Below are 65,375 nucleotides of genomic sequence, written 5' to 3' on the forward strand. Positions count from 1 at the left end.
TGTAAGATTGCCAATGGTCCTGTTATATCTTTGATGGTGAAGGGCTGAGAAGGACGTCAAGAAAGAAGAAAAAATGTTAATCAAGCAACTGGAGAAGAACAAGCAGGAAACAGAGAAAGCAAAGAAGAAAAGAGAGAGGGAACTCCAGAAGGAAATGTTGCAGAATGTACGTATCATCGCAGCTACATAGTTGTTTAGCTTTGATTGTTCTTGGCCTGGTCTTGTATTTAAAGTTGATTGACATCTTAGTTTATTTCTTATAAATCTATTTCTGAATTAAACCCACTGTAGGAAAAAGAGCAGAAGCGCTTGCGCGAAGAGGCAGAAAAGGAGAAAAGACGGCGCGAGAAAGAAGAAAATGACATGCAGAAACTGCTGAATAGGCAGCAAGAGGAGGCAGAGAAAGATCAGAAACGCAAGGCCAAGGAAGAAGCTGAACTAAAAAAGCAACTTGCTCTTCAGAAACAAGCATCATTGATGGAGCAGTTTTTTAGAAGAAAGAAATCTACTTCTTTTGAAAATAACAGTTCTTCAAACAAAGGCACCACATCTATGCCATCTTCTAACTTAATTGAACAAAAATGTGAAACAGTTATAGCAAATATGGACTCTGTTTTGGTTGGAAATGCTGAAGTTGAGGCCGAAGCTATTTGGAAGTAGGGTCCTTTCCTTTTTCCAGCATATGTTGGTTCAATCTATTAAATAGTAGTAACTCTTAATGCCATGTTGTGTTTTATTGCAGATCACACTTGAATTCGTGGCGCTGCATTGGGAATTCTATCCGTTCAAAGAAAGTCCACTGGGGCATGCGTCAGAAGCCTAAAACTGAGCTGGTCAAGGAATTCAAGCTTACGACTAACACTGAAATGCCTAGTGATGAGGTCCAAGTTGAAGAGAAGAATGTGGATGGATTGATTGACCCCAATATCCATGGAAGACATTCTCAGATGACCATAGATAGGCCTCTTTCTCAATGCCGAAATAGAAAACGCAGTAGGCAGCTATTGCAGTTTGATAAGAGCCACAGACCTGCATTTTATGGTGTTTGGCCCAAGAAAAGGTAACTTATTTTCTGGTATTATATTGTTTCACTTTAAGCCAATATTGTTGAAGCTAGTTGCTGCTTACAACGTAAAGCTGTCTATTATGTATATGGACCTGTATTGTTATTTCCTTCTGATTGTTAGCTTTATGTTTCTCCAGTCAAGCTATTGGGGGACGCTGCCCTTTGGTGAAGGATCCACTTATAGACTATGAGATTGATAGTGATGAGGAGTGGGAAGAGGTATACTAGGCTACAAGCTAGTGTGGTACATGCATTCTCATTAAGATTTTCTCATATGAAATTTGACCGAGCAGGAAGAACCTGGTGAAAGCCTCTCGGATTGTGAGAAGGATGAGGATGATGAAAGTATGGAGGAGCAGCAAAAGGTTGATGATGAAGATGAAAGTGAAGATGGATTTTTTGTTCCTGATGGTTATCTGTCGGAAAGTGAGGTGAGCTATAATTTCTGATTGCCTATTTATTCATCATTTGGATTATTTCTATATCAATGTATTTATTGTAAAAGAATTGTTAATGGAAATTATAGAAAAGTGGGGATTTATGGTTTGTTTACAGTTTGCTCCATCCTTTTTCCTTCTCTTTTATTGGAGCTTATCATATTGTGGGTTGCAGGGAGTACCGACTGATGTGATGGAATGTGATGAACTAGCCGAGGAAGTGAGAGATCATCTGGACACCAAAGATCAAGTACCGAGTGAAGAATTTTGTTCCCTGCTCCGACAGCAGAAGTATTTGAACAATATGACAGAGCATGCACTTAGAAAGAATCAGCCCTTGATCATATTAAATCTGATGCACGAAAAGACTACATTGTCATCAGCTGAAGAACTATCTGGTTCAGAGAAACTTGAAAAAATGTGCTTACAAGCTCTTTGTATCCGTCCTTTGCCTGATTTCCCAGCAACAGAAATTTCCATTTGTAATAATGAGGTAAATGAGGATTTAGAACCTTTATCAAACAAATCAAGTTCAACACCTCCTTCAACTGCTGCTGCTACTACTATAATACCTGATTCAGACATGCCTCAGTTTGTAAGTTTTTCATTTTCCTCACTGCGTTATTCATGATGTAATGATGTATATATACTGTAATATCTTCTAGCTTTATACATGTATAGATACTATATATAAAACTTACTCATATTTTGCAGATCTCCATCATCAATTCATGTCCACATGGCATTGCAAAGATCTCAGACTCTCTGCATAATACTTTCCCAGCTTTCTCAAAGTCTCAGTTAAGAAACAAAGTCCGTGAAATATCAGAATTCTCAGAAAATCGTTGGCAGGTTATTAGTCCCATTTTCTTTAACTTTATCAAAGAGTCTCTATGACGATTCAGTTTGGTTACAAACGATCATGGTTTTTATGAGTTTTGATTAGGATTTATGCGCTGATATGTTTAATATGATGGTGATTCAGGTCAAGAAAGAAATCTTGAGGAAGTTTGGCCTATCTATCTCGCCAGGTATGGTGTGATTTACTTCCTTCACTTAGCCTGAAATCTCTAACTAAAGTTGATGCATCAGTTTTGACAAGAAAATATGGTTTTTGTATATGCAGAAAGGAAGTCCCTCAAAGCACAGAGCATAGCTTCATTCTTCTCAAAGAGATGCTTGCCTCCATCTAAGACTACGACTATGAATTTGAACTCTGAGAAACATGCAGCAGCTACCGTCTCCACACAGCAGGATTGCTTGAACGAGCAACGGTGAATGGAGTGTTTCTTTCTTCTGATTTTTGCCCATTGTGTAAATGATCATATTTTGATGCGTTTGATGGCAGTTTTTGTGTTTCTATATATTTCACGGAGGATAGAAATTGTATGTATTTCTTCATTTGAGGGATAGAACGTGTAGCTACATCAACATGAGATGGATGCACACGGCCATCCTGTGTCATCCCCTATATAGACAATTAATCAATTGTTGGATAAGAGTGTGAACTGAGACCCCTTTTGGGATGTGCTTAGAGCATCCACAATGGATGCCCGATCTCACGCCCGATCGGCTTAGATCGGGCTCGGGCATGATTGGGCATCCATTGCAAGTCTCGGGCATGCCCGAGGATGACCGAGAGTTCGGTCGCGCCCCATCTCTCGCCCCTCGCCCGATCCATCGGGCGTGAGATCGGGCGTCCATTGCAGGCCGGAGCCCGAGCCCGATCATTTTTAGTTTTTTTTTTAATTTAAAATTATTTAAACCCTAATTAAACCACTACAAATACTCCATTTTTATTCACTTTTCACTCACCAAATCTTTCACTTTCTTTTCTCTATTTTTAATTTAGTATTTTAGTTTTAATGTAGTTTTTTTTAGATAAGTATGATGTCATTTCACTTTTAAATTAAGTAATGTAGTTTTTTTTTTCATTTGTGGTGTTTAATATAATATATTTTGGTATTTTAGTTTAATTTAAAATAAAATTAAAAAATAATGATTTAAAATTGAAATGAAAAGTGGATAAGAGATATGACATTCTCTAGGACTTCATCATTGCAGAAAGATAGGGCATGCTGATGTGGCAACCACTAGGGCTCTCACTAGGGCTTTCACTAGGGCATCCATTGTGGATAATGTTAGACACATTGTGGCTCCCAAGATGGACTGTTGGAGAGTGGGGGCTCAATTTAATTTTAAAAAAAATCAAATTTCCAACTCTATAAATACGAACGTATTTCATTTTTATTTGAATACTTCTCATATTCTCAATTCACAAATTTTACTTCCAATACGAAATGAATCACAATGATGCTGATTTCTACCTCAAACTGGTTGGAATCCAGTGAGGCAGGATAGCATGAGCATGGAGTCAGATAACATGACTTATTATCAGTTGACAGGATTAAACGATGACCGATTTCAATTGTCAGAGGGTGATTGTCGATGTGTACGAAGTGAGCGATATGAAACAATTATCAGAGCATCCGCATCGCCATCTCGATGTGGGCTCGAACTTGTCTCGGCGAGACGAGCCAGCATCGAGATAGCGATGCAACCCTCTCATCGCATCGCGTGTCCCTCCGCCTCGATGAAGCTGGCTCGCCAGCTTGCCACACGCCAGCGCCACGTGGCGAGCTCTGGCGCGAGGCGTGACGCCCACTCGCTGGCCCGCGAGTGGGCGTCGTCATGATTACGCAATAAATAAAAAAATTTTGTTTTAAAAAAAATTATTTTTCCAAAAAAAAAATTTAATTAAAATTTTAAAACGGTAATATTACCGTTTGAATTTAATTTTTTTTTAATTTTTTTATTCTATAAATACTCCGATTACCTCTTTCATTTTAAATACAAACAAACTATCTCTCATCTTTTTTTTTCTTCTCATCACTATCATATCATCTATCTTTCCTCTCCAATTTCTGCAAAAATGTCCTGTGATGGAAACTCCGGCGGCGAGGGCGGCTACGACTTGAACGCGTTTGTCGACTTGGGGGCATGTACAATGTTTTGGGTGCTTCCTATTCCGGTTCCCGTTTTTTTTTTTTTTTTTTTTATCTTTTTAGGATTTTAAATTGTAATTTTCATTTATTTAATGAAGTGTGTTTTTATTGAATTTGTTGGAAATAAAATTAAAAATGAAATTGATTGAATAGTTAAAGGATGAGATGGTTAAGAGATGGAGGGTTGCAAGTGATGTCTCTTAGTTAAGAGATGGGATAAAATGTGCAGTATAGCTCATTAATAGTTAAGAGATGAGACGGTCTTGAATAGAGATGTGGATGGCCTTGGGAGGCATGATGACAAGAAGGTGGCTACTAGAGAGGGTCCAATTAGGAGTTGAAGGCCTTGATGGCACAAATAGAATGTTAGCGTAAATTCAAAGTAATAATAAAGTGTAATTTTAAAATTGTAAATTGACCTTAACAAGAGAAATGAGTAGTTTCAGTGAAAAATATACAATCCTTAATAATTCTATTTAGTTTTCTGATTTTCTATGCATAATTACTATGATCAATAATACATTGTTGGAATCTATACCGATCAATGGATTTTGACCAATTATAAATTTCAACGAGACATTTAATTTTGTGAAATTAAATGATATAATATCGATCTACGTTAGGAGTAGATGACCGTGGTATATTCATTTTCTCAAATTCGATTCCCGGTGAGTGAGAAATAATGGATTAAAGTTGTGCAAAATTGCAAACTTAATGAGCTATGAGAGAAGCTTAGGAAATAATTAAGAGAGTTAATTATCCCACATTAGACGTTACAACTTTATTAAACTAGTATTTAATAAGAAGGATTATTACATGTAATAATTATAGTGGACTAAGATGGGCTGTAAGAGCCCACACGCGCGCACACGCGCGCCGCCCGCTCCGCCGCGAGCCGCGTGCCTCGAGCTCGTGCCCTTGCCCTTGGCAATTGGTCTTTGAGCCTGGTTGTGGGCTTGGCCCAAGGCTAGTGGGTCTAGTTCTTTTTAGACCACCACCGTTTCCACGTACACCTCGTCTGTATGATGCGGTAAGCCAACGTGGCTGACACGTGACAGTCCACGTCACGATCGAATCTAGAAGCTTCTAGATTCAGCCTCTCAGCTCTGTAACGCTTCGTAACCGACGACCGTTACGATCTAGCATTGATGACAATCATGGCTGTTGACCCCCTGCAGTGGACCAAGCCTATAAATAGGCTAGCCATTCCATGCATTCTACACACATCAAACACTAGAAAGCATTCTGCATCATAAGCTCTCTCCGTCTCTGCATTGTTTTTCTGTCGAAAGCTCTACCCGCTCATCCATCCAGTTCGTCGGAGCTCTGTTGATTGCGGTGCTGCTTCATCAGAGACGCTAGCCATTTTATCTTTGGGGACGAAACGCCAATCCGAAGAGCACTACCAGAGCGTATCTCGTCTTGCGGAAAGAGGCCTCCTCGACTCGGCTAAATTTCTTTTACGGTTTATTTGTTTCGAATTTTCCGTTGTAATTTCGATTCAGTTATTTCATTTGTATTCCTTCGCCCGACTTATATCTTGTAAATCCAGAAACCAAAATATATAAATGATTAATTTGTTCCTAAAATGTCTTAAAAGGATAATCTCGTGATCTAGGAAAGTGGTATGCCGATAAATTAATAATGCAACCTCCTTTTTCAAAGTTAACAATTGGTGCATATTTCTAAAGTCACTCCTAATTCAGATTCAGTAAAAATTAAATTAAAAAAAAATATAGTATTTCTCCAGTAAATAGAAGTCACAATCTCAAACCAACTATGAAACAGTAGAAGCAGATCACTTGACTAGGTTTCATTTGGTGTAGCTGTGGAAGAACACAGCCAATTTAGCGACAACATAGGAAGCATCGCCCTCAACAAGTGGTCGGTGGCAACTGGCACCCATCGGCATTTATTGAGCTGCGCTACTTTTCCCTTTTTTGCATCTCTCTTCTCTCCATTTCTGTACAAAACCCCAATCATTCAGTGATTTAAATCTAGAATTTAGAGAGATTACTGTTAACAATGGCGCTGAAACTAAGCATTACGCCGATGAATATGCCTAATTTTCCCGGTTTTCAGCTCAGATCTCACAGGGTTTCCATGGCTTCGACCATTCATTCTCCCTCAGTGTAAGCTTTCCTGATTCTTATTCTGTAATTCATTGTGTGTTTGCTTTGATGTGCTGAGTGGTTTAGAGGCATGTGAGATCAATTAATTCAAATCGCATGCTTACTTACATTTGATTTGTTATATTCATCATTTTTTTCGCTAATTGATCTGGATTTGGGGTATTCTGAACGAATTGCATGGTGGCAAATGACAATCGATTGCTTTTCATTTTTGAGGAATCCAATTCCTCTATATCTGCATTTTTTGTATGAAGAATTCATTTCAATTTAACTCGCTATTCCAGGCTTTCAGCTGATGAGTTGTCTTTTTTCTTTCTTTTATTCATAAAATGTATCCGATCTGATCTTAATTGAGTCCTGCCATTAACATTCATCCTTGCTCTGTTTAGCTGAAACCGATTTGCCTTGTATTTCTTGGCTCTCTCTCAGGTTGATATTTTGCCATTTTTTAATTCTTGGTGGGGTCGGGTTGAGTTTGTTGTGTTGCACACTTGATCTTCTGGTTATCTTTTTTTTGACTTGCCAGCAGATTTTGATGCTCCTAGTTAGATCTTAAGCACAAGAATCTTACTTTTTTTATATTATCTTACTCCATAAGTTTTGTAGTTCTATAAGTTTTAAACTATATCATGCTCAATTGTTGAAATTTGTCTCTTACTAGTTATTGGCTGTTGCTGACAGTGTTGATTTTTTATTTTTTATATGGTGTTTTGGTTGGCTGTCGATGTATATTTATAACAGTTCAACTTATAAAACATACTGAGTGAGCAGAGTGTATCACATCTACGTTTCACTATTACTAATGCCTGTTACGTGTATACTATGAAATACTATGCCATATAACATGGAAATGTAGTAGAGAAATTGAATTGAAGTGTGCGTGTGTTGGTGGGGGGTGGGGGGGTGTTGGAGAGGGAGTTAAATCTTAGCAACTGCTTTCTCTCACTAGATCTTGTCTTTCATGTGTTCATTTAGTTGATAGTATCTAGGTGGAATAGGTTGCTGATGTGAGATGCCTAATTTCTCCCCACCATCTTTCTTCTGAGATTGGAATCATTGATATTCCTTCCTATAGTATACCTAATTTCTCGACCCTATTGTTTATTTTATTTCTTGACCACAAGCTGGTGGTTAGTACATGTCCTGCTTCTTTCCTTTAATTGGAGACTAGTGCAATCCTATTTTCTCTTCTTCCCAGTTTCCAACAATATTATTTCATCAATCAGTTTATAGAACTCAAAAAGGAAAATTTTAATTCTGTGGAGGATGGGAACTTAATACACTGAAACATTAGGCATCAAACTGTATCAGTTGTTGAATAAGTTTGTTATCTACCACCACCTTCTGTTGCTTTTTAGTTTGGACTTCTATACTAAGACATTATCTGGGAACTGCCTAGATGATCTATACGCAACACTTTAGTGTACAATTCATTGTTATAGACATGCTGGTTGTATTGCATATAAACATCCGTTGACATTCCTGGTTTACAAATGTCTTTGGACTTGCCCACAAATGATTTGTGAGTTTTGTTGTGATCAAACCTTGCATTTGTATTTCCAAACAAATTGAAGGCCATAAACTTTTTTTACAGTAGCTGCAAGAATATGGCTAATATCTGTACTTGATAAACTCATTGGAGTTTCGGGATTTATTCAACTGCTTTGCTCTTGTTTAATCTTGAGAGTTGTCATTTGTTGCACGCAGAGATGCCGGAAAAGTTAAAAAACCTTTTAGTCCCCCTCGGGAGGTTCGTGTTCAAGTCACCCATCCGTTGCCACCAGAGAAGCGTGAGATCTTCAATTCGCTGCAAGATTGGGCTGAAGAGAACATCCTGGTGCTCCTAAAGCCTGTTGAGAAGTGTTGGCAGCCCAATGACTTTCTTCCAGATCCATCTTCAGAAGGCTTTGAAGAAGAGGTCAGAGAGCTTAGGAAACGAACCAAGGAGCTCCCCGATGACTACTTTGTCGTGTTGGTCGGGGATATGATTACAGAGGAAGCTCTTCCCACTTATCAGACTATGCTCAACACTCTGGATGGAGTGCGAGATGAGACTGGTGCCAGCCTCACCCCTTGGGCTATCTGGACGAGGGCCTGGACGGCTGAAGAGAATAGGCACGGTGACCTTCTCAACAAATATCTTTATCTTTCTGGACGTGTTGACATGAGGCAAATCGAGAAAACCATACAGTATCTGATCGGCTCAGGCATGGTAAGACTGCTCCATTTTTTACCAAACACACACAATCACACACACTCACACTCTTAATTTTCACTTCATTTCACTTTGTAGTTATCTTGGTCATGCTTTTCTTCATTAAAGAGTTTTATCAATGTAGATCGTGAATATAGGTTAATCAAAGAATAATCTTGAATCTAACGGGTACCCCGTTTGATGGTCCCATGCGAGTTATTGTGTTCTGAAATATTTTTGTTTTCTTTAAAACTTGCAGGATCCGGGAACTGACAAAAACCCGTACCTCGGATTCATCTACACCTCATTCCAGGAGAGGGCAACCTTCGTATCTCACGGAAACACAGCTCGTCATGCCAAGGAACACGGGGACTTGAAGCTAGCTCAGATCTGTGGCATCATTGCCGCTGACGAGAAGCGTCATGAGACGGCCTACACCAAAATCGTCGAGAAGCTGTTCGAGGTCGACCCTGACGGCACAGTGCTCGCGCTTGCAGACATGATGAAGAAGAAGATATCAATGCCGGCTCACTTGATGTACGATGGCGTGGATGACAACCTCTTCGAGCACTTCTCCTCCGTAGCACAGCGGCTCGGAGTCTACACTGCCAAGGACTACGCTGATATCTTGGAGTTCCTAGTTGGGAGGTGGGAAGTGGAGAAGATGACGGGGCTGTCCGGGGAAGGACGCAAAGCTCAAGATTACGTGTGCGGTTTGCCACCTCGGATTCGGAAGCTGGAAGAGAGGGCACAGGCTCGGGCGAAGCAGTCGGCGCCCGTCCCGTTCAGCTGGATTCACGGCAGAGAAGTGATGCTTTGAAGCTAGCTAGGTTGTCAGCCGTCGTACGATTTCGTTTTCCTGCTTCTTCTTCGGAGTGATTGAAAATCGATAAAAGAATACACAATGTTTGGGTTTGGAGTATATTTGCTTGACGAAGTTAAATGTAGAAACGGTTTATGTTTTGTCTTGATTAGCTTTTGCTATGCAGATAAGACTATTTAGTTTACTTTTTAAGATAGATTATAATGTTCCTTAATATTTTTGGTTGCTTTGTTTTGAAACCGCTACAACATTATTTTGGTACATATTTATTTAAATAAAAACTTTATATTGTGATCAGATTAATTAAAAATTAAAAGGAGAACAACGTTTTGTACAATTTACTTTAATATTTGTTTGTTTTTTATATAACTTCTCAACCAAATTAAAGAATGGTTTGGAATTTCATAAACTGAATTGAAGAATTGCTTCGAGTCCTCCTATTGCCCTTATTTAAGGAGCCTAACCCTTATTGTGGAGATACGCTTGAATACACTCCTTAAATAAGGGCAGCAGCGGACTCCAAACAATTCTTCAATTAAGTTTATGGATTCCAAGACGTTCTTTAATTTGGTTGAGAGGTGAGTCATCCCATTTTTCACACGTTTTTTAAAAGGTGAATAGTTATCCTGCAATAAAAGCTAACAAGAACTCGATTATTTAATTATTTTATAATTAGAAAATTCATACTTTTTTTACGAAAGGATAAATAAGAAAACAATTCATATTTTCGTACTGTTTTTAACTTTAAGTGAAAATGCGGTTGATCACCAAGATCTGTCAAAAATCATTAAAAATGTACTAGTATATAACTAAATTTTTTGTTGGGCAAACGTGAGAGCCAGTTTTCAACAATAAACCAACAAGCAAGCAAATAAAGAAAATACTAAGAATAAGAATTTAAAATAATTGAATACTGAATAATCACTGCATTTCAGACCTCCATCCCTATACAATCATAGTACATACAAATATAATTTCCGAAAATACCCTCCAACAAATAACCAGCGGCGCATTTTAGAGTTGAAACGGCCACGGCCAGCCCTTCAAATCCTCTTGATCGCGCGCGTACCCACCGCCACTGCCGCCCTTCCTCTCCACATAAGCGTAATAATTGAGGAGGATGAAGAGGAAGCCGATTAGGGAGGGGAAGAGGCGGAGGGAGAGGGTGAGGAAGATGCAGCTGGAGGCGCCGCCGAGGAGGATGTAATTGCTGAAGAGGAACACCTTGTGCGTGTGAGGGTGGGAGCCGTCGATTGATAGGCCGCCCATTTCCGATTGATTGAAGGAGGAAACGTATATATACATAGGAGTGAAACGTATGTATACTTTGACATTTATACCCTTTCAAGCCTCAAGGGCATGATCGTAAAAGTGTGTCTGAATTTGTGATTTTTGAGTGTTTTCGATCAAAAAATATAATTTTCGGAACGTTGGTTACTCAAAAGGTGAATGTGGTTACCATTTTTTGTAGTTTTACTCTTTCTTATATTCTGAAATTTGAAGTTAAAATTTTAATCCAAAGTCGAATACCAACACCCGACATGGTGCAAAAATTCACCTCAATTTAATTTGACTCTATGATTTATACTCCCTCTGTCCCATTAGAAATGCAACGTTTTCCTTTTTGGATTGTCCCACTAAAAATGAAACGTTTCCTAAAATGGAAACATCACTCTCTCTACTTTTCCCTCTCTCTTACTTTACTCTCTTTCATTAACTCACAAAACAACACTTGCATAAAATCCTGTGCCGGAAACCAAATGTTTCATATTTATTGGGACGAAGGGAGTATAAATTATAGGAGTAACAAGTAAAAAAAAAAAGAAAAAATGATTTAAAATAAGAAATAAATCATGTAACTATAAGGGCCTGTTCAGTTTCCGTTTTATCTAATATTCATATTTGTACCAACATTAGATTTGAAGCATCATGGCCTACCATAGGAAGACTATTATATGGGACACCAGATTTGGTGAATTAAATAATTCATTGAATAAGTGCATATTACAATCTGACCAATTTAACCCTTTCACACCTTCCCCGCTAAAGTCAAAAAAGTTGGGCGGCAATTTTGAAAATTTTCGGCGACATAGGCTCTTCAAATAGGTGGTCACACGGTATTCTGAACACTCGCAATGTCCCTGAGGAGATCGAAGTTGTGATTCAAACCACACCAAGGTATGCGTGAATCCTATTGATTTTAGATTAATCTCATCGTCGTTCGATTCCCTCTCTGGAGGTTTGATCACCACACATTGCCTGCTCATTTGTTTTTTATAATCAGCGTTTCTTGCATTCTGTGATGTTAATCTTGGATTATACCTATTTGTTAAGATTGACTCTTGAAAATTCATGTGAATTTATTTGGATTCATTTTTCCATATCGATCCCTAAATATTTAGATTTGTGAACTGCTAGGGTTTGGTGCCCCTTCACAGCGGAAGACCTGTACAAAACAAATAAATCAGATACAGATCTATTTGACCGATTATGCGATTAATCAATTCACCAGATAATTGCATGCTAGAACACAAATAATTCATGCTTAAAGAAAGTAAATTCTAAACATGAATACTACGGTTTAGAGATACTGATTTGATTTTCCAAAGAATCGATGATTGCTCGCGCTTTCTCCACGATGATCTTCAATACTAGATCACAGATCTTTTGACTGGTTCACGAACTGTATCTCGATATCAGGGTGGGCTGATCTTATCAAAATACTATGACTTGAATAAAGAAGACAGAAAATTCCTCACGGAGGAGAAGCTGAAAATCTCACGGAGGAGAAAAATATAAAAAATCATTTTCTTAGGTAGAGAGAAAGGAACGAAATTTTAGTAGAGAAATTAATGAATTATGTCTCTCATTTATTCTCCTATTTATATTAAGTTCATATTTGGGCCCAGTCAAGGATCTATGGAAGGTTTTGGATATGGGCTCACCCCAATTAGCTTTTTACTAATTAAATTGAACCCACAATTTAATACAAACTTATATTGAAATATTACGAGCAGCCACTACAGAAGTAATATTGACCTCCCCATCCAAATCCGAAATTACAAGTAATCCGGGTTTCCGTTTTGTTTATTGTTTATTTCCCACGCTTAAGATATAAATGTCCATTAAATAATTAATATCTGTTATGGACTTAATTAATTAACATCTTATTAATTTCAAGAGTGGACTTAGCAAGAAACACTTATTTATTATTCATACAGTAATAAAACTCCAATTGGCCAGTTTTCCGAATAATAAAACCTTGTTCAAGCTCCTCTTGAGGACATTATCAAACGAGACTCACCTCGCGCGCAATTCAACATAATAGCAATCCTAGCACCTCTAGATATTAATCACCACTACCCAATATATCAGGATTATTGAGTTGCGGAAAACCCACACCATTTGATAGGTAAAACTAGTGCATAATCAATACCGTATGCTCAATGCTAACGTATGTAGATTAAGAAATAGTATTTTATCAAGACCTAGTCTTTCAGTAGATAGCATAAAGACACGTCTTGCTGTTAGATCCATTCAGTGCTATACCACACCAACTGAAGGGACTGGCAGCGGAAGCGTGCGTAAGTTTCAATTCAAATAAATCAGATAATCAAGATCTAATTAGTCGATTATTTAGACAAATTTCAATTATCACATGTATCATGCTCATAACTCAAATAAATCATGCTTTAAATTAATTAAAACCTAAAACATGCTTTTCTACGGTTTAGCTATTTTACGTTGATGATTCTCCAAAGAATCGAAGATAGCTCGCGCCTTCTTCACGTGAAGATCTTTAGTACTAAACCACAGATCTTCTGTCTGGTTCCCGGACTGTAAACTGATATCAGGGTGGGCTGATCTCACCAGTATACTAGGACTTAAATAAAGAAGACGGAAAACCTTTCTCACGGAGGAGAGAAAAATTGTCCCTCTTGTATATGGAGAGGGGGACGAAAATTTTGAAGTAAAACAAGTGTGTTTTCTGTCTCCTTTATTCTCCTATTTATATTAAGTCACATATTGGGCCCAGACAGGGATCTATGGAAGGTTTTGTATATGGGCTCCTCTAATTAGCTTTTATCTAATTAAATTGCACCCCAATTCAATATAAGCTTTTAATAGGAATATTACGAGCAACCACTACAGAAGTAATATTGCACTACGCATCCAAATTCGAAATTATAAGTAATCCGGGTTTCCATTGCTTGATATTTATATCCCGTGCTTAAGATAGAAACATCCATCAATTAATTAATGTATGCTATGGACTCAATTAATTAATATCTTATTAATTCCAAGAGTGGACTCAGCAATAAATTATTATTCATTATTCATAGAGTGATCAAACTCCAACTAGCTAGGTTCCGAATAATGAAACCTTATTTCAAGCTCCTCTTGAGACTCACCTCGAGCACGATTCAACATAATAGCAATCCTAGTACCGCTAGATGTTAATCACCACTACCCAATATACCAGGCTTATTGGTTGCGAAAAACCTGCACCATTTGGTAAGTCAAAGTAGTGCAAAATCAATACCGTATGCTCAATGCTAACGTACATTGATTAAGAAATAATAATTTACAAGAACTCGTCTTTCAGTAGATAGCATAAAGACATGTCTCGCTGTTAGATCCAATTCAGTGCTATACCACACCAACGTCATCTTATTTCAGTAAGGCTTAGAAATAATCGGACCGACATTGCAACCTTTCACGATAGGTAGTCTAAGCCTATCTAGGTTGTGAAATACTTCTTTTTCTTTGTTTAGAACTGACCGTGTTACCTTAAAGTGAACGTCGCCCACAACCGGTCTACTAAAACAAAGACTTAGACTTTGTTAAGTTACTTATACATTTAAATATGCAATAAATATCCATTAAATGTAAAACATAACAACATTATGACAAAAATAATCTGTTTTATTCCTTGGAAAATAAAATAAGAGTTTTAACAGTATTCAATCACTTGAAAGGTGATTTCTAGTATACAAACTCTAACACCAACGTCATCTTATTTCAGAAAGGCTTAGAAATAATCGGACTGACATTACAACCTTTCACGATAGGTAGTTTAAGCCTATATGGGTTGTGAAATTCTTCTTTTTCTTTTGCAAAGCATTGTATAGAAACTGAATGTGTTACCTTAAAGTGGACGACGCCCACAACCAGTCTACAAAGCAAAAGGCTTAGACTTTGTTTGCTTCTTATACATTCAAATGTTTATAAAACATCTTCTAAATGCACAAGCAAATACAATGTAATAATATATTGATCCTATTCGTGCGATACTGCTCGAATAATACTGAATCGGGTTAAAAGTGGATTGTAGAGTTTTTCGTAAACAAGCAAGATTCTATTCGCGCGAACTTGCTCGAAACATGCTTTTTAGTATGCCAAACCTAACATGAATTTGTGTACGAATTTCACAAAAACGCTAGCAATAGGCATTCGACCAAATGCGCTATTTGTGTTATGCTTGGGTTCTAAACTAGTTTTTTCTTTGCAGCAAAATGTCTATCGCGAATCGTGAAGCCGTGAGCTCTGGTTTCGGTTCCGGTAGTGACTGATTATTCTCTCTTAGAATAAGACACTACAACTCAGTTGTATCATGATTATTCAGGTATTAATATGTTGAGTTGCAAATGTTTACATGATATAATGAGCAGGGGAAACTGGGCTGGTGATGGCGTAGTTCAAGAAGGGAGATCGTTCATGACAGATCTGGACATTACGCGAGGAAGTGATACTCGCAACAACCTTGGTTGAACTCATTGCCCGAGGTTCGAAATTGGACAATGGGTTTCACGTTGGTTATCTTTAGAAAATCGAAAATAGTATTCGCGCTGAATTCCCCAACTCGGATCGGATCTAGGAGTACACCGAATTTTACTTCCAAAATTTCTGCTTGTAAAAAGAGCTACAACAACCTTCGAGGGATCTTGGCACGAACTGGGGTTGACTTCAATCCACATGGGGATTTCAAAATTAACTGCGATGACGAACAGTGAGAGTAGATTGTGAATGTGTTATTCATTAACTCATTGCTAATGAGCATTTTATTCTGATTTATGTTTAACTTTTTGCTTGTGGTTAGTTGAATGTATAATCCATTTGTGTGTGTAGGCTGAAAAGCATGCCAAGTTTATACGGATAAAGTCTTGGCCCTTCAGGGAAACATGGAAGCTTATTTTTGGCAAGGACTGAGCACAGGAAAATACAGCTGAAGACATCGCGGATGTTGCTGCGCGAGCTCGTCTCCAAGAAACCTTGGGAAGTGAGTGCAATGAAAATGATTACCACTCTTGTATGGACGACATCCCGACTGAACAGAGCACTCCAATTGCGGAACAGCCTGGTCTGCAAGAGTTGAGCTCAGGTGCTGATCAACGCCCCACACCCACTCCAAAAAAAGGCTCCCTCAAGCGGAAGAGCGCCTCCACATATGATGTATTTATGGAGTTTCTTGCAAACCTTTATGCCGAGACTAACTCCCGCCTTGAGTTATTGCTGCTAGGATTGGGTACAAGTTTGACATGGGAAGACGCAGAGGAAGGTGTTTGATAAACTCGACATTGTTGTTGAACTAACCCTTGTAGAAAGGTATGAACTTTGTGATATTCTTAGCGAGAAATTACACCATCTGGAGATCTTTATGGGTATGCCAGCATCTGCTCGTCTTGGAGTGAAAAGGTTCATCAAATAGAGCTAGTACTTGGGTGATTCAGCAATTGAAGTGAAGTTGTGTGATCTACTATAATATGTATTATAGTATTATGTGAATTGTGGAAGCAAGTGCGTGTGATCAGCTACGAATATTTTGATAGCCATTGGATCATCTAGTTGGTTGGGGAATTTTTCATTTTGTGGAATTGTTACCCGGTTCTGAAACGCCCTAGCATATTTTGTACCTAAACTATATATGAATGATCCTTCTGAATATAATTATAAAGATGGGTGGTATTGAATGAAAATTAGAAAGTTATTAACATTTTTTTGGTGGAGCCGAATGGTTGTCATGTATATTCACACATAGCATTGAGAATAATGCCCAAATATTTGTCAGTGCAGCCAATAATACCAATAAAATTTGGAACATTCATTCATGGCATTATATATTATAAGGTTGAAAATTAACACCATGAATTGATTCATCAATCGCCAACCAACAACAATAAAATTTGTAAAACACGCACCATAGTTCTTACCTTTCTAGGGCCTTCAAAACCAAGTGAAAACAGTCTTCATCCACATTATACTATCAGTGAAATTATTGGACTTGATGCCCTACCCATTCAACAACCTACGAATGCCTCATTTGTGAGGACGCCTTATGTTGTTAGGATATCAAGTTCTTGGTGAGTTCGATGCGCACGAGCTAGCACGATTAGACTTGCATGAGGGACCAACTTCACCTAGCCCACCACAGGGGTTATATCATGAGCCGGGGGGGTAGGGACCAACTCTTTTCAAAGCGTGTGCGAAGTTGTCCATCGGGAGCAAGGTCTATGAAGCATATTCCTTGGTCGGTGGTTGACTCATTGTCGGTTGGTGGAGGAGCATCATCAAATAGTTTGTGGCGCACCGGCAGAAGGGGGGATTATGGCCGGAGAGTTCACCTCCTCATTCACCTCAGTAGTCTCGATGATGTATGGCTAATCATTAGGAAGCTTGTCCGTGTCATCTGAAATTATGACAACCTCATTCTAGCGTTGCATCTTCACCTCCTGTTCGACCTTCACATCTGCTAAACCAAACAAGCATGCTACCTTCGTGTATTCTGGCTTGTCGTGGTGATAGTACGCACCAGCAAACCAATCATACTACCAAACAAGTGAAAAATGAAATTATACCAATGAAATAATCAAAATAACAACACGATAAAAGACAACTAAATGCAAGAGCACCTTCACGATCTCCTCCCAAAGCTCGTCACTAGCGACGATAATTTTGTTGTCCTGATCCTTGTCACGACCGCGGTTAGCTAAGGATAGCATAACCCGGGGAAACCATGACTAAAGAGCGATTATAAGAAGCAGGGATAGAATATGCACACTCTCTCCCCGTCATTTCGCCGGTCACTTCCTCACCGGTCTCAACAAGATGGGTGAGTGAAATCCCTATTCTATTTCCAATTTCATTTCACTTTCCTAAAGATTTAACCTTTAATTTACAATTTTGATGGTCATTAGTTTGCAGGTTCACAGAGGCTTTGGAATTAGTGAGGGTGTGGGCTGCCACCATTGGCGACGGAGTGCCGAGTTCGCTGTCGAAGGTCTTTCCGGTAGACTCCTATGCTATTTCAAGCTAAGTTCCTATTATCCTTTAAGAATCTGCCCTTTTTTTTTTCTTGGAAGCTATTGTAACTATGTTCTTTGAGGGCTAAATTTTGCCAACATGAAATACATATCGAATGCTAAATTGGTGTTCTGTCTATATGCAATATTGGATACTAGGTTTGTATCTTGACAAAGACTATGTTTGCCTATATGTCATGTTGAAAAACGTGGGAGAGAAAAGTAAGGGTTGTTGGTGCTCACTTAGGCAGATTCTATATTCAAGATGTATGCATGATAGGTTTATATTAAGAGAGAGGGTTCTTGGAGGTTTTACCTTGAAAAGTACTAGGTGGAGCTTTTACTCCTGCAGAGATTGTCCTCTTCCATGGTTCCCTTGGTATATACATATATTGTCAATATCTTCGGTTGAGTAGGTAATGAAAATGAAAGGTTGTTGTTGAAAGCTTACCTACTTTTTGTGTAAAGCTCTTTTCATGTCTGCAATCTCCACACTTTACTATCCTTGTCCTCTTGTTTATATATATTTATAAGTGGTTAGTGAGTTGAGTTTCTCCTAAAAGAGTTGTGATGTAAGGGTATATTGCTACTTGTATAGGCTACTTCAAATAGCCACTTGCTAAACAATTTGGAAGGCATTTAATGCTACTGATCCTCCTGACACCAAATATTCCTTTGCAGAGATGTTCATCATTATTATGTAAGAAATATCCTATGAATGAAATTGTAAAAAAAAAAAAGGATAGTATATGGACCATTGATTCGATTTGCTCCTCATTAAATGATTCTGAGCATAGAATTATTACATATACAGAGATGATGTGACATTTCATTTATCTAGGGAGGCTTATGTATTTGAGTTGTTTAATATTATTATTAAAAGTTATGTATGTAACATATAGTTTCTTTCTTTTCTATAGGAACTAATTCCCTTGGAGAGATGTTAACATCGTGCGACGACAGACATCCCTTTTAACAATTAAGGTTGTTGTAATGGCACTTCCGGAGCTTGCAGTCTTTCACTCTTATTGTAATAGATCGGGCTTTGAAGAAAAAATTATGTAATTGGGTCTTTTGTCGGATGTACCGGACATTATAGTTTTGGTTTTGGGCTCTTATTTCTTTATTTATTATATCCATATATATATATATATATATATATTACTTATTACTCCCTCCGTCCCGGATAATTCGGGTCACTTTGATCGGACACGGGTTTTAAGAATTGTAATGAAAAGTAGGTTGAAAAAGTTAGTGGGATGTGGGTCCTACCTTTATATATTAGTTTTATAATAAAATGTGAGTAGGAATGAGTTAGTGGAATATGGGGTCCACTACCAAAAATGGTAAAAGTGAAGTGGGACAAATTATGTGGGACGGACCGAAATGGAAAACTTGAACGAATTATCTGGGACGGAGGGAGTACATGCTTAAAGTCAAAATAAACAACAACGAAATTCTACCATAATTCAGATTTAATCACACAAAAGTCACGTATATATATAATTAAGCCAAAAACATTATTTCTAATAATAACGTCTTAGCGGGACGTTACAATCCCATTGTGCTCCAAACGTCACAACCACGACTTTGAACACACGATAACGTCTGTGCATTAAAACCTTTCTTTTGGCCACCTCCTTCTCAGTGACAACAATACCCACTCTAGTCTGCAGCTCTTGTGCGGCGGTCATCAAGAACCAAGACAGGAAAGTGTTATCCGTCCATCGAGTTTCCTTCTTCGTGGGAGCATCGTGTCCAGCACGATGGAGTCGGTGGCTGCGGACCAAACACCATTGTAGAGGTAGGAAGCTTGAGTGGGTGGAGTCATACTTACTAAAGATCGAAAATGATTGAAGTCAAGTAAATGGTTGCATGCTATGGAGGTATACATAAAATACTAGCATCATCAAAGTAATTAAATAAGGGTTAGTAATTGGATTGACATGTAACTACCCATCTAGCATCATTGCAGTGTCTGTAAACCACATTAACTCGCATTTCCACTTTAATCACATCATCAATGCGGTCTACTGCCATTTTCGGGTGTTGACAATTAACTTCTTTTGAACTACAATACGCATCATTCCCATTTGAACATTTATTTAAGGTATGTATAATGGTTGAAGCCATACCATTTACTGTTATAAATTACTAAATCTGAGTGCAATATACGCAACATATATGTACACTTGGTGAGATGACCACACGACAGACACAATGGGACGTGGCACATATAGAGCTTATAATTTTCTATATGAATTGTACTCACATAATATTATCATATGTAGTTCTGTTTTAGTGAACTAATGTAATGAATAATTCATCCAAAATTAGAGTTTATTTTTACATTGTTTTTAACACTTGGAAATTGACTTCGATTACTAATTCATCCAAATAGTATTAATTCACAAACTTTATACTTTATGCATTATACTTAGTGTTCCTTTATTTGTTGTTTGTGGTATTCTCTTGTTGAAATTCTCCTAAAATATTAAAAATTATGGGATCATAAGATTCGAAATTTGATTCCTAATATAAACGACATAGCCAATCAAATAGATAAATACACTAATTTAATGACGGGCGTCATAAATTAATACTCCATCTGTCCATAAAAGTTGAAACACTTCGACTTTGCATTCGTTTTGAAAAAATCGTTGAAAATAGTTAAAGTGGTTGTATAATAATGTAAAGCAAAAAGGGATATTGATCTCCAAAACCATGAACATTGGTCAAATTTTTGTATTTTCCACGAACATTAAAATTGGTTTAAAATATCATAAACTTTACATTTTGTTGTTATTTTTCATGGCATGTCAATCACCATATCCAACCAACTTCCGTACACTTTTTATCCTACTTGGGACTACTAATCAACGTAATTTTCTACTTAGAGTTTTATCCTACTTGCCACGAACTTAAAAAATAATCTAAAATATCATAAATATTTCACGGTTGACCACGTATAATAAGACTTTTGCCAAAGATATCTTATTTGGGTTGTCATGGAAAATGACAAACAATATATAAAGTTTGTGATATTTTAGACTAATTTTAAAGTTAGTGGAAAATACCAAAATTTGACCAAAGTTTTTGGTTTTAGGGACCAATATCCCAAGCAAAACTAATGTAGGTAAGACTTTTCTATAAATTATTATCGTTTTTACTTTACAATATGTCCACTTTTACTATTTAGTAGAATCTCCTCCGTGCTATGCATGGCTCAACTAATTTTCTATTTGCACTTATTCAAAATTGTGAATTCATATTTAAGACGTGAGAAACAAAATCGTTACATCAAGTTCTAAACCCAAAAATAAATACAATAACAATTCATTATACCAATAAAAACTATATAATCAAATAATGCGTGAGTGGCTAAGATCTACTCTACTTCAGCAACATATAACAAAAAAATGTATCAAATGCTTTCTCTGCATATCAAACAAAATCGATATAAAGATTTAGGTCTTATATATCTCCCTAATGGATGCATACAAATCACTATACGTCATAACATTACATTATCCTCTACTCCTTTTCTCGGAGCATACTTAAAATGCATATTCACTTAGAGTAAGATCTGAAGCATATGTAATATTGCATCTTCAATTTAATTACCAAAATATATATTAGATTACATATATTGATATTAAAAACTCAATTGATTGTAGGAAAAATTATTGTATTTAATTGGGTTTCTATTTTTGTTTACAGTAAAAACAGTTACGAGAATATTAGTATACTTAATAAGGTCTTTCACTTTTTGCATACAGAATTAATTTCACATAATTTCAAAATTATGTACTCCATGACTCTTAACATTCTCATGAATTATAGTACACTTCTTATACTAATACATATTTACATTTTCATATTCCTTCTGCATAGGAAAGAGAAGACATAAAATGCCAACTTTTGAAAAAAAGGCAAAATACTTATAAATTTTGAAGACAACCCCATTTATAGCAGACCAAACAATCAAGTGAAGAACAAATGAATACTTGCCAATTGAGACTATTTGTCAATTTGGAGCTAGTTTATCATCATGAGATCAAAATTTCAGCAATCATATAAAGAGTATTCCGACCCATTTTATGTTTATACAAAACATAAAAACATGAAAACTCTCCTACAAATGCCTTCAAAATTGTGCTTCAAATTTTGTCTTCTTTTTTAGCTATTCATTATCCAAGTCTAGCCCACCTCGTCGCCAGTTTCCATGGCGGAGGATTTCTTCATGTAGCCGACCTTGAACTTGTACTCATCGTGTTTCATTGTACTCGTCTGGTTTTCCTTTTCCTGCCTTTTCTTATCTGCTTTTCTCATCTTTGTATTTAGCATCCCTTCCTCGGCATAGAGCTTTTCATTCTCCTCTATAGATACATTAGTAGCGTCTTCTCTTGATTCCATGGGCTGATCACCACCATCATTGCCTCAATTATCCTGGGTATCATCATCGATTATGGTAAGCAAATCGAATGTTATTTACAGAAATGAAAAATCATAACGAACTTGAGAGAAAACCAACCTCAGGAATCATCATATCGAAATTCAGAGGGCATGTTGGAGCAACTTCAACAGAAATGAACTCATTCACGGATTTCAAACTGTGATTGACATTACAAAACTAATTAAAACAGTCATAAATTTAAAAGCATTAATTACACTCTCAATCTACTATATAAATTTTGGATTTGAAAGATCACATAGAAAATTGTAAGATTGGCCAATCTTAAGAATATTTTTCTTATATATTTATTTAATTATATATACTGTATATTATTTGATCATATTTTGAATATGTATTTTAAATTTGTGAATAATTTATTGTATATGTCTAGACATGTTTATGGTTTTGCAACAAACACCAAGAAGTTAATGGTTTCCGACCATCATAGACTTAATTCAACTAAGGCCACATCTCAAACTTGTATGAATAGGTTGGGATCAGCATGGTATCAAACTTAATATCCAATATACTATTCTGTATAGTTTATTAAAGTTGTGTACCTATTAAAGTACATATATTATTCGTACTCTTCCTATTTTCTAAATAATATTATTACAATGGCTAATAATAGGAATATATTTGCAGCATTAAGATTAAAGTCCAGTATGCCACCTACCTGTCTGGTTTTACGTAGCTGTCCTGCAATCTGGATGTTGCAGACTCTGAGAGGCGAGGCCGGTATTCATTCCGACTATAGTTTATATACCTGCATAAGAAACTTAGAAACTTCAGATGATGAATATTACAAAAGAAACCGTCAAGCTAGATATAAAGGAACTCGATTAATTTGTAATCTCTTAAACAGAAGAACCGTGAAGAAATTCGACATGAATCCCAGATTGATATGTATGAATTGGTTACATTCATTACACTGAGTCATTAGAATATTCATAATCAACTGAAGAAAGTGGCATGTTTCTCCAAAAGTTGGTCATGTCGTTGAGGCACATACAATTGAACTCATTTGATTTAAAATCATTCGAGCTTAACATTTGCTAACCTCCCACTCACTCCACTTTATTAAAACCTCTCACTCACTCTTTTAATCAAATATTTAAATGGTCTTTCATATTTATATTTAAATAATAATATCTATTTTAAAAGAGCATTTTCTTAAATACCTCCAAAATTCCCCTTATTTTCTTAAATACCCCCAAAACTCCCCTTTTATATATTGTATAGATTTAGATTTTTTCAAAGCGAGTGCAAAAGCGAAGTTATTCTTGTTTTTACTTTACTATTTGGCCTTCGAAAATTTTCTATTTGTTTTGTTGTTGTTTTTTCGTTGTTTTAGATTTTTCAATTTCATTGTACTACCAATTTTTAATAAGTCACCAAGAAGATATATTTGTAGAATTTGAAGTTACACAAAGGTAGATTGTACTTGAATGGAAGAAACTTTTCCACTTTTACTGTGTGAGAAGAAATGTGGAACTACAACTACTTAAATTTATTACACACCTAAAAAACTAATCAGTTGGCAATTGTTTCTTGTAAATTAAAATTTTTAGATTGTCTGACATGGTTTGAAATTGCGTAGTTGATTAAATCTCCTTAAAACCTGATATAATATAGAATGATAATGATGAAATCATGTTGCAAGTATTTAGAATACTAGTACATATTGCAGTCACATATCCCCTAACATCTAGCTTCTTTTTCCTAACGATTGTTCCACATGTTCATTGCCAAATTGTCACGAGTTTGAGTCCATTCTTGGGTTGGCTCCACACAATCCACATATTCTACCCCAATGAATGCCTCATCCTGTGTTACAGTGGGTTTTGCTCCGTCTAGCTCGATCTCCACTGGGTCGATGGATATTTCATGGGGCACAGAGTTATGGAGTAGAAAGCATGTCATGATAATGTGGATTTGCGTGCAAACAGGGTAGTACACAACACTTCTCAATATGGCCCACCATATTTTTAGAACAACGAACGGCCGCTCAATCACGTTTTGGAGAGTGTCCGTCCCTGGTGCCCATTCCTTAAGATGGTACCTTATACTTTTGAATGGTGTTAGGAACCCATTGCTATTAGCATATGCATTGTCGCTGTCAACATACTTTACAGAAATTGAAACATACTCCATCCGTCCGCCATTAGGAGCCCCATTCCTTGGCGGCACGGGTTTTAAGAAATGTTAAGAAAAGTTGGTGGAAAAGGGTTAGTAGAATATAGGTCTCACTTGCATATATTCGTTTTAAATGAAATAAGAGTGAAATGAGTCAGTGGAATGTGGGACCTTATTACCATTTATGGTAAAAGTGAACCGAAACTCCTATTCGCGGACGGACTAAAAGGAAAAAAGGGACTCCTATTCGCGGACGGAGGGAGTATTTCCCAACACACTTAAATAACAGGTCATATGTACAATATTAATAGACATCTATTAAAATAAAGACAAGACCAAACCTTGTGGCACCTTCGGGTCGTTCGGACGAGAAACGACATCCCTGAGGATACGTGAATCCCCTGTAGAACCTTCCCATCCTGGTAATACATAAACAAATTGCAAGTTGCAGTCGCAAGCATCCAATCTGTTGGTTGCAATATCCCTTCCGCGAGCGATATCGCCGCTTGTTTGTAGCATTAACTAGCACGTTGAAGTGGGTTCCATCTAGAGCACCAACGCACCCCTAAAGTGAAATTCACTCATTATGTATAAACTTCATTTAAATAAAGCCTCAAATCAGTCATGGAAACAAGTTCATACCTTAAACCATTTCCAATGGTGGTCAGTACAATCGTTGGGGACTGGGTTTGGCTTACTTAGAAGTATATCATGGAGGCTTAGAATGGCACCTGCTCTTCCACACCCTTGACTTTACCCATTGTCAACCCACCACGTTCAGTCATAATACGACACAACTTTCCAAATGTGTTTCGGTCCATCCATAGGTTCGAATTGCAGTATGCGTCAGTTAAATGTACGAGGCGGTCTAAGTGTTTTATTTGATCCGGTATCCTATTCAAAACACTGTACCTCCTAGCCTGATCTAGTATCTGTCGTTTCTTCCTCACAGTGCGTGCCTTCCTATTTTTCATGATTAAAAGTGTGGTCTCCACGCGGTACATGTCTGTTAGGTCTTCAAGCATCATACACTGTCGAGCTGTGTTAGGAATAGAGGGGTTCATCCTGCTTATTGTGTACTATATGTGGAAACCACCTTAACATTTGCACATTATTAAGTGATTCATTGGGTGCAACTCACGGTATATCATTCACCAACAAAGCACACATAATGCAACACATATATTAATTGGAGCAAGTAAGTAATGATGATTAGCAAGTTCGACGATGCAAACTAGCATCAACGAAAATTATAGAATGTAAGTAATGTATGATCACTACAAAATAAACTGGTTTATACACACTTTCCAGAGTTGAGACGCTTACTGATAAAATTTCTTCGAAGTTTAGACGTGACAGTGTAGCACCCAAGAAGTTTGCCTTGCAATTAGCCTACCAAAATACCCATTCAATTAAATCAACACAACAACAAAAACATATGGGTAAATTTAGATCTTGACAACAAATCGTTTTCGTAGACCCAATAAAATTATCAAATATTAAACACATCTCAATCATGTCTTGCAAATTGTAAGACGTCAATGGTCGGAGATGTTACAATGAGATCTACCCACCTCTAGGTTATGGATACTAGACGCGAAGCCCGCACGCCTTCTCCAAATCGACCACAGATGAGACCCACTGAGAATTTGCGTATCTGCAACAAAAGGACAACGTTACTCCTCCATATTAATTTTCAGTCGACGGAGGGAAAAAACACTGTCTACCACTGTGGAGCTGCTGTAACTTTTAGATGAAGGCGGTGGATGAGTTTTGATAATTTGAGCCCTAGAAAACACAGTAGCAAATGAAAAAGAGGGGGAAATCGAAAAAATCTGGGGCAAAAATGTAATCATTACTCCATTTCTGGGTTGGTGGGCCCAAAGAGATTTCAAAAATCACCTTATCGGCAAGATTATTTTTTCTCTATTTCGAAGCGGCACAGTGAGGGCCCAATCCATATCTGGGGCCCTGCACAAGTGAGTGAGTGAAACTGAACATTGGATTAACCTCATAAATGACACCATTTCTGGCATTTCCTATAAATAGAACAGGCCCTAAAATGAATAAATCATTGTATTCACAAAATCAAACTAAAGAAAGCCAAATCTTCAAGGATAGCCCAAAGTTTTATTGCTATAACTGTTTACCGTTTTAAGGAGCCCAATTCAGAATCCGATCCATTTCCTAAACGGGTCAATGAAGCTCCTCGAATTCGACTCTCCCAATTTGCATTTTGTAGAAGAAGAACTACCAGAAGAAGCGGGTTCCGATGTCGTCGCAACCGCAAATTCCTGGTCCGTCATTACTTCTTTCACGAATTTATGTTTTTCCATTCTTTCAATTCGTGACATATCTCGAAAACTCGTATTCAGCACTTTTTTGTTGACAATGAAAGGAAATGAAATGAAAGTTGTTTTAGTTGGCTCCATTTGTGTTAATTTATTGAGAAATGAAGGGCAATTACCTCATTTTACTGGAGGCGTATATCGATACTATAGCATGCAAAATAAGGGTTTTTTTTATTACTGCAAATTTTGTTGGAAATTTGATACACAACAGAGGAGCACTCAACAAGGATGATTTATGGATGATAAGTATTTATAGGCTTCTCACAAAAGGATTACAAAATACACCCAAAGTGCTTCAGCACTACAAAATCTCTCTTCACTCTTTCTAACTTGAGCTACGGCTCTTTCTTTCTTTCTATCTAAGAGCTTCAGCTCTTACAAACACTCACTCTTCTTTCTCTCTACTATGAGCTACAGCTCATTCTCTCTAAATCTCATTCACTACATTTTCTTTTCTTATGATACAATGAACTATAACTACACCTATTTATAGATTTTTGGAGATTGATAAACTAGCTACCTAGTATACACATCTCCACTACGTGTCATGATTAGCTTAATTAGAAAGGCCATCACATGTTAACCATAAATTCCACCGCCTATTACATATTGGATTTGTGGCTTCATTTTGACCATGAACAAATAATTATTCTTCCACTATATGACGTAGAGGACTTGTAAGCATCTTTTTAGCCATGAGAAATCACAAAATTTTCACCACTATTACGAGGTGGTGATGCAGCAGCTTCGTCATTTTTCTTAATCTTGAAGCAATTGAGTTTAATAAACTCAACAAATTTTAATTTTTCTGTGATGTTTTGTTAAATTATGGTTTGAGCTGACGATTTTTTGGAAATTCAGAAATGAGTACTGGAGTTGGATGGTATGTTCTTGATCAGGACCAGCAGCATATTGGTCCTTACACAATCTCTGAGCTGCAAGGTGATTTAATTGTCTATTTTATTATGATTGATGATTCTATGCTGAATTAATTATTAGGGTGCTGATTTATTGTAGGTTCTGTTTTATATTGATTGTTTTTTCACTGGATTTCGGCTTTGCTAGTAAGTTGTGGACTCGGTGCTGGGATGATCTGTTCTTGTGTGTGATGTTTGACTGGTCCTTCGTCATAGTTAAGACGTGTGCCTAAGATCGTTTAACTTGCGTTGACAGAGTATCACTCGAGTGCCTATTTGCATGAAAGTACACTTGTATGGGCTGAAGGGTGCAGTGATTGGCAGCCGCTATCATCGGTTCTTGGGTCATCAACCGGTTCTCAGCAGAAGGCTCCTAGTGCAGGTTTTGATACATTTGTGTTTACTTTTATATGTGATGAGCCTTATGATTAATAATTGAAATTTTGATTATTTTGCAGTCGCTGTTACGATTAATGAAGAAGATGAGTTTGAAAAGTGGCAGAGGGAGGTTAGAGAAGCAGAAGCAGCGGCAGAGGCAGAGGCCAACATAAATGATGATCCGGAGAGGCCTTCAACTCCGCCTGAGGGCGAGGATGAATTCACTGATGACGATGGAACTAGATATAAATGGGATCGGACTCTTAAGGCTTGGGTACCCCAGGTTGGTTTTGATATGCATAATTTGTTTGTTAATTCGATTTGTTTATTAGTTATTTATTCCTTTCAATTCAACCTGAGAGGGTCCTGAGAACATAATAGTAAACTTCTGAACCACTTTTTGTCTATCTTAATGCAGTAATTGGTTATGGCTTCTAATTTATAGATTGATTAATGTTTGGATGAGTTCGGCATTTTATTTAATTTTTGGTCTCAGTAACACAACAGGTTTCTTTGATTCACATACTTGCTTGTAGGTGCTGCACCTATCTTTGTTAAACTGCATCCAAAATTTGCTTGTGATAGGAGGAAACGGATCATACGAAAGAGGATTATGGTCTGGAGGATATGGTTTTTGTGCAAGAAGAGGAAGTATTTCCAATAGTGGATGCTAGTGATCTGGCAGTGGAAAAGAAGGATAATGATGCTGTTGTTGTAGCTGTTGAAGAGAAACAAAATGGCAAGCGAAAGCAGCCTGAGGAAAATGCTGATAAGAAAGCTACTGAAAAGAAGGTTGTTTTTTCAAATTGTGTGATTGTGTCTTTTGTATTTGGAAGAAAGCTCTCTTGCCTAGAATTATATGCCAAGAGTGCTAAGTTATGCGTATTTCTCCAGATTGTGCCATGCACTTCTATTTCATAATCACCAGGTTTATTTACTCAATTACTCTTCATTCCTTGTAGGAACCCAACAAACCACCTGATTCTTGGTTTGATTTGAAAGTTAATACACATGTATATGTAACCGGCTTGCCAGAAGATGTCACTATTGAAGAGGTTAGTGTTGACTGAGTTTGCTGCCAGCAGAAAGTCTGCAGTTACATTTTCCCAACTCATCATCATTGAGAATGAGACTGACACGACATCTGAAACAGATGGTTGAAGTGTTCTCGAAGTGTGGGATCATAAAAGAGGTAATTGACATCTTGGTTATATATTACTTCATGCTAGAAGAAATAATTTATTCTGGATAGCTTACTGCAATTTTAGCTATCTACTTCACTGAATAAGATGCCATCCATTTCTTTTAAGGATTTGGGCTTTTCGTCATCCCTATTGTTTAAATTTGTACTGTACTATTCCAAAATGTAAAGATATTTACTGTTGCCTGATAAATGGACAGTCCTTAGCAATTTACATGGTTTAGGGGTCATCATTACATAATTTGGACCATGTTGTAACTTGGAGTTCCATTTGTGTGAATGTAGAAGTCGATAATTTTGAAATATTACATGAATTTTTTTTACTGTGACATTAGAGATTGGTCCATCTAGTCGGACCTTCTGTCATGCTTATTGGATATCTAATTTCTTCACTCTCTTGAATTATGGGGTGGGCGGGGGTTAAATTCTGTTACTTAATGGCTTTCATTGCTGAAACACTTTAGGATCCTGAAACAAAGAGGCCCCGAATAAAGATCTATGTTAACAAAGAAACTGGAAAGAAAAAGGGAGATGCTCTGGTAACGTATCTGAAGGTAATGAATAATTTTTCTTGTGATCTGTTTGCTGTCTTATGTTGGTAGTGATATATTTTTTTGTTTTGTCTAGGAACCTTCTGTAGACCTAGCTATCAAAATTTTGGACGGAGCTCCTCTAAGGCCTGGCGGGAAGACTCCCATGTCAGTATCACTAGCTAAGTTTGAGCAAAAAGGTATGGGTCATGGACATAGCTGTTCATTGTGCTCTTTGGTACTTACAATTATCAAATGTTCAAGAGCATTATAGGAATTGCTAGTGTTGAATCTCAGCTTTTGTTAACTTGGGTGGAAGATTGTTTGTTATCATTATTGTTGTTTTCATTGTGTTTGTTTTTGGTTTACACATATCTTGTCAAGGGCGAATATTGTCATGTTAAATGTTGTGTACACATTGAATCTAATATCTACACTTATCCTCTCAGGTGATAAATTTATATCCAAGCAAGTAGACAATAAGAAGAAGAGAAAGCTTCAGAAGGTTGAGCAGAAGATGTTGGGCTGGGGTAAGATCTGTGGCAAGTAAAATTTTAATTTTGTGGTTCGAACTTCTCTTTCTTAATTTTAGTAAAGCATATCTAACAATTTCCTTTCTGATGATATGTTCGTATATATTTTCATCATATTAATATCCTTCATATGGAGGAGGGTTGTATGTTGACATTCATTACTTCACTGTAAGAGAGAATGGATAATTGATTAGGTCTTCTTGATTCCATCTTTCTTCCATGCTCATTGTCGATCAATATATGCATTCTAATGTTCTCGGTCACTTGACATGGATTCAGTTAGATATTAATTATTTCATTTTCATGAACAATCAGGTGGCCGTGATGATTCAAAGGTGTCTATGCCAGCAACTGTCCTTCTCCGTTACATGTTCACTTCCTTATAGGCTGATGAGACTTTACGCACTGAACTGGAGGAGGATGTCCGTGATGAGTGTGGAAAGCTCGGTCCATTGGATGCTGTCAAGGTAATTCTAGTTTATCGTAAGCAAGCCCTGCTTATTCAGAATACTTGTACTTTTAGCTTATGATTTATCTCTAATTACTTATACTTTGACATGGATTTTCAGATCTGTGAGAATCACCCTCAGGGTGTTATCTTGGTGAAGTATAAGGATAGTAAGGATGCTCTAAAATGCATAGAGTTGATGAACGGGCGATGGTAATATTCACATTCATTTTACTATTTTATAACTGACACATTATCCATTTCCATTTCGTCTCTAGTTTCTCAGTTTCTGTAGTATGAGCAGTGCTATTTCAGCCTAAAATCATTCAGTTTAACCCGTTGAAACTCTATATTAAATCAGATGATAGACGCAGCCCCCCGAAAGCAAAAACCCCTTTTCCCGGGGCCACGCAACTGAAGTATCGAACTCTAAAAAAAATTTGGGAATGCTGTGGAGAAGCAACAAGACTTTTTCGCCATCGAAAAAAGTTTTTGGATTTATAGAGAATTTTTCCCCAAAAATTATGGGCGCTAGGGCTCATCCCCCAAATGTTGACCATGATGTAAGTGAACTTGGTCATATCCTTATGCACTTTTAATGTTTGGGCAGATGATCATAATTACATGGGGGCACTGCCGGCTTTGCCCCTTTGGGCAAAAACAGATTTTGCATGTTTTAAATGCAAAATTAGTTAGAGGATATTTTTTTCCCATTCAAAACCCTTTTTTCCCAAACCCCATAAATGCCCATAATCTAATTCATAGAATTCATCTCAGAGCCTCCAATCTTTCTTCGCTCTAAAATTCTTTCATTCCATATTCCACAAATAATCCATCCATTTTCCCAAATGGAGCGGTTTTTATAAAAATTTTTTTTCTGCCTCGTATTTTTATTGTTTTTACTACTTTTTCATGAGGGTTAAACACCCTTTTTGTTTTTTTTTTGGGGTGAACATTAATGAACATGTATTGTTTTTTTAAATTTGCCCCTTTTTCCTAGCTTTTGGAATGTTTTTTATTCTTGTGCTTTTATTGTTCTTTTGCCCGGGTCAACTTTAAAACCCACGCTGTTTAAATGGATTAATGGGAGAGATAGCTAGTTTTACGGGGTAAAAGGAACGAGTACAACACATAGGCTTTATTCCATTTGAAAAGGGGACTCGGAGGATTTTTGGGAATCAAGAGTTAGAATCTAATCTTTTGGGAAGAAGATTTTGATAGTTAGAGTCTAATCTAATTGGATAGGTGCACTGGAGAGAGCTTATCTAAGAACGTGGGGTTTTTTCCCAATAATCCCACATAAAGGTAAAACTTCCGGAGATTAATCATCATTAGGTCGAAAATATTGGATCCTAAAAACTCAAACATTCTTTAGTATGCTTTGTATTACTCCCTCCGTCCAAAAAAAAATAGATCACTTTGTGTGTGACACAAGTTTTAATGTAGAATTGGTAAAGTAAAAGAAAGGGAAAAAGAAAAGAAAAAAAGGAGAAAAAGTAAGAGAAAAAGGAGTGTTAGTGGAATGATGTGTAGGGTTATTATTTGTTGAAAATTTTTCCATAAAATAAAAGTCTCTTTTTTTGTGGCCCAAAAATGGAAATTGTGCTCTTTTTTTTGTGGACGGGGGGAGTATTTTATTTTTATGTTTTCTATTATTTGTTTATTTTTTTCCCGGGCCTAGCGTTATAAATCAAACCCAAAAAAAACCGGTTTCTAAATAGTATTCCCCTCCGCCCCCACAAAAGATGTCACATTTGTGGGACGGAAATTAGATTTTAGGGGGGGTTTTGGGTTTTGGTTTTAAAAATGGATGGAAAAATATAATTTTTATATTAAATTGGGAAAATTTTTTTCCAAAAGGGAAATGTGACATTTTTTGGGGACGGAGGGAGTAAGACACTTATATATGATACCCCTCCCCCCCACCAAGATGACACATTGCTTACCCCAAGATTTTGGGAAGTTATTGGTCAAAGTGTTTAATTAGAGAGAGAGAAGGTGGGGTAAGTATTAAATTAGAGAGATTAAAAAAGATGGATATTTTAATGGGGAGGAAAAAAGGGGTTGAGTGTATTAATTGGAGAGAAAAGTTCCCAAAAAAAGGAAATTTTCATTTTTATTGGGACAAACTAAAAATAAAAAACGTTATTTTAAGGGGGGGATTTAAGGTTTTTTTAGTTGCAATCTTATTTCCCTCGGTTATATCCCGACCGCCCTTTAGCTATATTAGATCTACCATGTATGCTTGCAGGTTTTTTTTAGTGCTAATAAATAGTGATCACACATGTGGTATTTTGGGCAATCGTATTCCAAAACATTGTTACCCTTTTGGTTGTTGTCAAATCAGATTCTATGCGTCAAAAAATGTGTACCAAGACCATCGGGCTTTCTAGGGTGTACTTCGGGGCCATCCCACAATAGCCGCCCTTTTTCCCTTCCCCGCTGTGATGGCTCCATACTATTGACTTCTTTAAATTTTTGGTATTCATCATCGAAACAAACCCTCAACGGGTAAGGAGATCCTTATTTGGCCCAAAGTTCTTTGGGGCCTCGTGATTCAAAACCCTTTTTTTAAACATAATCTTGAGTTATTGTTGCTCATTTGGATCTGGATTGTGGACCATCAAGAGAAAAAAGCAAAATTAAAGAGATCAAGGATCGTTTGAAGTAAAAATTTAAAAAGATTGATGTAAATTTGGTTTTCTTTTTACAAAGACATGTCAAAATCTTTTTTGACAATAAAAAACCCCAATTGTTATCGAAAATTTGACACAACATAATATAACCGCATCAAGTAAACAAAAAATTTTTTGAAGAAAAATAAAATTGGGAAATTTTTGGGAATTTTCTTTATTCGTTCCAAAATCGATTTTTTTGATATTTTGATCTTTGGAAAAATGGGGTCAAAAGAACTTTTTTGAGGAATTTGGGAGGTTAAGTTTAGTTAACCCCATAACTTTGTTTGAAGGACAAAAAAAAATAAAGCCCCAACAAATTTGTAAAAAAAAACATGAGATTAGTTTTTTCCTTGAGAGTATGGATTATTCTTTGGGGTATATATTCCTTCATATTGTAGTATATTTGTTCCTATATAGATAGAAGACTAAAGTCTAAAATTGGTCTCGTACATTTGTTTAAAAAATATTTTGATCCTACACATTAAGTGTGTTAATTCCGATCCTAAACAATATGTTTGTTCCATTTTTTAATGGTCAATTGAGTTTTAAAGTCCGAAACTAATATATTTGTACAAAAAACCTTATTTGGTTATGCATTAAGTGTGTTAGCATATGGTCTTAAACAACACTTTGGGTCCATTAATTTAACTCACTAATCAGGCCTAAATGTGGTTGAGCGTTAATTTTTACGAATCGTTAAATATAGACCAAAATATATTATCTAGGACAAGAAGCTAATACTTAATGTGTAAGATCAATTTTTTAGCAAAGATACATGAGCAATTTTCGACTTTAGTCCATATAGAATTGATGATCATGTTAAAAATATACATCTACTTAAAGTGAGTTCTTTTTTTTTTGGCAAATTTTTAACATTTACTCTCTTATTTTATTTTCTAATCTTTTTTATTCTATCATCATTCTTCTCGCTTTATTTTCTTTCATATTTTATTCTCTTTATTAACTCTTTAAACATCAATTTTTAAATTTCTATTTGCACAAAAGAAACTCTTTGCTTATAACGGGACAGAATGAATGTAGTCAGTTGTTACAAGGAAAGAGAAAAAGAGATATCGGACAGAATTTAGAAAATTTGAGGCTGGTTAATCAAAGAGAAGAATTATAGTGAAACTGAAAGCGCATAAGGAGTTTGACAGAAATTGTATTTGAGACACTTCCTATCGTAGAGAGGAACTGCACGTATCCTGCCTTAGCTCCGACACCGCAAGCAAGTTTGGCCCCAAAATCACCCTTTTTAGATGTATCATGATCCCTTACTTCAATCCTCAACACCGCTAGCTCCGGAATTCTCAATCCAAACGTAAACTCTTCGTTCCAATACGGGATCCACTCGTCTTTCTTAACATCCGTCTTCTCCTTTGCACTATCCGTCCCACCCCGATTATGTGCACCTAAAGCAGCAGTTTGGTTGAAAGATAAATAAACAAGAATATACATATTAAGTCATTTTTTTATATAACTTCAAGATAGATGAGTTATCTAACTTATCAATTTGTATCTTTTTATTTATGTAGGTAAGTATCTGTCTAATTGTTGCTTTACCTTGGTGTAGAAATCAGGTGGTGAATATGTGTCAAAGTGCGTGCAAGGCTGAAATCATGTCGCCACCCGTCTCCCATGTATACACTTACCTGCGCTACCGCAGATCAAATAATGAAATACTCTTTGCAAAGACGCTTTTTGACCGACATATGGTTTAAGAATTTTTTTGAACTATATATAAATGGGTGAAAAAACTAAGTCTAAAAATAAATATTAATGTAGATGCTTTATTATTTGTGGACGTCCCAAAATAGCAAAGTGCATACTTTATTCATGAACAGAGGGGCAGTATTATTTTTAAAAATGATGTCATCCTAACTCACCTTTAAAATCATCTTGACAGGCAATGTTAGTTTGGGGTCGAAAACCTCATTGTTTACACCTTTCTTCATAAGAAACTCAGGCTTCTTCACATACCCACAGCCTCCATTCGAACTAAACAGCCCCTTCATAATCTGAAGCGATTTTCCATGCCCCTATACATCATATAATCATATATACCCATCAAATTAATGTTACAAATTAAGCTCAATTAATTTGAAAAATAAACCTACCTGCATGTTAAAGGCAACCATCTGAGCTCCATGCATCCACCCTATCATTGGCTTATAGTTAGATGAGGTTACTCGTTCCCTTTGGATATATCCTCATTATATTCCTCTGTGTGAATCTACAAAATCAACCATTATCATAAATCTAATTTACAATTATATACTCCCTTCGTCTCACTAGGCATTTCTTTGAGTAATCGTATGAAAATGACACTAATAAATAGTTAAAGTGCATAGAGAGTATTATTCTCTTTGCAATACTGTCTCAGTATTTTAACTATTTATTAGTATCATTTTTTCAAATGAGTGCTCAAAACGAAATGTCTCTACTACAGGGACATCGAGAGTAGTATATTACATGACTACCTTACGACATCTGTTCCATATAAATCAGCAGCCTTTTCCAGCCTCTGTTCACTCAAACTAAGCCTACTAACATTGTTGCTTCCATCTTCTTAGAGCCTGCCTCAATCCCTTCTTTCGCACTCCCTGCGCGAATGCCTATGAGACGTTATATTCGGGCAGCCCTACCCTCAGCTTTCTTGCACTTCCTCGCCTTCTTCGCGTCACTCTGAGATATAAAGTTTCATTGTAACCACATTCAACACTAGCATGTCTAGAAATAAATATTTTTACCTCAGACATATATTTTTCGGGCAGAGGTGAATTAGATAGGTCTAAATTGTTATCGGCAAGGTACTCTTTGGTGGCTTGGTAGAGAGTATGATCTTGTGCTTCAAGTCGTTAGGCGATGGAAACGCTTCCAAGCTATCTGACTCGGGACAATAAAGCATATCTCCAAAAACACGAGTAACCATCTGCACAATTAATAAAACATGTGAATCTTTAAAAGAAGAAGCCAATTCTGTCCTAACATATGACCAAATACGGAATCTGGTCTAAAAACATTCATCTTTTGAAATCACCATAACAATGAAATCCTTGTCGCAGTTGTCCTTTTTTGACGGTCTCAAAAAGCTAACGGTCATGCCACCTGCGCAATTAGCATTCGACCATTAGTTTTTTGACAAAATCGAAAAAAATGACTACTTCGGTCCACACTTTCATTAAGCATGGACTCTGTTTTTCAAAAAGTGAATGTTTTTTTACTAAATTCGTATTTTGGTCATATATGTAGGACCAAAATTGACTTTACAGTCTTTAAAATGATGTTATGATGTTTCCATAACAGAGAGAGTTAATTTGTTACCTCTGCAACTTTAGCTTGAAGATGTGGAGGAAGGTGATCTTCTAGAGTGATTATGACAGGGTACGGAGATTTAATGAACGCTGGCTTTTGATCGACTCTAAGCATCTCATCAATGGCACGGGAGGAGTCAGTGTTCTGCAAGTCACAGTAAGCTGTTGGGTTCGGGAATTAGTAAATGTGCAAGCAATATATAAGTGCAGGAAAACATACTTTCCGTGATAAACTTGAATGTTGTCTTTGTGAATTGGGCCATAGATCTAACTCAATGCCTCGAACACCATTTTCGAGAGCGTGGATGATGGGGACTTCGCTACACTCGCTGTTCAACTGGTTTCCGATTAAGTAGGAATTGTGGCCTGTATATATGAAATAATGTTGCATTGGAGCACTCATGTCATGGTGCACCTGAAGGAATTTTTCACAATTTGTTAAGCTAAATCTATGCTTTAATTTCTCAACCAAACACAATAGATGCAATCAGTAAACTCACCAGATTATTTATCTTATGTGCTATTGTTTTGTTTTGTTTTAGGAAAACTACTAAAATTGATGTGATTATTACTACTACTAAATACAAATATCAAGCCCTTGAGTTGAGCTAATTAATTGATTGTTGATAAAGATTTTTGGTAGTAAGTTGGTTGAGCTTATGCAGGATACAGGATCATTATATAGCCATGCACCACTTTTCTTTCTAGTGTTTCGACATATTGTGTGTCACAAAACTTATATACTACTCCTACTTTTTATGAAAAATGCCTTTTTAATGGAATTTACATAAACATAAGTTTAGTAGCTCAATTGCTATACAGTAACTTTTATGAGTGTGAAGTAATAATAGCCATATTTGATGAAAATGTGAATGCAAACAGAATATATTTAAAAAAAATTGTGCATGGATTGAGACAGTAATATAAACATCATATATCATGTATTTATTTTAACCACAAAATAAAAATTTTAAAAAATGCAATTTATGAAAACTGAGAATTTATAACTATTCGGTTACCATTCATCTACAAAATTAAAGCTACCAAAAGTTTAAACTGTACGTTATAAAAGCCATTCTAAAGTAAAGTATTCAAAATGTCAGTGGGAGTGGGGTCCATGTTCCTCCAATAATTTTAAATTTTTTCAGAGGTATTTTATGTTAGAACATGGAGTAATTTATAAAATTATTTTTAAATTTGAGAATTAAGAATTTATTTTCGTGAGGTTTAGGGGCTTATGGCTAAAAGCCTAAAAATAAAAGGTTGAAATATTGTTTGAATGTTTTAAAATGTAACGTACCCTATTTCTCATTGTATAAGTAGTAGTGCAAAATAATACTCATGCTACTACATTGAAATATTCTAGTAACATTTTACCCAATAAAAATTCCATGATTCTTTCATACCAAGTTGATATACACTCCTAGCAAAAGAAAAAAAAAGGTCCACATGAGACACGTCAATTAACACCAATTCAATAAAATAATAGACATCCATTAATTATAGGGAAGTAGCATTGCTACTATTGAATATGGAAATTGCCATCAAGGCGTGTAATATACTACATAGATGTATATTATTTTACACATAAAAAAGTAATTATATTACAATATTTTCATGTCAAGAAAGAAAAATATATTATATCTCTTTGATAGTACTATTTTGATACTTTATAATTGGTGAGCCTTTTTTTTCTTGTTTTGTATTTATATTATATGGAAACTTTATTCAAAATTATGACTATAGCTTATATTTTGTTATCATATTAAGTAACCAATTATAGTTTTTAATATTTTCGTGTATAATTTCAATTATTTCTTAATTGTTTACATGGTAATAAGAAAATAATGAAAATTATTTATAATTTTTAATATTTTCTTGTAAATTTCCAATGAACTTTTTGATTTTTTACATGAATAAGAAAATATTGAAAATTATAATTGATTAATGCTAACAAAAACTTATAAGTTATAGTCATAAATTTTATTTGTATAAAGTTATAGTATATACTATAGATATAAAACAAGAAAAAAGATTTCACCAATAAAATCTTAAAATAGTACAACTATGAAAGAGTTGTAATGTGTTTTTTTTTCTTGACATGATTACTATATATATTGCACGTCTATTATACGATGGTATTCCATATTTAACAGTAGTACTATAACGTCAGTCTTTGATTAATGGATGTCTATTTTGTATAGTTAGTTTTATTGAGTTAGTGTTTAATTAACGTGGTAAGTGGATTTTTTTTTCATTTGGCAAGAAATTATTAGAGGTATCCCAAAATACTATGCCAATTTGGTATGGAATTAGTTATGAATTTTTATTCATGTATCCTCTCCCCCAAAAATAAAACTCTTTCTTTTTGATCCTCCTTAAAATGTAAATTTTCTATTATAATGTCTTTATCTCTAATAAGGTGGGGTCCATTTTTCATTAACATATTTTTTTCTATATCTCAATCTTTATCAATTTTACATTAAAATTCATGTCGTTTCAAAAGTTTTTATTTTTAAGGGACGGAAAGAAGTATTATATTTCAAGACATTTTACTAGTTTTAAACTAAGTTTATTCTTGAATAACTGTAAGGTTTCCACATTATACTTAATTTTCTTAAAATTGTGCTTCAGTTAAATTGGTCAGTGGTTAAGTTTAAAAGTTTGTATTATAGGAGAAAATAGGCGGCTTAAAATATTTGCTGGACTTCATTTCTTGGATTCCATCGAACGTGTACACGACTTAGCATTTAAATTAGTAGAAGATGACCAAATTAAGCATATCCTAATAATATCTCACATACCTAATAACAACATTAACCAATCTATTTAAACAGTTGACTCTACATCCTTATATTTTTATGTAAATTCAATTTTCCACAAATCCCAAAAATGTAACCAACCAATAGTGCAATTCAAACATTTAAGAAATGGAGTAAAAAAAAAGAGAGAGAAATTAGCAAAAAAACCTGAGAATTGATAGGAGCATTGAGATGAGAGTTGAAGACGAAATGGAAGAATTGATCGAGGGTGAGGCCGGCGGCGTTGTGGTGGGGGAGGAACACCTTCGCCATGATCTCCGCCGCGTGGGCGGAGGTGCACCCTTGGTACTCCAGCAAGAACTTGTGCAGCTGCTCCGCCTTCATGTGGGCCCCTCCCTCCGCGTATTGTTTGAACGCCGCCGTGACCTCCGGCGGCGCGTGGGGCTCGCTGATCTTGAATTTCCGGTTGTAAAATCCAAACACCCTATAGTTGTTGTAACTCTTCTCCATTTCCCTCTCTCTCTCTCTCTCTCTTTGTTAGTAAATGTGTATAATAACTATGTATGACTTTGTATAATTAATCAACAACACGTCCCTATATATATTTATATGTATTGTATGTAACGCGTCGAAGGAAGTGTTAATGTGTTATTATAGTGGGTTAATTGGTTGAAAGGTTCTTTCTTGGAAGTTTTGTCGTTCGTGGGAGATGGATTCTTTAATTATTTCTCTTTAAAAAGAGAAATATTTTAAGATAAAATCATTTCCTTTTGCTTTCCTTGGCGCTTCACTTTTATCTAATTGGGGGGTTAGATACGAAGGTAATTTACATAAAGTCGCGTATAAAGAGCATTTATTTCATAGGTATATTCTAAACATAAATAAAATAAAACTTTGAAATGAAATAAACTAAAAGAAACTCCTATATAATTAATTGAAGCAAAGAATATAACTAACAAACAATTATTATTGGTTAGTAACTTTTCATATACATATTCTAATTAAATAAGAAAGTAAATAAATAGTACTTCAAAACAACTTAATAAATTTAAAAAATTCTAATTTATAGATTAATTCAAATCATGCATCAAATTGGTAAAATAATATAGATTAAATTAAAGATATTAGTTAATCGCACTGGATTAAAAAACGAATTTGTATTACTTCAGCTAGAAGTGATCAAGAAGTGAGCAGAGAAAATTTACAAAGATGTGATCCGGAAGCGTGGAGGGAAAAATCACATGAAGTGATCCAAACCTTGAAGGGAAAAAAGTATGCTATTAATGTCCTTCATTTACTCATAAATTTATTGCGCTAATACACTAATCCTCAGAAATTTCTCACCATTGTAAATGGAAAGAATCCAAACAATTGAGCAGTGATGTTAACGGTCAACTGCATTTTGACTAAATTGATGAGTTAAATATAGACCAAAACATAGGACAGTACTTTAGAAAAAAACCTAACAATAATGTGTAGGACCAAATATGTTTTTGGTACAAAAGTATACGAATAATTTTGGACTTTAAGATGCAGGTGACTGTTATTTTTTTACAGAACCGTTAAATATGGACCAAAATATATTGTTTGAGATGAAAAGTTAACCCATTTAATATATACGACAAAAATATTTTTTTGGGAAAATGTAAGGGACTAATTTTAGACTTTTAGTCAAATATATTTTTATCAATAATGAGAAATATATAAAGATAATTAATTTCTTTTTGTTTTACTTTGAACGACTTTTATCTAATTAGGTTGGACAAGAGTCACACAACAGACAGTCGCGTGCAAAGAGCACTTATTAAGTTGCTACTTGGTGCAAGCTTCTGTTTTCATTGTATGTACACCATCCATATCAGACTAAATGTTCCATATATTATTTGACTTTGTATTTGTCATGTTCACTTGTTAGATGTGTTAGTTTCAAATTCTTTATCTTTTGTCACAGTACAAACTCAATTGTTAAATGCTTCCTCCCCCGATAAAAATATATGCATTTTTCATTTACGGCCTTTCTATCAAAATATGAACATTTTTTTATGGAAAATTATCCTAATTTATTATCCCGATACATCAGGTTATTTACAAAAATGTCCACAATAGCACCGCCGCGGTGCCACGGGGGGCGCCGTGGCAAGAGGGGTGGTGGCAGCGGTCTCGCGGCGGCCTATTGTGAGCCGTTGTGACCGTTGCGGCAGTAAAAAATGTGTTTTTCTTTTTCTTAATTTATTTTGTGTTGATGTGATAGAAGAATTTTTTGTGGCTGTGCTGACTAGGTGGACAAGTTTTTTTTGGCTGTGGCGTGACAGTTGCACCTTATTGTGGACACTCTTATACAATCATTTAAATACTAATACTAATAATGAGAGTTTCACTATCCACTAAAATTATTTTAATTACTTCTCTTTTATTTTAATTACTTCTCTTTTATTTTAAAGAAATGAATCTGCATTGCTTTCATTTTGGACGTGATCAAACAATGGGAAAGGGACTATTTACAAAGATGTGACCCAAAAACTTTGAGGTAAAATTACATGAAGTGATCCTAAAACTTGGAGGGAAATTTCACAAGTAGTATGCTATTAATACCCCTCATTTACTCCTAAAATCTATTGCACTAACCCTCAGAAAATTCTCATCATTATGAATGGAAATTTATTGACGAACTTCTCCTTAATGCATCACCTTAGATTCCTAAACAATTCCAAGAGTTTTATGCCTTCATTATGATAAGTCAAACATGAAAAAGAAGATGACAACAGCAAACTACAACAAGAAGCATTAAATGAAAAAATCACACAGTAATGCATTACATGACAAAATCACACAGCATTAGTCTGCCAAAATCATCAACATTCAGAAAGCCACAAGATACTGCTACAAATATATAAATAGTGTTCCAGAAACTGATAAGTAAAAGAGCATTTCAATAACGAATATGAATGCTGTAATTTTCATTCTCCATTTGATCCTTTTGAATGCTTTTGGCCGACTCCACAAGAGATTTGTTCTGCCCATCGAGTTCAATCAATTCAAGTGTCGGAATGAATCCGATATCCTCTGGAATCACACTAAGAGAAGGACAGCCTTTAAGCACTAGACTCTTGAGTTTCGGAAAGTGGTTGCTTTCTGCCAACCATTCCTCAAGATTTGATTCGTCAATTAGAAGAAATTCCAGCTGTTCGAATTCTCCCTCAATTGGTTCCCAAATTTTTCCATCACAGGCGTAGTTTCGCAGTTTGAGCACTTGAAGATTAGGCAACGAACCGACAATACTCAAATCTTCCCAAGTATGCCGCCAACCGCTCAAGGTTAACTTTCTGAGAGACTCGGGAAGAACAAAATTCAGCTGTGGACTGAAAGGGAGACTACTACGTATCTCCATTTTGAATTTCTCAAGTCGATTCAAACATTGAAGGTTCTCTAGATGATAGCTCCCATCAAGCTTCTCTTCGGAGTAACATACGCCCAACTTCCTAACATTAGGAATCATTTTCACCACCCTTTCATTACATTCAAAGTTGGCTGCAAGTGAAAGCGTTTGCAAGCTTTCGGAAGGAGGAGTTGCTCCATCGGGGTGGAGCAAGAGTTGTAAGGAGGGGGAGATGAGATGCCTTAACCATGGCATCTTCCATATCTCAACCGGCAACTGAACCACCACAGAAGAGTTATTTGGATAAATAATCAAGGTTTGGAGATACTGGAGGCTTGGTATCGACGCGGGATTCACAGTGGAGTAGCTAAAAGCAAGAAATCTAAGATCAATCAGCTCAAACACATGAGCTGGGATTTTTGAGTTTAACATATCCAAAACCTTGAGCAACCTAAATTTCTCCAAAGAGTCTACTGAACTATGGCTGTAGCATATAATAGTATGAATGGTTGAGCCGTCAATGTGTGCAAGGATATTGGAATGAGATATACTAATACGAAGCTGAGTTGCAAAGATTTCGGGTAGAAAAAACGAACCCATAAAACATAGAAGAAAATTGTCTTCCAGGGCTCTCATAAGGCACAAGTCGCGCAACAGATCATGAAGGCCACAGCTCTTGATTCTGCCATTCGACTTCCTCTTGGTAACCAAAACAAGATTCCTCCTAACCAAATCCTCCAGCCACCCCTCTGCTACCTCTTCAGGGGTTTTGGGTGCAATTGATTTAACCAAGTCCTCAGCTATCCAAAATTTCACCAATTTCGAGACTCGAATATCATAATCTTCCGGAAAGGCTCCCATGTATAAGAAACAAGGCCTCAAATGGTGAGGCAAATTGGTATAGCTCAAATCTAAGATCGCAGTATACTGGTCCTCATCCGCAGTGATGGCCAGATTCGAGGTGAAGGCGATCTGCTCCCAGTCAGCTTCCGTCTCACTGACTTCCGAGAGAAGTCCTGCAGTCACCACAATCGCAAGGGGCAGCCCTCCGCAGCTCTTCGTGATCCTTGTTGCTATATCCTCCATCGTTTCCATCATCGGAAGACGACATTCCCCTTTACATAACTCCTTCTTAAGCAGACTCAAACTCTGATCATCTTCCAAATACTGCATCTGATGGAATTTCTCCGGAAAAACAACATACTCAGCCACATCCTCTAGCCTCGTGGTCAATATTATCCGACTTGTGTTGTTGTTGTTGGGGAAATAGGGCTTTATCTCATCCCAAGCCTTGGTACTCCACATATCATCAATTACGATAAAATATCTTCGATTCGTTAAAGTTTGGTGAACTTTTAAGGGAATTTCCTCTTTGGTTAAGCTGGAAATGTCTTCTCTAACGAATTTTTTCATGGAAACAAGCAGATTTGCGAAAATGTCGCTGAAACTATATTCCTGAGATACTGTAACCCAAGCACGAATATCATAGGTATCGATGAAATAGGGATCGTGATAAACATTTCGAGCTAGGGTTGTTTTACCGATTCCTCCTGCGCCGGCGATCGGGATGAAGAGGAGCTCGTGCGCATCTCGACGGAGCCAATTCATAATTGCCTCAACGTCGTTCTCGAGGCCAACCGCGTCGATTTTTCCGGACGGTGCAAGGCGCGATGGTGGAGCTGGAGAAGCACTGGATCGCATGGCTGTTTAACGGTTGACTTGATTGAATTTGAGCTTGATTTTTGAGTGAGAGTTGACTCGATCAATCGGTAGAATGTGGTGGAAAGCTTTTCAGATGGGTTGTTTTCCGAAGTGTTGAAAACTGTTCGAGCTGTGATTTCTCGAATGGAGGCTTTGATGATCAAACTTGTTCGAGGATTATCAAATGGTTTGGAAGATGAAGAGTGTATGTGTGAGTGAGAAGAACAGAGCAAAAGCGTTCAAGTCAATGAATACGAAACAAAGCACAAAATATCACTATTCACTACTCAAACAGCTCAATAATTTCTACCGAATTCCGTTTCTATATTACTCCTACTATATTAGTATAATATTATTAAACGCGATTAACAAAGTTAGCAACTACGATAATCCTATTTATTTACCAGATAAAAGTAATAGATTGTCCTTGGAAGTTGGATCATTCAGGTATTTATTAACTACTTTTTGAATAGCTCGACTGATAAGATGATTATCTTGTTAACGAATCTGATAAGAATCAACCAAGTTAGAAGGAAGCAAAATCAGATCAAGAAAAGATGGAAAACAAACAACTCAAAGCAGAAGTAAAAATAAATCAAGTCGATAATATATTGTATGCACAACTACTGGAGTACCACACTACTCAATATAACAGTGGCAAAATGCAAAGATGAATATTCAAGCAAAATACCAATCCTTACAATTTTTTGCTCTTTCTAATTGCTAAATGAAGTCGTAGTTACAATCCTTCGTTCTTGGCAGTAGCGATTTTATTGTCTGATATTTCAAGAATCCACATTTGTTAATATACCAGTTTGCATGCATTGGCCGAGAAGAGCAATGAACTTTATATATTCCCTTTCTTATTATATATAAAAAAATATTTAAGGAATTTTAGTTTTAAAAAAGTTTTGAAAAATGAAAATTACATCATACATGATACTTTACCTCAATTTTGAAAAATAAACATTTTTTTTCTTATACTTTACTAATTTTGTATTAAAAGTCATATCACCCACTAAAATCTGGGATGTTTTGGGATGTTTATAAATAAAGACATATTTATTTATTCATTTTTGGTTAATGGATCCAAACTCATTAGTCATTAATACTTATATTTTGCTACTATAAAATAAGTACTACTATATACATGACACTCACATTCCATTAACCAACTCTTTTTACAAAGTTAAAATAAATTTTTAAAACTCGTGCAAAGTGAGTTTGTTTTTTAATCGTGGCCGGAGTAGTATATCTCAATTTATTTTCTATACTTAAATATAAATATCAATAATTAGTAGCATAACTTCACAAGGCCCTCATGTAAAATACATGAAGAGTTTGAAAATCCTAGTATCAATAACGAACTCGAATGCTGTAATTTTCATACTCCGTTTCTTGTTCCTTTTGTATCCTTTCAGCCGATTCCACCAGATGTTTGTTCCGGCCATCAACCTCAATCAGTTCGAGTGCCGGAATGTATCCAATATCATCCGGAATCTCGCTAAGATAAGGACACCGTTGAAATACTAGACTCTTGAGCTTTGGAAAGTGGCTACTCTCTGTCGACCATTCCTCAAGATTTGATTCATCAACCAGAAGAAACTCCAGCTCTTTGAATCCATCATCACTTGTTTCCCAAACGCTTCCGTCACAAGCGTAGTTTTGTAATTTCAGCACTTGAAGATTAGGCAACGAACCAACAGTACTCAGATCTTTCCAAGGAAGCCGCCAACCACTCAATGTTAACTTTTTCAGCAACTCAGGATAAAAGCCAGGTTTCAGACATGGCCTTGAAGGGAAGTCGCCGCGTATCTCCATTTTCAATTTCTCAAGTTGATCCAAACATTGAAGATTTTCTAGATTCCATTCCCCATCAAGATTCTCATCTGAGTAACATATCCCCAACTTCTTAATGTTTGGAATCATTACCACCATCCTTTCACTGCATACAAAGTTCGTCACAAGTGAAAGCGTTTGCAAGTTTTGTAAAGGAGGAGTTTCACCGTCTGGATGGGGTAAGGGGTGAAATGAGGAGGCGATGAGATGCCTTAAACGCGACATCTTCCATATTTCATCCGGTAAAGTCACCATACATGGTTCTCGTGGATAGATAATCAAGGTTTCGAGATTTTGAAGGTTTAATACTGAAGATGGAATCACAGTAGGGGAGCTGAGGGCCAAATGTTTTAACTGGAGAAGCTCAAACACTTGAACAGGGAGATCAGCTTTCACCATATCTAGAATGCTGAGCAATTTGAACTTCTCCAATGAGTCTATTTTACTTCTTTGGTAGCATATGATAGTTTGGATGGTTGAGCCGTCTATCTCTAAAAGATTATCAGAATACGATACACTAATGCGGACTTGATCTTCGAAAATCTCAGGAAGAACAAACTTACCCATGAAATACAGAAGAAAGTTCTCTTCCACCGCTCTCACTAAGCACAAGTCACGCAACAGATCATGAAGGCCGCAACTTTTGATTCGGCCGTTGGACTTCCTCTTCTTCACCAAAACAAGATTTCTCTTGACAAGATCCATCAGAAACTCCTCTGCTACTTCCTCAGATTGCACAAAACCCTCAGCTACCCATAACTTCACCAAATTTTGAGATCGAATCTCGTAATCTTCAGGAAAGGCTCCCATGTACAAGAAACAGCTCCTCAAATGATGAGGCAAATGAGTATAACTCAAATCTAAGATTGCAGCATACTTCTCCTCATGTGCAGTGGTGGCTAAGTTTAAGTTGTTTGCAACTTGTTCCCAATCGGCTTCGGTTCGACTCACTTCAGATAAAATCCCTGCAATCACAACAATTGCAAGGGGCAATCCTCCACAGGTTAATGCAATCTTCCTTCCTATCTTCTCCAAAATGGGAGGATAATTTCCAGATTTGAACACTTGCTTCTTCAATAAATCCCAACTCTCATCACCCTTCAAGAACTTCATCTGATGAAAATTCTTGGAAGAGTCAGCACAAGCAGCCACATCCTCCAGCCTCGTGGTTAAAATGATTCGACTTCCATTAACATTATCAGGAAAATAGATTCTGACTTCATCCCAAGTCTTCTCACTCCACATATCATCTATCACAATCAAATACCTCCTACAGTATAAAGTTTGATACACTTTTTCAGCAATTTCATGGTTGCTCAGTTCTGATTTAATATCTTCTCTCACAAATTCTTTCATGGAAACAAGCAAATTCTTAAAAATATCTCCAAAGCTATAATTCTGAGATACTGTAACCCAAGCAACAATATCATAACTTCTTATGATTAAGTGATCCTGATAAATAGTTCGAGCGAGAGTGGTTTTACCGATTCCGCCGGCGCCGACGATCGGAATGATTTGGAGCTCCTTTGAATCTGAGAAGAGACGCTCCTTGATTGCTCTGGTATCAGGATCGAGACCGATCGCATCGATTTTGACCGTCGGCGGGAGCCTTGACGGCGGATTTGCAGCTGGACAACTTCTGGATCGCATGATTTTTGGAGAAAATCGGATCTCTGGGGCACTCTACTACTACAATAACGAAAATGTACCCACTTTGTTATTTCTTCCATCTATGGGAAAAACGCCAACGGCTTTGGCGTGTTATTAATGGAAAACGCCATCTAAAGCGGCGTTTTACAATTTAATTTTGATTTTATTAAAATACACTATGGATTATAACCCGCCATTCTGGTTGGCGTGTTTATGTAAAAAATGCCACTGACAAAGGCGTTTATAAGCAATTATTGGAAAAAAAATAATACGTTATTTTTATTTATAGACGCCGACTCGGTTGGCGTGTTTAAAAAAAAATTAAAATTTAGAAACGCCGATGTCATTGGCATTTTTTGGCTGAATGAATTATACCAGCTTCTCCTCCCCCAAATCGCGAAACCCTCCTCCCCAAATTGCGAAAACTCACACACAACTGCTGCTTCTCGGTGATTTCGCCCTCCCTCTATCAATTGCATCAACAAGGAGTGAATTGGTGTCATCAACAATATTTTTATAATTAACTACACAATAATATATACTATCATAACAATCCATCAAATATTAGTCAAAAATTATGTATACTAACCGAATAGGAGGACTAATGAGTGGAAGGGTAGACCAAAATCAAAATCTTCTCTCTCAAATCGCCGATTGAGTCAACCCGGGCAAGGTTTTCACGCAGCTGAATGTTTTTTCGCATTTGGGATGGGTAAAGCATTAGGGTTCGTCATTTTGGAGAAAGACTGGACTGATATCTGTGTCAATGATAAGGCGCCAACATCGTTGGCGTTTTAAGTGAAAAACGCCACCAACAATGGCGTTTTAACCATGAACTCGCCAATGGCTTTGGCGTTTTTATAATAAAATAGTATTTAAATTTAATTCAATAAGAAATTGTAAAACGCCGGTTTAGTTGGCGTTTTACCTTAATAACACGCCAATGCTGTTGGCGTTTTTTCCATATATGGAAGAAATATCATAGTGGGTACATTTTCGATATTGTAGTGGTAGAGTCCCCCACACATCCGATTTTCTCGTGATTTTTTTATCAGTTGGAAATAATCGAGCTCAACGGTTGATTGTCTATGAATACCTAAAGGCTGAAATGGCTTATGCTGCTGTTGTTTCACTTGCACAAACCATAAACCAAATCCTAAATCACGATCACACTCCCACTATTCTTCCTCTACATCAACAAATCATCAGATCCATCCGCGAAAACGCCGTCGTCTTGCAATCGTGTCTTCACAACTCTCCCGGAAAAGCCAATAGTTTGGAAAGCCAAATCAGAGACATCGCAAATACCGCAGAAAATCTAATCGATCTATTTCTCTGTGAAATAAATCCATCAGATTTCAGATCGCGCTTTTCTGAGCTGGAGATCCAGCTGAAGGAAGCATCAGAGAAACTGAATTCCACCGCCGGAGATGCGGTAGCCGAGAAGCTTAATTCTACTGCTGTCAGCTCATCGTTGAGACGTGCAGCCAAAAGCAAAGACGTGGTGCTTGGTAGTCATGAAGATCTGTTTTGGATCATGAAGCAGCTGACTTTTGGTTCTTCTTCAACCAAACTGCAAGTCCTCCCAATTGTGGGAACTGGAGGTATCGGTAAGACTACACTTGCTAAACTTGTTTATAATAGTCCACCAATTATGGAGTGTTTTGATATTCAAGGTTGGGTGACAGTTTCGCAAGATTATAGTGTAGGAAGTATTGCTTTAGATTTGCTAGCTTCTGTGAAAGGAATTTTAGATGTAGAGAGCAAGATCTCTAAGGAGGATAGAATTAACCAATGCTTAAGGGGTAAGAGGTATTTGATTGTAATGGACGACGTGTGGAGTACGAGAGTTTGGGATGATGTGAGGGAGTTATTTCCCGATGATGATAATGGAAGTCGGGTCATTCTAACCACGAGGCTGCAAGATGTGGCTGCATATGCTAGCCAATTTGGTCCCTCTCATACGGTGCGTTTCTTGAGTGCGGATGATAGTTGGAGTTTGTTGCGAGCGAAGGTGATTGGAGATCAACATTGTGCTCCTGAATTGGAACAAGTTGGGAGAGAAATTGCAGCACAATGCAGAGGGTTGCCTCTTTCTGTTGTGGTGGTGGCAGGGATTTTATCCAAGATTGATAGGACTTATCTGGTTTGGAAGCAAATTGCAGAAAGTGATGGACGACCGGAAACTATAATCTCTTTGAGTTACAACCACTTGCCTCATCATCGAAAGGCTTGTTTCTTGTACATGGGAGGCTTCCCAGAAGATTATGAGGTTTGTGTCTCAGAACTCAACAAATTATGGGTAGCTGAAGGCTTTATACAATGTTCAGACGCGTCTAAAAGGTTAGAGGAAGAGGCGGACAATTGTCTGGAGGATCTTGTCGAGAGAGGTCTTGTTTTGGTCACTAGCACCAACTTTGATGGAAAAATCAAAAGGTGCAAACTCCATGATGTTGTGCGGGACTTTTGCATAAGAGAGAGTGGACGAGCAATGCTACTTCTTCCAGTTGTGGATTACTTACCGAGTCCTATCTTGAGAAGACATTTTCTTCCACGAGTCATGAAAAATCATAGACGCATAAGTGCTACTTGGTCCGATCTAGATCTCAAGGACTCTATGCATAGCTCACGGACGCGTTCTATTATTTGCATCCCACATAAAGGTTATAGGCGTTCAGGCTGTGTAAAGAATTTCAGTTTGCTTAGGATTCTTCATGTTTTGCGTAGAAACGACTATTGGGATTGGGAGCCAAGTCAAGTGTTTGATCTGATTTATCTAACTTACCTTGCTTCCAACATTCCAACTAATATTGTTCCTCCAGCCATATCAAAGCTGAAGAATCTTCAAACGTTAATTATTTATCGATTTGAGGTTCGTTTGCCGGTGGAGATTTGGAGGCTGAGGCAATTAAGACATCTAATTGCCTTCTCCTTTCTTCCTTTGGCCCATCCTGAAGAAGCAGCTCTTCCTCTGGAAAACTTGCAAACACTTTCTTTGGCAACTGACTTTATATGTAGTGAAAGGATGATGGAAATGATTCCAAACATTCGAAAGCTGGGAATACGCTACTCTGAAGAGAAGTTTGGGGAAGGCTGTCATCTTGGCAACCTTACATGTTTGCTTCAAATTGAGAAATTGAAATTGGAGTCGCATCGATCATTCTGGCCGAGTTTGAATCTTGTTTTTCCTCTGTCACTGAAGAAGTTAACGTTAAGTGGGTGTCGTCTTCCTTGGAGTGATATGCAGATTGTTGGTTCGTTGCCTAGTCTTCAAGTGTTGAAACTAAGGAAGTATGCTTTCGATGGGGAGCAATGGGAAACTACATGGGGAGGATTTTGTCAGTTGAGACTGCTGCTTATTGACGAATCAAATCTGCGGTTTTGGAGAGCTAGAAGTAGCCACTTTCCGAGGCTCAAGAGCCTAATGCTTCTTCGTTGCCTGTGTTTGTCTGAGATTCCAATTGCTTTTAGGACGCTTCGAACACTTGAACTGATTGAGATCGATGATCATAATCAATCTATTTTCGACTCAGCAAAAAAGATACAAGCAAGATGGGATGGAGATGTTCAAGTAAGTGTGAAGCATTTTTGACATGCTCTTTCAAACTTGACTCTGTTGCTGTTGTCAACAAAAGCCAGGTGAGTATAACTATATGACTGAGTTACAACTTGTTTATTCCCTCCTTTATTCAGTTTTGCATTCAACTTTACAATAATCATGCAGAACGAGATTTACATGTAATCGAACAAAGAGATAACAGGATATGCCTGAGCTCAGCAATCTTTAATAAGCATTTTAGGCTTTTAGCAATTTAATAATTTATGGTAATGAAATTAGAATTGTTGAATTTAAGTAACAGGTTTTGTCAAGTGTTGAAAAGACGAGTGAGGAAAAATAAAAGCGTGTAATGGTCATCGGTCAACCCCACCGCCGAACATTTCATCGCTAATTCTCTCCTCTTTCCCTTTCCAATATGCAGTAGCAATTCCATAATCCTTCTAGTTCATCTCATTACCATAATGGCTTATTCTTCTCTTGTTTCCCTTGAAAAAACCATAACTCAAATCCTCCATCCCGGCGGCAGATATTCCATTTCTCCCCACCAAACAAAACAGATTGCATCACTAGATAAACACGCTCTTTTATTCCTAGCTTTTCTCCACGATTTTCCCGCCGAATCAGAGAATCTGGAATCCAGAATCAGAGATGCAGCAATGGAAGCCGAGGATATCATCGAAATGCTTATGACGGAACAAATTCGTCACAATCTCAGGTACACACACTGGATTGCACAACTAAGTAGATTCAAGTTTGAAATCAAGTTGCGTAAAGTAAGAAATCTAATGGATTCAATCGCCCAAGAGGCGGCAGAGATGAAAAATAGCATCAAATTCAAAGACGCACAAATTGATGATTCTATCGAGGCTAGTTCATCATCATCATCACTAGTTGCAGATGCTGGATAATGGAAAATGGTTGTAGAATTGAATGAGGATTTGTTAGGAATGAAGACACGCCTTTGTAGCCATTCGCCACACCTCCAAACCCTCCCAATATTTGGCATGGGAGGTATTGGGAAAACGACTCTCGCTAGAACTATCTACGACGATCCATTAATCAGGGAGCATTTTCAGATCCGTGCTTGGGTGACAGTATCACAAGATCATAGCGAGAGAGCAATTCTTTCAGATCTGCTGGATTCTATGAAAGAATTCGACGGAATGGAGGAAAGAATCCACAAGAGACAGATCTGAAGAGGGCAACGAGTCCCTGTTGGAAATTCCTGAAATGAGCAATACTGAAATGGCACTAAAAGTGCACAAAATCCTAGTAGGGAGGAGGTTTCTCATTGTGATGGATGATATATGGAGCATAGAGGTGTTGGATTATGCAAAAATTCTGTTTCCCGACAACGAGAATGGAAGTCGGATCATGTTAACGACAAGGCTAGCAAATGTGGCTGCTTATGCCGATGCTGATGCCTCTGCCCTTTTCCACGAGATGAAGTTGATGGATGCTGATCAGAGCTTTGGAGCCTACTCTCCGCTCACCTGGATCACATTCCTCCTGAGCTGGAGAGTGCCGGAAAGGAGATTGCAAGAAGCTGCGGAGGACTGCCTCTTGCAGTGGTGGTGGTTGCAGGGCTCCTATCCACAGTGAGCAAGACTCGGGCTGTGTGGGACAAAATTGCAAGTAATGTAAAATCATCTCTTGCCACTGGAGACAGCCAGATAGAAAAGATTTTGTCCTTGAGCTACAACCATCTGCCTCTTCATTTGAAGCCATGTTTCTTGTACATGGCAGGCTTTCCCGAAGATCACGAGATCAAAGTCACAGACCTGATCAGGCTATGGGTAGCTGAAGGCTTTGTTGAATTCGAAGACACTGCAGAGCAGTATCTGGAGGATCTTGTCGACAGGAGCCTCGTCGTGGTCACCAAGAGGAAGTCTGATGGCAGAATCAAAAGTTGCAGCCTTCATGATATGGTACCGAAATGTGCATCAAGCTAGCACACCAACAGAAGTTTTTCGTGCACATCACGGGCAGGGTCACCGCATCCGCAGGATCAGCATCTCTGGTTCGGGTGTCCACTCATTTGCCTCGACCATCCGTACTATCTTGTGCTTCCAACACACTAAACTCGCCTCTATCGGAAGCCTGAGCTTGCTCAGGATTCTAGGCGTGCTAAAGTTCGATTTATGTCTCGTTTGATCCCTGATCAGTTCTTCGAGCTCTTTCATCTGAGGTACCTAGCTTTCTGCTACGATGAGCAACTATCCAGAGCGATATCAAATCTTCAGAATCTTCAAGCATTGATCATCAAAGTATCTCTGTATCGTCCTCTGCCACATGAGATTTGGCAAATGCCTCAATTAAGGCATCTCATAATTTCTGGTTGCTGCTTGCTCATTCCTAATGCCAATAATCCCACTTTCTCTCTACAAAATCTCCAAACACTTGGCAAATTGAAAAACCTCACGTGCTCAATAAGCATGCTCAGCATGTTCCCAAACCTTACAAAACTGTGCCTCACCTTTTCCGTGGCAAGGCGACTTGCTCCTCCACAACCTCGTACACCTGTGTCGCCTTGAGAAGCTGCAGCTGGAGCTGGAAACCGAGTGGAGCGACTCCGGGGACGCAACCCTGGTTGCTCCGGACTCACTGAAGAAGTTGACACTGATCGGGTGGGGCCGTTCGAGCCTTACATTGGCATTGTCGGTCCGTTGCCTAATTTGCAAGTGTTGAAACTGATAAAGTTAAATTTCTGGGGGCGACAGTGGAGTGTCTGTGATGGAGATTTCCCTCGGCTGAAGTCTCTGCTTATCGACGGATCGAATCTTGCAGAGTGGAACCCCAACTTCCGAGGCTGAAGACCTTATTCATCCGTGACTGCCGGCGTCTGAGTAGGATTCCGGATGATATTGGAGAGATTCCGACGCTTGAGCTCGTCGGGGTCAAGCTCTGTGCGGAGTCTCTGGCGGAGTCTGCCAGAGAATGCAGGAGGAGCAAAGGAGTTATGGAAATGATGGATTTCAAGTTCGTTGCATTGATTGTGACGGCATTGCCGAGCTCAAAGAACACGAGCTCGTAAACATTGAAAGGTTAGAGAATATTGCTACAGAATATACAGAAAATGAAGCTCTGTTTTTTTATGAATTTCATAATAGTATTTAAAATGTAGATAACAATATTTAGGGATAAAACAAAGTAGGGTGCTTTAAAATGCTAACTTTTCTTAAATTGCTAACTTGTTAACTGATTAACGCAAGTGTACTAAAAATGTGAACACGATCACATTAAAATGCGTTGATATTTGTTTTGACATTTCAAGTATTAGTGACATTTTTAATATATTGCTTTGGGTACAAGAAACTTAGTTACAGAACGGATCACATCCCTAAATAATACTATACATTATATAAGAGCGAGTGAAAAACTAAGGATACATAAACATATAAAAGGTCATGTGCAATACCCAAAAACTTGATTTCTGGTTATATATGTGTAAATATTAATCTCAAATTAATGAATTTTATGCATGAGTTCTCGTTTTTAATTTAATTTCATTCTTATTAATCTCATTTCTATATACTACTATAGAGCACAAAGTCTAATACTCCACCCAAAACCATTAGCTGATTAATGATTGTGAATGTGTTACATTATCTGTGAATTTTATAGTAGTGGAGTAGTATATTTGTAAATGTGTAATCTCAGTGAATAGCATGTTATACAGTATATGAGCTCTAACCTGTAAGTCTGTGTGTGTTTAGTGTGAGAAAGGCAAAGACGGTAATAGAAGAGCGGCCTCTAAGCTACAGAAAATCTAAAAGGGTAGCCTATGGCTATATGAAACGCCCTAAGCCTCTAATTCGGTTAGACTATACAGATGCTGAGCTGAAGATTGTAAACTACAAAGAAGCGGAGCCACAGTTGTAACTTGTAACTCAAGAATATACACATACATACTCGGCTTGGTTAGATGATCTGATGGTCACGTCCAATTCAATTCTCTTCAGTTATAGTATATGATAGTAATATCCTTAGGCGGTCGCGTTAATCTAAAACCGCCCCTTATATACCCACAAATGAATCTGGGCGTTGGATTTAGGATGCGGGCGACTGACTGCGAAATCTGCAAAAATTACTGAAATCAATATATACTGAGCTGTATTTAGGATTTGTAGTAGGGGTCGGTATAATGAACAGTATGAACTTGTATACTCATCTTATTGAAATTATGTATTTTTCATACAGATTGAGCATGTACCAATTGTTGATGATGCTTATACTGATTTTCGATCTGTACAGATACAAATTTTTGCACAAAAATATTGCCGGAATATATACAATTCAGATTTCATTAGAATTCTATTCATTTTTCTTTAATAAGTTTGATATATGGCACCTTATAAAACAATTTAATCGAGAGATTTTTTTATAAAAAGCTATATACCCTTGTCCTCCTGTTTTTGGTCAAAAGTGGGTGACACGTGGCGTAGTCGTGAGGTTTTGAAATTGTGCGGTTCAAATTATAGGATTGCTTTATTAATTTTACTAACTAATCAAGTCATAATAGGATCGTATTAGGATGCTAACTAGTTTAATTTATTAATTTTACTTACTGATCAATACATTATATTAAAAATATCATCACAATAGGATCGCATTAGAATCTCACTAGCTTAATTTATTAATTTTACTAACTAATCAATACATTATACTAAAAATGTTATCACAGTGAAATGAGTATGTCGGGATAACTTTTGTATCTCATACTTACATTTTTTACAGCCTAAAGAAAATATACACCGTCATTTGGCAATCTGAATCCTTAAAACCTTCACATGTATCATACACGATTACATGACACCAACTGGTAAGGTAGGTGTATATACTTTACAATTTGGATTTTAATTGTAACTTTTTTCCCGGACATTCAATGTTAACCACGCATCATGAGAAAAACTCAAATAATTTAGTATAGCAACCCATATCATTACTGAAATGTTTATTCGTTAAAAGAATGAATTCAAACATGATACAATACACCCATAACAGAAATTAAAAGCTTAATTTAATCTTGCACACATACAAGACTTCAACACCACAACCACAAAGAACCGGATAATATACTACTACAAATCCAGTAAAATTACAAATATTGCAGCAACAAACACAGCCAAACTCCAGGACCTTAATTTCAAGCTGCTAGAACTTTGAATCGTATTCCTATTTCTGTATCAGGCGTGCTCGTCACGCACCCTAACGGGTTAATACGTTGCCCGCACCTTCCCGGCAGCGTCTGTGCCTCAGTGACGTTGATGCCCGCTTGCTCAGCTTGATTGGCGCCCTGGACGCTTTATCAAAGCGCACAGGCACTGGGCATTGACTTAATAACATAATCGAGATTCTGGCAGCAACTTTCCGGTGGCCGGTTTTTTCGCTGAGATAGTTTAGGCACGGCTGAAGCTCGTTCATGCATTGTTGTTGTTGCACCTGTGCAAGATTTTGGGAGATGAAGAGAGAAAGATGATTGCAATCTTGATTGCATATTGCATGCCTCTAATTTGATGATCCATGTTCCTTTTGCCTTTACTTTGAATGATCTAAGAGATTCGGTGATTGTATGCTTGGCTAAGTTATGTGTATATTTATTGAGTATTTGAGGTAGAATTAATAGGTGGGGTTTGGTGATCCAACTAGAAATTTTATATGTTTGCGACTTTGAAATGTTTTAATACTTCAAGAAATATGGTTGTGGTTGTATAGATAAACATGTTCAACTACTTATAATAGGTTGAAATGGAGGCTGGTTTGATTTCAATATAATAACGTAATAATTGATAGTATAAAAATCAGAGAAAGGTCAAAAGTTTATAGAACTTTCTATATTTGCAAATAATGTTAATTTTGTTCTTATGTCATAATATGACACACTGTTGGACAGAAATTGATTTTGTTGTCATTGAGCAAATCTTTTGCAATTCTTATACACTTCCATCAAAAGGTACATCGAGTTGCATAATGCAAGAAAATTTGGAGCCAAAAAGAAACACAGAAAGAAGGCACAAATTCTCAAGAAAATCACATCTAAAATTAAGTTGCTACAAAAATCGCACTCCGGAGGACATCACAAGAAAAACCTCTCCGACTGGTGTCCATCTCAGGCTGCCATTGGAAAGAAGGGAGATAAAATGTAAGCACTGCTTTTCCGAAAATGGGTTGGAGTCGATGGGGCGAATGAGTAAACCTTGCCACAAAGTCAGTAAATGAATAGAAAGATCACCTTGTGTGTCCATTCATATTCACCTCCTTTTGTATCAAATGTTCCATGCTGAAGACTGATCAGCTTCAGCGTGAAGCGAGGGCCACATTCCTAAAACACGACAAATTAGGAAGACTCATTTTCCATGGTCAAAAGCAAGAACAGGTAGATTAATCAGGCAAACATGGAGTTGCATTAAGATAATTATTTATGCTCGAGCGTATAGGAATGACAAACCTGAAGCCTGGTAATAACTTTCTCTTGAGTTTTAGCCACCTCGTTTTTCCCTTTACCTTTTGATTCAGGCTCTTTGGTTTCTTTTGTTTCAAAATGTAGCTTTTACATGCAACAATATGGAAAAGAAGATACTTATGTCATCATACAGGAAAATACAGAGTAGTATCATACATGCACAAGTATATACCGGTGATGGCGGAAGAATATGAAATCACGCTGATTGTGAAATGTAACAACTCTTCGACCACGGAAATTAGGGTCTTGTGGGAATAGTGACTGTATTAACCTGGCCACATAAACAATAGCAAAATCTGTAATTCAATTCTAAATAGATACATCTGGTCTCTGGATCCAGAATGAAGTAGGAGAAACACACTCGCAGACTTCAGAACAAATAATAAATCGAGTAACATGTATAACTACAACATATAAAGAAGCTACATGTTCAAATATCAACAATGATATTTTATCACCTAGAGTGTTTTTAAAGTATATTGAATAAGTCACAGTAAAATTACCTGCCTATACGATGTCCCAAGCGTGTTGTGAAATTATTGAAAACCAACTCAGGCTGGTGGTTGGTTGGATTTCCATGATTCTGAGAAATTATTGGAAATGCATTGTTACGTCTGAAATATAGATATCAGAGCCAACACAGTGATGCATGAAGCAAAACAATGGAAACACAAAATTTATCAGAAGGCTGAGATGGCAAAGATTCTAAGTTGAAGAACTAGTCAAAATGTGATACTACTGAACCATTAAGACCAAGAGTTAGTATATAACAATTCACTGACCATCTAAGAATGTACTTGGACGACAGGGAAATGATCATCCTACCTTAATGTCCTTCCGCAAAACAAGCCTCGATAATTTGAAGTGAGCAGTAGGCCCACTTGGTAATCCAATAATTAGTAAAGCATCTGCATTGGCTTATAAGAGTTATAAACAAAATTGACTTTCCAAAACACAATATAAGAGTTTCGGCTTCATTGATCTATTAAAACTATTTTTCAGGAAAGATTTGAAATATTAATGAATTTCTAGCATAGTGCTAAATTATTATTGTACCAGTAAAGATGAGGGTAAAGATTAACCTGGTTCCCACGGTTGGTATGAACAACTATGATAGAGGTGAAATCTTTATTATTGGCATATTCAACAATCTGATAGAATAATGACAGTACGAAGAGTCAAATAACTATCAAATGTACAATTGTACACACAAATTTAGAATCACTCAATCACATTTAAGTTTTAACTAGGAAAATACAAAGTGATAATAATAGGAATATATGATGACAGCATGAATACCTTTTTGAGGTCATAAGTTCCTCTTTTGATAATGAGCATTGGGGATAACAGATATGAGCTCGTCAATAAATGCAGGCCCTCTCTGCAGATCATAGTACGAACCACCATTAACAAGGAAAACACACAAGCCTACAGTATCATATACAGAAAATTGGATGGTTCAACAAAAGCTGTTACAGAAAACATACCGAGGAGTGGAAGCGAGATGTTGTGATCAACACCTTAGGCGTGCGTTCTTCTTTCAATATGCAGCTGAATTCATCAGCATCATTTCCAGCAAATAGCTCCTCGTCATCAGGCTTACAAACAGTCTCATCAAGCTCACGGGTGTTTTCAATGGTGCGAGGGACTGGCCTTGCAGGAGGCTCCTCCCCAGCTCCAATGCTTGCTTCTCTGCAGCTTCACGAACCTTGGCCTTCTTCTTCTTTTCAAGTTTCTTCTGGTGCTTCAACTTCCATGAACTTCCGATCTTTTCTCTTTGTTTTTAATCGCTGACGGTAGCAAATCCTTCATCTTTAACCTTTAATTTTCTTGAACCCTCTACTTTTTTATATCTTTATAGCCACTACCTAGTAGAGAAAAACAAGCATAAAACGTCACATACTTTCCTAATTTTCATGATAGGAGCTTTGATTCGATCAAATCGAAGGGCTAAACATAAACATACACTCCCATTTAAGAATTTTACAATCAATTTTATAGCTAACTCAACTCTAAAAATGAATTCAATAATGTCCCTTCCAAATTTCTTAGTCGACACGATTCGTCGGTAAGCTAATTTCTAAACGCAAAATTGTCTTTCATGAAAAATTCATTCCATTCAAACACATGCCAAGAAATCGTCCAGAACAAAATAAAATATCTCGCAAAAACCACAGGTGACACATGAAATCATAACTTATAAAGCTAACAACATAACATACCAAAACAAGGACTCTCACCATAACATCAGAGGTAAAAGCTCGAGAAACAGAGGATACCAGCAAAGAAAAATGGGGGAAATAACGCCAAAAAGAAAATCAATTAAAGCTTGAGCTCTAGCTCAACTCAATGCAAAATTTGTTCACACAATAATCAACAATCAAATTAGCTGCATAACGCGGGCAATTTTTCTCTTCGTAAACATAATTAGCAGAAATGAAGGGATCAAAACTGCAGCATAACTCAATAATACTCCGTACTTATATTCTAGCTATGTAGGTCTCTCTCCTCGTTGACGCAATCCGCTTCTTCGCCTAGGGCCTCAGTCTCGCCCTTCTACGGCGGCAGCAGCAATGGGAGGAAGAGGAAGAGGAAGAGGAGCTGACAAAATTTTAAACAAAAGAAATTAATAGCAAATTTGATAACGGGCCGACAATTCAATTTTTTTATTGGGCCTCAATGTGGGCTTGGCATTGTATAATGTTTAATTACAATGACTAGGGCTGACCCCTTTCACTGCAAACTTAAAATCAGATTAAATCAATAATTGATATATTCATTACGTGTTTATTTCTATTTTTTATGAAATGCTTGATACATTTACTGCTTTTGGAACAGCTTTAGAGCTTGACGCAATGGCTATACTATGACATATCCATTATTAAATGGTTATTCAAAGAGATATGTATGTTGATTTTCCAGAATGTCATTGATGGGCTTACTAGATACTTCCTTCGTTAAGATAATTGAATTATTTCTATTGTTGGCAAAAATAACTTTCTCTTTTACTTAATACACTATTCTTATATTTTGTGCTTGAAAATAAATATCTCAATTAATAAGGAGCGGAGGAAGTACCTCATTTTATCATTTCTACTGTCTGTTCTTTATAAACATGGCAGGCATGTCAATGTATTCTAAAATTGTTGATGGTCATGTAAAAACTCCTTAAACTAGTTATGTATTAAAGCAATCACAATAGGGGGCTCTGATCGGCACAATAGGGCGCGATCGCATGTGGGAGGGAGCCGATGGGCGGAGGTCCGGAGCGCGGCAGCTCGTAATTTTCATTTATTTTTCAAGTCTATATATACACTTCATTTCATTCACACATTTCATTCTCTCTTGACTACAATTTTGTCTCTCTAGTTATAAAAATAAACCCCGATAGCAAGTCCCTGAACATTGGCTAGTCATAGTATCCTAGCAGCAGGACACGATTTCCATGCTACGTGTAACATCCCTTACTCGATAGGTAAATCCACCGCATAATGACGTCATCACTCGGTATTGCGGAAACTCGAAACAAAATACATTACGGAAAAGAAGGATTAGAGTTACTCTTATTTATTTCATTGTAGTTATGTTTCATTTGTTTAGTTACTCTCTTCTGAGTGAAACTAAAGTATTTGTAATTTTTTCTATATTCCTAGGATATCCTCCATTTGTTCAAACGAAGATGACTCATTTTTGGGTATCACACGATTTTAAGTAGTTTTATTTTGTGTATTAAGTGGAGAGAATGAAATAAAATTGATAAAATAAAGTTGAAATAAAAGTTGTTTCTATTTTTGGTTATGAGTCATCTTGATTCTTGATTGGGATAAACCAAAAGAAAAGAGAATCATATTCGGTGAGACGGAGTTAATGTACCAAAATATTTAACATTCGAGGAATTTTAACATTCGATATTTCGATTTATTACCGTATTAGGTTGAGTTAATGTACCAGAATTGTGCAATTATATTACTCCACTCTGTTTCGCAATAGTTGAGGTGAAATTTTTCGGCACGGAGTTTTTAAAAAGGAATATTGGGTGTGTTAAATAAATAGATAAAAAAGTAAGAGAGGGAAAAAAGTAGAGAGAATAAAGTATAAAGTGAATAAAGTAGAGAGAATAAAGTAAGAGAAAAAAGTAAGAAAGAGAAAAAAGGTCACCATATATAAAAATGATAGCTATGAAGAAACTTACCGAAATGAAAAAATGGCTCGAATTATGAAGAAGCAGAAGTCAACACATATGACTGCATGCGACTAAAATAAAGTAGGAGTAGTTATTTCATCATGGCGCCATGGTGGTACACTCACATCTTCAATTCACAGTTTTTATATGTGTAGGAAATTAGGAACATGCGGCTAGTAGAGTTGTTAATGGGCAGATACAGTACTACTTTGAAGATTGTGAATGGATATAATTAATATAACTTCTAAAATTAAATGAATATATTATTAAATAAATAAATATAGTAATCACTTTTAACGTTTATATGTCCTTTTACCCATTTACGGTGATGTTTGTTGCTGAAATATAATTATTGCGAATTGTTATATACTATGACAATAAGGCTAAAGAGAATCGATGACTATTGAACATGAGTAAAAATTGTGTGTAATGTATATAACCAATTATATTGCAAAATAAGAAAATAATCAAGGAGAGAAGTGATTTCTATATAAGCATGGTATGATTGAGTGAGACTGAGACACACCATATATATAACAATTTATTTGTACCAGTTGATTTGCCGGCTTATTTAATACGCAATAGACAATACTATAGCTGCATCGTGATACTGCATTCTTGATTTAAAACATTTAATTTTTGTTCAACAAACGTAACTGTCGTCTGGTCTTAGCTGGGAAATTGAAAGCAAATTCAATCTTAGGAATATTACATCATCAAGTTTCAAATTTTTCAGTTGTCCCATCTATAAACAAAATATCATCTTTAAAAATGATGTATTTCATTAAAATATATTTTATTTTTTATATTTCATCAAGAAGAGGCAACATTTTGTATATAAATTAGAAAATTGAAAATTTTGACACTTAATGATATAATATTCCAATTTTAAATTTAACGAGGCATACCAAAATTTATCAATTTCATAATTTAAATGAATATAAATTCATTTAATTTATTAATGCTTTCGTATCCTAATAAGCCAAGATAAAAGGATCGAGTTTCTTGCACCTTCATTTGCAATTAAATAACAAAACCTTCATCTCCATATAATTTTTAGTGGAATGTGTACTTTCCATTTATAGAAAAGAATCGGGTTCCTATTTGGACGGAGGAGTATATCCTTAATAATCAAATATTGTGAAGAGATTCTGCCATTTTGCAAGTATGGATAGTTCTAATATAGGGGATTTTAACGTGATGAAAAAAAAGATAAATATAGGTTTTTGTAAATCAGATTTAAATCAAGTAAATCACATTATCATTAAATATTTGATTATTAATCATGTAAATTAGATTCAGGTAGTTATCATATTATTACCGTGTGGTGTCAACCCATATTATATCACGTCGTAACAAGTTGTCTCTTGTCAGGCCATGTTCGGGATCATGAGCGACTAATGTGTAAGTGCCTAAGTGGGGAGGGGCTAAAACCTCAATAAAATTGTTTCTAAAACTTTTTCTTTAATAAGTTTTTGAAACTTATCAAGTTAATGCAAATTGTTGTGTAAAAGTCCCTATAAATAATCTAAATCACCTAAAAATATATTTTTAAATAAAGTTTAAAAACCTGCCTACGGTTGGATTGAAATAGCATGTATAGTTCGTATTTGGATTGAGAATGAACTAAATAGATTAATTCAGATTAGACTTTATTAGATTGGGTGATTATCAGGTTGATCCGTTGAGAACGATTTTCATTATGTTTAGCAACTAATATTATGTTTAGACTGAAATAGAGGCTAAAATCGAAAATGGGCACTGCAACAGTCGGCAGATAAACCATAAAGGCGGGACTCTTATTTAATTATCTGCACCTAATTAACCACCACGCCACTCACACTCAATTAACAAAAGAAAAATTTTAAAATAAATCCATCATTTTTGTCAGCTTGTTGTCAGCACCATCCGCCCACAGCTACACGAACACACACACTGGAGGTGTATATCCATATATTGAATGTTATCCCATCTCAATGTAGAAACAGAAGGAGGTAGATCTACGTTTCGGTTTGTTGAACACTAATGTGTTTACAATCATCAATTATTCCTCTTTCACATTTTGGACTATTATCAAATTATTTCCTGCTTTTTAACTCAGCCCAAAAAGCACTTTGCTTTTGTATCTGTCTGGAATTCAAGATGCTTCATTACTAAAACCTCTATAAAAAGTTTGTATCTTTCATCATATTGCTGGAAGATAAAAGAAATTTTGGGCTTTCTTGAAATTCCAAAGGTGCTATTTTTATATTTCTTCATGTTATTCTTGCTACATTTGACTGCTTTTTTATGTGTTTCTGAATGCTGAATTTGATGAGCTCTTGTTGAATCTACATTGTGGTGCGTGCATTCGGATTATTGAAATAAATATTCATTAATGCATTTATGGTGAAAAAATCATGAATTTTCTCTAGTGTGGAATATCATTATATATCTAGTAAATGCCACTTTTTTCTTGAATTCAAGGATTTTTCCTTTGGTCAGTAGAGGAGGGTAAATTTGGTGAAATGTATTTACCTGCAATGAATAAAAGCACATTCTTTCGAAAATCTGGAAAGATATGCAGAATTGTAGGGATTTATAGCTAAAATGTGGAAAAATCACTCCTTTTGTAGTGAATACCATTTTTTATGCAGTTGAAATATCTAGTAAATAAACATTTCCTTGAATTGAAGGATTATTGACCTTAGTCAGTATATGAGTCTAAATTGTCTTCGATTTTGGTGGCTTAAATTGAATGTGATGATTGAAATTGGGGGAAATGAAAACGATGGGGGTAAAATTGTAATCTTGTCTTCAATTCTTGGTGTCAGCCGCACTCCCAGATTCATAAACCACCTATTGCGTAAGAAATGAATTGTGCACTTTTCTGATGAACAGTGGCGGGCCCTTGCTAATTTCAAGGGCTCGCATGAATTATACATTGTAAACCGAACGCTGTAA

General features: G+C 36.6%; 8 protein-coding genes and 2 pseudogenes across 13 annotated transcripts in view; 5 read left to right on the forward strand and 5 right to left on the reverse strand.

Moving 5' to 3' along the window:
* LOC125210990 (chromatin assembly factor 1 subunit FAS1) overlaps positions 1 to 3,002 on the forward strand; it is a 5,097-nt gene extending 2,095 nt beyond the window's left edge. Inside the window, exons 4-12 of the mRNA XM_048110658.1 lie at positions 43 to 166; positions 292 to 656; positions 743 to 1,060; positions 1,204 to 1,285; positions 1,360 to 1,497; positions 1,679 to 2,098; positions 2,218 to 2,355; positions 2,489 to 2,534; positions 2,630 to 3,002. Coding sequence (XP_047966615.1) covers positions 43 to 166; positions 292 to 656; positions 743 to 1,060; positions 1,204 to 1,285; positions 1,360 to 1,497; positions 1,679 to 2,098; positions 2,218 to 2,355; positions 2,489 to 2,534; positions 2,630 to 2,781 — 1,783 coding nt within the window. The 3' untranslated portion in view covers positions 2,782 to 3,002. The remainder of the gene's footprint in view (positions 1 to 42; positions 167 to 291; positions 657 to 742; positions 1,061 to 1,203; positions 1,286 to 1,359; positions 1,498 to 1,678; positions 2,099 to 2,217; positions 2,356 to 2,488; positions 2,535 to 2,629) is intronic.
* A 3,279-nt stretch (positions 3,003 to 6,281) lies between these two features.
* On the forward strand, positions 6,282 to 9,849 carry LOC125214680 (stearoyl-[acyl-carrier-protein] 9-desaturase, chloroplastic). The gene is made up of 3 exons (XM_048115801.1): positions 6,282 to 6,640; positions 8,348 to 8,852; positions 9,094 to 9,849. Exons 1-3 carry the CDS (start codon positions 6,534 to 6,536, stop codon positions 9,652 to 9,654), a joined length of 1,173 nt encoding a protein of 390 aa, XP_047971758.1. The 5' UTR covers positions 6,282 to 6,533; the 3' UTR covers positions 9,655 to 9,849.
* A 14,189-nt stretch (positions 9,850 to 24,038) lies between these two features.
* Positions 24,039 to 25,882, reverse strand: LOC125216663. Its single transcript, XM_048118421.1, has 4 exons — positions 25,876 to 25,882; positions 25,192 to 25,300; positions 24,891 to 25,114; positions 24,039 to 24,481 (listed from the first exon to the last, which is right to left on the reverse strand). The coding sequence occupies exons 3-4, from the start codon at positions 24,965 to 24,967 to the stop codon at positions 24,136 to 24,138; spliced, it is 423 nt and encodes a 140-aa protein (XP_047974378.1). The 5' UTR covers positions 24,968 to 25,114; positions 25,192 to 25,300; positions 25,876 to 25,882; the 3' UTR covers positions 24,039 to 24,135.
* A 588-nt stretch (positions 25,883 to 26,470) lies between these two features.
* On the forward strand, positions 26,471 to 31,124 carry LOC125210274 (splicing factor U2AF-associated protein 2). Its single transcript, XM_048109834.1, is given in 12 exon segments — positions 26,471 to 26,846; positions 27,762 to 27,842; positions 28,074 to 28,199; positions 28,276 to 28,478; positions 28,781 to 28,987; positions 29,158 to 29,250; positions 29,349 to 29,387; positions 29,861 to 29,950; positions 30,024 to 30,126; positions 30,376 to 30,456; positions 30,775 to 30,926; positions 31,029 to 31,124. Coding segments are annotated over 12 exon segments (1,296 nt in total). The 5' UTR covers positions 26,471 to 26,821.
* Positions 31,125 to 34,692: 3,568 nt separating this feature from the next.
* Positions 34,693 to 40,239, reverse strand: LOC125210275 (annotated as a pseudogene).
* Positions 40,240 to 42,431: 2,192 nt separating this feature from the next.
* LOC125212689 (putative late blight resistance protein homolog R1B-14) lies at positions 42,432 to 44,987 on the reverse strand. The gene is made up of 2 exons (XM_048112920.1): positions 44,579 to 44,987; positions 42,432 to 44,500 (listed from the first exon to the last, which is right to left on the reverse strand). Exons 1-2 carry the CDS (start codon positions 44,736 to 44,738, stop codon positions 42,591 to 42,593), a joined length of 2,070 nt encoding a protein of 689 aa, XP_047968877.1. The 5' UTR covers positions 44,739 to 44,987; the 3' UTR covers positions 42,432 to 42,590.
* Positions 44,988 to 45,990: 1,003 nt separating this feature from the next.
* Positions 45,991 to 48,953, reverse strand: LOC125211975 (putative late blight resistance protein homolog R1B-16). Of its 2 annotated transcripts, XM_048111951.1 has the most exons (3): positions 48,817 to 48,953; positions 48,603 to 48,691; positions 45,991 to 48,266 (listed from the first exon to the last, which is right to left on the reverse strand). In XM_048111951.1, exon 3 carries the CDS (start codon positions 48,225 to 48,227, stop codon positions 46,095 to 46,097), a length of 2,133 nt encoding a protein of 710 aa, XP_047967908.1. In that variant the 5' UTR covers positions 48,228 to 48,266; positions 48,603 to 48,691; positions 48,817 to 48,953; the 3' UTR covers positions 45,991 to 46,094. The 2 variants fall into 2 exon arrangements, with proteins under 2 accessions (XP_047967908.1, XP_047967909.1); XM_048111952.1 differs by lacking the exons at positions 48,603 to 48,691; positions 48,817 to 48,953 and having other exon boundaries at positions 45,991 to 47,847; positions 48,062 to 48,193.
* A 293-nt stretch (positions 48,954 to 49,246) lies between these two features.
* Positions 49,247 to 55,797, forward strand: LOC125216079 (putative late blight resistance protein homolog R1A-4). 5 transcript variants are annotated; one of them, XR_007175351.1, is made up of 3 exons: positions 49,247 to 51,866; positions 52,082 to 52,501; positions 52,593 to 52,932. XR_007175351.1 is itself a non-coding variant. In XM_048117697.1 (2 exons), exon 1 carries the CDS (start codon positions 49,336 to 49,338, stop codon positions 51,817 to 51,819), a length of 2,484 nt encoding a protein of 827 aa, XP_047973654.1. In that variant the 5' UTR covers positions 49,247 to 49,335; the 3' UTR covers positions 51,820 to 51,866; positions 55,503 to 55,797. The 5 variants fall into 5 exon arrangements, 3 of the variants coding, with proteins under 3 accessions (XP_047973654.1, XP_047973655.1, XP_047973656.1); XR_007175352.1 differs by having other exon boundaries at positions 52,600 to 52,932; XM_048117697.1 differs by lacking the exons at positions 52,082 to 52,501; positions 52,593 to 52,932 and adding an exon at positions 55,503 to 55,797.
* On the forward strand, positions 53,032 to 55,668 carry LOC125210276 (toMV susceptible protein tm-2-like). Its single transcript, XM_048109835.1, has 6 exons — positions 53,032 to 53,384; positions 53,456 to 53,714; positions 53,952 to 54,123; positions 54,278 to 54,443; positions 54,574 to 54,816; positions 55,503 to 55,668. The coding sequence occupies exons 1-6, from the start codon at positions 53,032 to 53,034 to the stop codon at positions 55,666 to 55,668; spliced, it is 1,359 nt and encodes a 452-aa protein (XP_047965792.1).
* A 1,135-nt stretch (positions 55,798 to 56,932) lies between the features above and the next one.
* On the reverse strand, positions 56,933 to 60,061 carry LOC125210277 (annotated as a pseudogene).
* Positions 60,062 to 65,375: the final 5,314 nt, after the last annotated feature.

This window comes from Salvia hispanica, chromosome 3, assembly GCF_023119035.1.
Source record: "Salvia hispanica cultivar TCC Black 2014 chromosome 3, UniMelb_Shisp_WGS_1.0, whole genome shotgun sequence".
In the NCBI taxonomy this organism is placed as follows: domain Eukaryota; kingdom Viridiplantae; phylum Streptophyta; class Magnoliopsida; order Lamiales; family Lamiaceae; genus Salvia; species Salvia hispanica.

Excerpts from the sequence above, each read along its gene's own strand:
- LOC125216079 (XM_048117697.1), top strand. The coding sequence starts at position 49,336 with ATGGCTTATGCTGCTGTTGTTTCACTTGCACAAACCATAAACCAAATC.
- LOC125216663 (XM_048118421.1), bottom strand. The coding sequence starts at position 24,967 with ATGGGAAGGTTCTACAGGGGATTCACGTATCCTCAGGGATGTCGTTTC. Across the intron at positions 24,482-24,890 it reads CGACCCGAAGGTGCCACAAG|TATAAGGTACCATCTTAAGG; the intron begins GTTTGGTCTTGT and ends ACCATTCAAAAG.
- LOC125214680 (XM_048115801.1), top strand. The coding sequence starts at position 6,534 with ATGGCGCTGAAACTAAGCATTACGCCGATGAATATGCCTAATTTTCCC. Across the intron at positions 6,641-8,347 it reads ACCATTCATTCTCCCTCAGT|AGATGCCGGAAAAGTTAAAA; the intron begins GTAAGCTTTCCT and ends TGTTGCACGCAG. Across the intron at positions 8,853-9,093 it reads ATCTGATCGGCTCAGGCATG|GATCCGGGAACTGACAAAAA; the intron begins GTAAGACTGCTC and ends TAAAACTTGCAG.
- LOC125210276 (XM_048109835.1), top strand. The coding sequence starts at position 53,032 with ATGGCACTAAAAGTGCACAAAATCCTAGTAGGGAGGAGGTTTCTCATT. Across the intron at positions 53,385-53,455 it reads TTGCAGGGCTCCTATCCACA|CCAGATAGAAAAGATTTTGT; the intron begins GTGAGCAAGACT and ends CACTGGAGACAG. Across the intron at positions 54,817-55,502 it reads AGCTCAAAGAACACGAGCTC|TGTGAGAAAGGCAAAGACGG; the intron begins GTAAACATTGAA and ends GTGTGTGTTTAG.
- LOC125212689 (XM_048112920.1), bottom strand. The coding sequence starts at position 44,738 with ATGCGATCCAGTGCTTCTCCAGCTCCACCATCGCGCCTTGCACCGTCC. Across the intron at positions 44,501-44,578 it reads CGCCGGCGCAGGAGGAATCG|TATCTCAGGAATATAGTTTC; the intron begins GTAAAACAACCC and ends CTTGGGTTACAG.
- LOC125211975 (XM_048111951.1), bottom strand. The coding sequence starts at position 48,227 with ATGCGATCCAGAAGTTGTCCAGCTGCAAATCCGCCGTCAAGGCTCCCG.